This window comes from Chinchilla lanigera, unplaced genomic scaffold (genome assembly GCF_000276665.1).
Source record: "Chinchilla lanigera isolate Chin_1 unplaced genomic scaffold, ChiLan1.0 scaffold00195, whole genome shotgun sequence".
Classification (NCBI taxonomy): Eukaryota; Metazoa; Chordata; class Mammalia; order Rodentia; family Chinchillidae; genus Chinchilla; species Chinchilla lanigera.
The window spans coordinates 354,935-427,023 of NW_004955596.1; the positions used below are offsets into that span (position 1 = coordinate 354,935).

The window sequence follows — 72,089 nt, forward strand, 5'->3', positions numbered from 1 at the left end:
GTCTATCTCCCTGTGGTTCTGTCAGTCACACACTGGACTCTTCTCAGAGACTTTGTGCTTCAGCTCATAGCCTCCTGTGGCATGTGGCTGTAGGTCTCACCAAGTCTCCTAAGAAACCACTGGTGGGCGCTAGAAACCCCAAATCTGCCAAAGGCACCTCTGGCTTCCCTCGCAGTGGTCCCCTGCTGCACAAAGCCTGGGTTCTCCACATCCTGTTTTGCTTCTAGTCGGCAAAGGAGATGGAATAAAAGTGACAGCATAATTCAGTTCCCTCCTCTGCTATTCACTTTTTCTTCAAAAGTAGCATATTGTATATTTTCCAGTCCATGCTGCATTACCATATTTCTCTAGTCTGTTCACACTTCCATTCTCCTAGGCAAACATTTCACATCTGCTCTCACTTCCTCAAATCTTTCTTTTTTCTTAAACAATAGAAATTTGTTGTCTCATAGTCTTAAAGGCTGAAAGTCTGGAACTGAGGTCTTGGCCAGGTTGATTCCTTCTGAGAACTATGAGGAAGACCTCTGTGCTGGACCTCCCTCCTTGGCTTGTGGGGAGCTGTCTTTTCCTCACACCTCTTGACATCATCAGGAGCCTGGTGTATAGCTCAGCAGCACAAGCTCCTGCCTGGCAAGTGCAACGTCCTGAGTTTGAATCCCAATAATAATAAAAAAAAAAAGACATAAATAAATAGGGAAAGGAAAGAATAATTTCGGGGCTGGGAATTTAGCTCAGCGGCACAGCGCCTGCCTGGCAAGTGTGAGGTCATGAGTTGGATTCCCGGTACTGGAAAAAAACAAAAACAAAACGAAACAAGACATCATCTTCCTCAGGACTGTGTGTCTCTGCCCAGATTTCTTTTTTTAAATCAGAGTATGTTTATAATACATAACAGTTATGCTATGTATATGTACCATTTTCAGTTCCTTTATACCCTGATCCCCTTCCCATCTCCAAAATGCCTGACTTTTTGTTTCCTACAATCTCTCCTTTATTTTACTTTTATTTACTTATATTTTAGGTTTCTCCCATAAGTTAAATCATGTGATATTCTATGTATGATTTATTTTACTTAACATTATGGCCTCAAGTTCCATCCATTTTCCTGCAAATGACATAATTTCAGTCTTCCTTATGGCTGAATAATAGTTACAATAAGGCTGAAATATATATATATATATATAAATATATATATACACATTATTGTCTTTATCCATTCATCTGCTGATAGGCATCTAGGCTGTTTCCAGAGCTTACCTTTTGTGAATTGTGCTGCTATAAATATGGGGGCAAACATATGTATATGTTTATCAGGTTTATCAGATCTGCAGGTTTATCAGATCAAAGCTCCACTGTAGGCCGAGGCACATGTTCATGCACCACAGTCCTACTTTACAGACACATCTTTCTGAAATGCTTTTATTATCTATTGGGAGGTTATGCTCCTTTTCTTTATTTTCTATAATTTTGTAAGGGATTTGACCTGGATTCTTTTCTGAAGCTTGTTTCTGTGTTAAATTAGTTTATCTGAACATTTAGATAGTGTCTATTTAAAATAAGCTCACACTTAGGGAAGCTCTTGCACACATAGGGGTGCTCTCTCTAGCACCCCTTTTTTGGTTTTTACAGTATTGAAAAATACCGGAGCTTGCCTTTTGAGATGCTCTAGATCCATCCCCTACCCACTTCCCATCAGAACCTTGTTTCTCTTCTTCTATCTGGCTCAATTTTCAGCATCTGCAGGCTCTGTGGGATTGGTTCTATTTTGGGACCTGTCAGACACAGGTCTGTGTGAGGGACCCTAACCTGTGTGAGGGACAGACTTGGTGTCTCACTAACTTGTGGCTGTTGGTAGTTTTGACCATGGTATGGTTCTACTAGGGGTTCAAGGGAACACTTTGCGATTTAGTTTCATGGTAAATGTTTCATGAGTTTCTGACTTACTGTCCCTCTTCTCTGTTTTTATATGGAATTTTAGACAATCCACACATTATGCTTCCACCATTATTGTCATCACCCCAGAATGTCCCAAGAAATTTTAAGTTTAGGTTGAATCTAACTCAAACCTCAATCTTCTATATCAGGCTATAAGGTGGATGTCAAAACTAGCAATGGTTGCTGCTGTTGCTCCTCTAAGTTTGGTGTTTATAAAACTGTGGAGGTTAATGGTGTCATGGCAATATGGCACTTGAAGTTTGTGTCCCAGTGAGGTGGAGGGCATGGCTAGGCAGCTCAGGTGGGTGCAAATTTAAAGAGGACAGAGATTATTCAGGTCAAACTTTGGCCTTTGGATGGCTCTACCAGGTGCGCTGCCAAAGACCCCTTCTGGAATTCAGGCTTCGAGGTTAGTTCCTACTATGTGATGACTCTGGATCATGATTTGGATCCAGGAGGGCTCAGCACTCTCACTTTTCCTTGTGACCTTAACTGAACCCTCTACACTTTCAAGTGTAGCAGATTTATGTATCTTCAAGTTAGCAGATTTAACTCAATCTAGCCTCTGTATCTAGGTATATGTAAGTGAAGTGAAATCAATTTCTAATGGACTTTGTACAAACTCTGACTTATTTGGAAACAAACACAACTCATCTTGGCCCTGCCCTGTTCCCCCCAAATTATTCTTATCCAGTTTAGCAACAGGCTGCTCAGGGAACCCCAAAACTATCTCTGAGAAATTCAGGTACCATGTGACCACTCTGGGAATACATTTCTCCCAAAACTCCTTGGAAGGATATTGCTTAGGCAATACTTTGTCGTATCTGTTGTAGGAAATTAGTGCACTCAGAGGCCCTACAGATCAGGGTTTGCAAACCCACAAGCCACAGGGCCAGGAAGGTAACATACATGAGGGAAGTTATCTGGTGTCCACGAGCATACACACTTTCCAGGTGGCTCTGACCCTCTGTTGCAGGCTGAAAACCACTGATAATAAACATACATTTAGGTATGAATGTGGATATTTATTTAGAGTGAGAAAAGGAAAAGCACATAAATCACATACTTTTAAAAGTTGACACCTACAAGCAACACAAAATATGAACAACTAGCAGTACTGGCTGAGAATCAGAATGAGGAGGTCAGGAGCTGCTAACACCAGTGATGATTTGTAGGACTAGATAATCCCTCCCACACTGGGATTATGGAAGCCCCTCAGAATCAGATGAAACCTGGTGGGGGAAGAAGAATCTTAAACTGACTGTGATTTCAAACTTGATCTTTATTCCTTGATCCCTCTCCCACCTTATCCAGCCATGCAGGCCATCCCACTATTTTTCCTAAAGTAAGCTGAATAGGTTCCACCCTCAGGCCCTTTGCACTTTCGGTTTCCTTACCAGGTGGACCCTTGTTCCCTGGGATTCATTCTGTTACATCTTACAGGCATCTATATCAATGTCATCCCTCTGTCATTCCATTTCTCGACCATCATGTATAAAATGACACTGCTTCATCATACCTGTCCCTTTGCCTTGTTTGATTATTCTTCAGAGTGTTTATCACCACTTAAGACAGGCTACCATATGTTTATTGGGTTATTTTTCATCTAGCTCATTCACTGAATTTTGAATTAAATTCCATAGTGACAGAGATTTTTATCCATCATGTCTAATGTTACATTTCTATCCCACCCCACTCTCTCTAAAATTCCTTCTGCACAGAAGACCTTGATAAACATCTTTTGAATTAAGTAATTGTCTCTGCTAATTCTATGAATAGTAGCTTATACAATAAATTAAAAAGTAAGTAAAACTACATTTATCAGAATATATACCTGGCTTGTCAATGCTTGATGTTCAGAAAGATTGATTTTTTTTTTAAGTTTCACCACAAGGGTCTATAATTTGCTCTGTGTTTGTTTCTAAGTTTCTATAACACTGGGATGTATGTCAAGGATCACAGAAATGAGGATTTAGTGGCTTTAGCCACTCACCCTGAAATATAAAGCTGGCTCTTAATGACTCCAACATGCACAGGATAAGCCAAGGGCACCCAGCTTGATTTCACAGAGCAGTTCCAGCTTGGGGGGATAATTTGAAAATATTATCACCAGGAAATTGTTTACAGGACAGGCAAGCTCCAGACACAGCTATTGCCACCCCCAGCCCCCACCTGGTTTTTATTTCACATAAGCAATTTCCTAAGCAGACAAAGGAGTAGAATCCTGTGTGATTTGGAAGGTTTGTCACTCCAGGAATAAAAAGGGGAAGTACCTACAGAGGTTAGAGATGACCTAGTCATTAAGAAGAGGAAATAGTCCTGAGACCTCAGGTACCCCCTAAGGGGGTAGAATGGCTCTGGCCCAGGGCTGCTACCAAATACCCACAGGGACCAGGCAGGTGACTTAAACAAACAATAGCAGTTAGCTGCGGGTCAAGGCAGACAGACCATTCACATCCCTCCTCAGTGGGTAGCTTTGACCAAATTTTATGAAATAGTGATGCAGACCCAATGTACAGATTTTCTGATTTCTCATTTCCAATCGGCTGATTTTTTATTAAAAGTCAGAAATCCAAATGTGCTTATGAAATCTCACAAATTTAAATGTTGGTAACACAATCAAAAAATGTAGAAGCGCTATTTTCCAGTTAATATTTCCATGTAACAAACCACCCCAGCATTAGTGACGTAAAGAGACCATTTTATTATGTCCATAGCCTTTTCTGTGTCAGAAGTTTGGACGGGGCAAGTGGGGATGGCTTGACTCAGCTCCATGGTGTGTCTGGGGCTGCAGCTGGGAAGACTCAAAAGGCTGGCGCTAGAGTCATCTGGAGGATTCTCCACTCACATATCTGGAGCTTGAGCTGGGATAATCCAAAGGCCAGGCTCAGCTTTGAGCCCTTACCCATGCATGTGCATGTGGCCTGAGCTTTTGCACATGATGCTAGGCTCTGAAATAGCATGTCCTGAGCGTGGACACAACAGGAGAACAAGTGGACATCGGATGGTCTTTTATGACCTGGCCTTGAGTCTCACAGCGTCCCATGTTCTGTACTCTACTGATCAATGCAGTCACAAACCCACCTGGATTCAAAGGAAAATGGACATAGTCCATATCTCTTCATGGAAGAGCATCAACACATCTGCAGCAATCTATGAAGGCACCACACACTTTGTGGTCCATGCCAAAGGGATCTGCAGTCTAGATTTAGCTGGAATGTCGCCATCAGCATTTCCAAAGGGTGCAAGTGGCCGTCCTTTCCTCTGACCACAAACTCAAGCCCATCCTGAGCCCCTGCCTGACCACAGAGCACATCCTCACATAGGGCTAACACATTGTCTTCCTCATGGACCAAGAGTCCCATTTTCCCTTCCCTTTTTCCTCTAGAAAGATCTTTCTGCAAGTCCTTGGACCTAAAGCATTGATCTCATCCTTATTCCACAGACTGAATGTGGCTCCTCTCCAAATCCATATATTGGAACCTAATCCTCCTGTGTGGTTAGAGGTGGATGAGATCAGTGCTTCTATGAAAGAGGCCCCCAATATCACCCTTGCTCCTTCCACCATGAGAACACAGTGAGACACTATCCATGAACCAGGAAGCAGTTCCCCACCAGACACCAAATCTTGCAGTGCCTCAGTCTTCACTCTCAGCCTCCAGAATGGTGAGAATAAGTTTTTGCTATTTTTAAGCACCTTCTGCCAGCCTATGGTAGTGTGTTAGAGTGGTCCAAACGACCAAGACACTAGGCTGTCCAGTGTTAAGTGCTTCAGGTGGGCCCAACTATTCTGTGTAGGAACCCAGTACCTCTTCTATGATCACCCTAAGGAGCATGCAGAGGAAAACTTCTGGGAAACAAGCCTTGCCAGTATGCAGGGGAGCAGCTAGTATACACGTTGTGCCAGGCATGAGGCCAAGCTTCTTACATCTGTTCTTTTCACATCACACAATAAGCTTGTGGAGTAACTGTGCCCACTTAAGAGATGAATAAACTGAGTTTCACAGTACATGCAGATAAGTGGGTATGTTCATACTGAGTGGAATCATGTGACTGGCTTTGAGGCCCAAGTGGGCAGGACAAGAGAAGTTCAGCCTGTGTAGATGAAAGAGGTGGGTTCAGGAGAACTGTACTCAGCCGGTTGCAATCAGTGATAAAGAGACTTGCAGGCTCCACAAAGTCATAAACTTAATGAGTCCGGCAGTAGACAGCCACTCAAGGTTTTTGAGTTGAAGGATGACTCCAGTAATCAAAGCCAGTAATGACGCAAGAAATTCCTTACAGAGTTTTATTCTGTAGATTTTGTAAAGGCTTAGCCCCCAGCTTGCTACTATTGGAAAGTGGTAGAAACTGTAAGAATTGGGAACATACAGGACAACGCTGTGAATTGAGGGCATCATTTTGAAGGGGATAGTGGGTTCCCTGTTCCCCCTTACTGGAGTCCTGACCAGGAGGTAAATAGCTTTGCCACATACAGCCACCATGATGTTTTGCCTCACTACAAGCCCAAAAACAATGGATCAAACAAATTATGGACTAAAACCTCCAAAACTGTGAGTCAAAATAAACTTTTTCTTACTACAAACTGATTTTCTTAGATGTTTTCCATAGTAATGGAAAGCTATCACAGCGATCTTTTCAATGCATTTCACCATTTGATTTCCACCTGGGCAGTCAAGTTCTCCATTTACCATATAAGCAAAGTAAGGGTACCAGAAGTCACAATATCCAAAGTACTAATGACAAAGAAAACATGGGATTAGGCTCCTGACTCCGCTGCCCGGTCAGTGAAGGACAGTGGAGGCTGCATGATACAGGGGACATCTGCCATTCATTCTGGCTATCCCACATCACTCTTGTTCATATCCTCTTCTTCTCTTGGGTACTCTGTCATATTTTTCATTCTCAGCAGTGCTAGTGGATGGTCACTCATGGAGCTCTATGTGGGAGAGCACAAGGCCATACTAACTAATAAGAGTGTGATTGGGTGTTGGAGGAAAGAGGGTCTCAGGCTCTCTCTAGGGCTGCCAATGGTAAGGAGCCTCTGGTGACCATCTTTACTGTCATACAAGGAATGTATGCCTGAGGAGAAAACCAATGAACAAGATAGCTGAGCAAGAGAATTGGAGTCAGAACTCCCCAATAACACCAAAAAGATCTCCTTAGTCAGCCATACCCAGGTGTCTCAGTTTTGAGTGCCACTTTGGTTTGGTTTCCATCACCTGTTCCTGAAGAAGCCCGTGCACTTAACCCTTCCTTAGAAAAAAGGATAAACTGGGTTCTCTCCAAACCTCAGTGTCTTCATTTATAAAACGCTAAACTTGCTACAATATCAAACCTACAGAAATTCTGGAGAGTTAAATACATTTTATAAATTGTGAAGTAGCAAGAAAAGAAAAGGAGAAAAGCTATAAGGGGAAGAAATAATGGAAAGAGATAAAAATTACTAGTATTTGCAAAAGATAATTATGGTCACAGAAATTTCAAACTACAGATGACTATCATGACTCATAAAGGAATTCAGCAAAATTGATGGGTAGATAATTGCTATTCAAAGGTCAATACTGTTTCTATGTATCAACATAACAAATTAGAAAATATAATTTTGAAAGAGATACTTTTCCCTCTAGCTTCAAAATTCATGAGTCCCAGCAGTAAATCTAATAGAAGATGTGTAAATCCTCTGTAGAGAAACATAAATCTGTATTAAGAGACATAAAAGAAGGCCTAAGCAAATGGTAAAACAGCAAATTCATGGATGAAAAGGCTCAATATAATAAGTGTAGCAATTTCCCTCCCAATTTAATTTATAATATAATGCAATTTTCAACAAAATTCCAACAGAGGTTTTCACTGAACTTTACAATTTGACCCTAAAATTCATGTTGGAGAATAAAGGCATAGAAATACCAAGCCTATGAAAGGACTCAATCCTGCAAGGCGATATCAAGGCCCACTCACTCTGAGGCTGTAATTACGAAATTATTAAATACCAAATGCCAAGTCATTGTTATGTCCCACTGTAAAGAAGCACCTTTCTGAGTTGGTAAATAAACCATAATAGGCAGTATTTTAAGACAAGTTGGCTACTTTCAAAATGATGGTGCTAAAGTTTTTTTTAATTGGGCTGAAATAACTCCAGGGTTTTAGTTTCCTCTGTAGGTACACCAACACCCAAAAAACAGTAAATCAAAATTAGAGACTTAACAGACCAGAAACTCCCAAGTAACCTCTAAGTAGGAACTTACCACCCACCCAAACCTAAAGAAAGCCAATGCCTAGCTGTAGCCAATCACGTGACTTTGTTTCTGCATTCAGCAGATCAAAGCCTGCTGCTCTCACCTCTGATGTCCGGCACTCTCACTTTCTTTCCATTCCCAGGGCTGTCTGATTCATGAATCATTCTTTGCTTAATTAAAGTCTGCTAATTTTGATTTGTTTAAAGCTTTTTGTTTTAATACAAAATGAACTTTAATTTTTGTTCCCAGTGCTTTCTTCCCCCATAGAAGGATTTTACTTCCTGTGCTAATGGACTGCAGGTCTGACTGTGTGACCTGCTTTGGCCAAAGATGTATGAGCAGGATAAAAGGCTGCTTCTTCGCAGAAGCTGTAAGAGCCATCCTGTTCCACCATGGCTTTTCCTCCTCTTCCACCAGAGTACTATGTTCCAAACAAGGATACTCCTTTGGCTGGGTCCCAGAAGGGGGAGGATTTGGCCATAGGTATAGTGAACCCAGGATATAAGATAAGCAACAAATAAATATTTAAGGTGGTAAGCCAATGAGATTTGATGAAATTATTATAGCAACGTAACTTAGGAAATCTGCCTTATACAGAAATATTACCTAATAAATCGATTAAATGTTGCCATTTATGTGCTTCATTAGAGGAAAAATGACAAATTTTTGTACAATGTGCAACTACATTGATGCTTTACTTTTTTTTTTTTTTGTCTTTTTGAGACAGGGTCTCACTATGCAGTTCAGGCTGGCTTTGAGCTCACTTTGTAGCCCAGGCTGGCCTCAAACTTGCAATGATCCTCCTGCCTCAGCCTCCCAAGTGCTGAGATTATAGGTGTGTGCCACCACGCCCAGTTTTACATTTATTTTTCATTGATCTGGTAAACATGAGCTTTCCTCAAAATATTTCAAGGAAAAAAATATATATACAGATATATTTACAAGGATTTATATTTTTACAAGAAGTATTTTGTGAGCAATCAAGCTTAAGGGAACACCGCAGGCACTTTCTCATGAGCTCCATTCCCCCACATGAGCATTTTAAAGACACTGCCAAGCCCTGCAGTAAAGAAAACTTTATTAATATATTAGTTCTTAAAATCACTTGATGATAGGGCCCTTAACCTGCCTGTTAACATGTTAATGAGAGTTTGAGACACAGGTCTCTCTCAAAGGATTTGTTTGAGACGTCGAGAAGTGGAAAAATAGTGGGCAGGCTTGAATGGCAAAACTAAATTTTCCCATTACAAAAAATTTTTTTTAAAAATAAAATAAATTTTCCCTTTAGCATCTCAGCCATTTCCACATACATCAGTGTCATCACAAGCCTGAAAGTGGTACCCTTGAGATGGAGGCAAGGAGATGCCCTGCTTCTAAGTTCCTTTATCAGAAGATGAAGCCCATTCAGGGAGAAGAGGTCAGTGACCAACACCACCACCCCCAACTCCAGGACTGAGGTAGCCAGCATTTCTAGCTGCCCTCTGCACTTCCTGACATTTGTGGTTTAATCAAGCCCCATTAATCCCTTCCAGTTTCAAAGCCCAGCACAGGAACCACAAACTCCCACAGCCTCTGAAGGAATCATGTGGCTAAAGCCAAGGGGAACTCTTTGAAAGGTAATTAGCATCCTTTGAATCCAGGGCCCTTTGATATTGCTTCCTGACTTTAAACAGTCATAAGAGATTTGGTAGAAAAGGGAAAAAATTAAAAGCCAGCAGTCAAAGCCCCTTACCCTGGGCCACCTTCTGCTTTTAAAATTGAGCTGTTGGTTGAGAGAGGATGCTTGCGAATGTGTTCAAGGGTGGGTGAGCTATGGAGTTGTAACAGAAGCCATTTAGTTACTCATTCATTCATTCAAGCTCATGCATTGTGTTTCAGGCATCATGCTAAGCACTGACTGTACTGTTTTTGGTGGTGTTTCATTCATCCGATCGTGGATTTACCGATATCTCTGTATGGCTTCTCCTTTCTCTTTCTGCTTTCTGAACACCATAGGGTGAATACCTTTCCTCTGCTATCCTTATTCAGCCATGCTATTTTTGCCTCGGAGCCAGCTGACCATACGCTGGATCCACTGAATCTGTGAGCCAAAATAAACTTAAGTTGCAGGACTCTGGTATTTTTTCCCCAGCAATGGGAAAGTGATCAATACAATACATAACTCTGATTGGTTTTCAGGTCACATACTCACAGACCTGAATCAATCATGGTGTCCAGGAAATATCTAACCGACTGGCTTAGGTCCAGTTCTCTATACTTGCTTTATTAGACAGAAGGAAGCAAAGAGGTAGATCTTCACAAAAAATTCAGGGCTTTTGCCAGAAGAAAGAAAATGGATTTTGGGCAAGATGGAGTCACAATCCAAAACTGAACCTTGTAGAGTTCATCCCCTATTTCTCCCTAAAGCTTCTGGGAAAATAATTTGTCAAGTATCTTCATTCTAACTCAACCCTTTGAGTCTGTAAGTGACTATTAGATACACTCTGTGAGAGCTGCAATGGTTGGTGGAAAATTACCTTTCAGATTCCTTCCTCTGGTCAGACCCAGAAATGAAGGATGTGCCTAGGCACAATTATACACCTTGAGTTATCAAGCCTAAATCCTTCTGGAAATTGTGTCTCAGGGACCAGGCTGCATAAGTCAAGTTCCAAGAGTCAGTGGGAGTGCTTAGGCTACCAGAGTGGATTTCTGGAGTGTGTTGGGAGGTATGAAGGTATTTGAGCAAGGTCCTGAAGCCAAGTTCATCTGTGTGGAGAGAGGGAGAAGGACAGGACTCTCCTCAACCAGAGTTCTCCCTCTCTGGCTTGCTTTCCTTAGGACCTGACAGTCTGTGGGACAATGAGAGAGATGGCTGAGAGGGAAGAACTATATAGGGCAGTGGGATCTAAGCATAGGCCCTTGCTTAGCTTGAGGAAGTAAAGGGGCCTGCCCAGTGAGGATGATGTTTGAGCTGCATTTGGAAAGATGGGCATAGCAGAGAAAGAGAAATGCCCTTCCTAGTGATGGGAACAATATAACAGTCTTTGCTGTGCTGTTAGAACAGTAACTGGCTCCATATAACTGGGTATGCCAGTGAGAACAGGCCATTGTTATGGTTTGAATGTCCCATCAAAGCTCATATTGAAATTTAGCCCTCATTAGAAAGTACTGACAGGTGGGACTAGGTGGGACTTTTCCTTTTTTCCCAATTCTTACTTTTTATTAGTACATGCTTACTGTATGTGATGATTATATTGCTCCTGGGAAGATAGAACATGTACCTAACACATCTTACTTTTTTTCTCGCCCCCTTTCCTCACTCTTCCCTCCTCTCCATTTCTTGGTCCCCTTCCCATATGCAAAAGGTTTATCTCCCTAAATTCCTATTATCCACTTTTTATTTTGCTTCTTATTTATATTTTGGGTTTCTTATATAAAAGAAGCATGTGACATTTAAGCTTGTGTGTCTGATTTATTTCACTGAACATTATGGTCTCAAGGTGTATTCATTTTCCTACAGATGACTTGAGTTTATTCTTTTTATGGCAGAGTCCTACTCCATTGTGTATAAACTGTCATTTTACCTTTTCTTTATCCATTCATCTGTTGATAGACATTACAGGCCAATTCTAGGATTTAGCTATTATGAACTGCGCTGCTATAAACATGGATATGCACGTAGCACTGTGTGTGATGTCTTTGACTCTTTTGGGAAGATACCTACAAAGGAAATAGTTGAGTCAAATGGAATTTCTATTTTTAGCTGTTTGAGGAATCTCCATACAAATTTTCATAGTAGTTGTACTAGTTTACATTCCCACCAACAATAAAGAAATGTTCCTTTTCCCCACAACCTTACCAGCATTCGTAATTGTTTGATTTCTTGATGACAGCAACTCTTTTTGGAATAAGATGGAATCTCAGTGCAACCTTTTTTTTTTTTTTTTTTTGGTTTTTCGGTACCGGGAACCGAACTCACGACCTTGCACTTGCCAGGCAGGCGCTTTTGCCGCTGAGCTAAATCCCCAGCCCCTCAGTGCTATCTTTATTTGCATTTCTCCAATGGACAGTGATGTGAACTTTTTTTTTTTTTTTTTTAATCTTTTTGAGACAGGACTTCACTATGCAGTTCAGGCTGGCCTTGAACTCACTTTGTAGCCCAGGTTGCTCTTGAACAAACAGTGATCCTCCTGTCTCAGCCTCCCAAGTGCTGGGATTATGGGCATACATCACCACGCCCAGCTAGAACATTTTCTTCACGTATTTATTGACCTTTGTATTTCTTCTGAGAAGTGTCTACCATTAGTAGCTCTCTCCGTGGCTGCTTCCCATGACTTTAGTCCTTTTGTTGTCAGTGTAATTTGAGGGGAGCCAGGCACCCTGTCCTGGGCAATTAATCATCATCAGGAACCCCAATGCAATCTAATTCCTTTTGTCAGAGTCTTGATTTCCTAGACTCCCGTGGAAAGTTGCTCAGCTTTTGACTGGGTGTTTCATTTTGGAAGGCCAACTTTTTTCTGACATTTTTATATATTCTAGATATTAGTCCTCTGTTTAAGGAATACTTGGCAAAAATTTGTTCCATTTGTAGGCTGCCTCTCCACTCTGTTGGTTGTTTCCTTTGCTGTACAGAAAATTTTTAATTTGATATAATCCCATTTGTTGATTATTGATGTTATTTCTTATGTAATTGGGGTTCTGTTCAGAAATTCCTTATTTATGTCTATAGTTGGGATCTTTCAGAGGTGGATAGGTTATAAGGACTCTACCCCCAATTATATTAATTTACTCATTCATTAATGGGTTATCTTAAGAGTGGGTCCATTAGGAAAATCAATTCGGCTCTATCTTTTCTGTGCACATTCTTGCCATATGCTGATCCATGCCACCTTGGGAGTTTCAGAGAGTCTCCATCAGAAGGAAGGCCTTCCATCAGACATGGCCCTCTAGCGTCGCACTTTCCAGTTTACAGAACCATAAGCTGAATCAGCTTCTATCATCTGAGAACTACCCAGTCTGTGGCACTCAACTACAGCAATAGACAAGAGATGAAGATAGCAATGAAGCTGAGGTTGTCAGCAGTCCCTGGTGACATAGCCCTGCTGCTGAAGTTAAATAGAATCTCAACTGTTAGCGTGGGAGAAGAGGGGAGGGAAGGAATGATTTTAAGATCAGGAGTGACCACTTATAAATATGTCAGTGGCTTTGATACTGGAGAGCTGGAGGGTGGTATCCACATGCGAACAAGTTTTCTGATTGTAGCAGATAGAAACCAGCCAGCTCAAACTGCCTGGGCCCAAAGTGAAGTCTAGATAGGATCTTAGGCAACTCATCTTACCAACCTAAGTAGCATCACACATCTGAGCAGAGACAGAGGATAATAGTGTTAGTTGATATTTTCTTTCTGGAAGGCAGATAGGCAAGATGGGAAAAAAAAAGCCTAAAATATAAATTTTCAACATAGAAATCCCACTTCTAGAAATTTGGTCAAAGAAAGATGAAGCAATAAAAAATGAGGCAAAAGTTTAGTTTTGCTGATGTACCTTGCAGCTCTGTTGATAAAGGAAATCACTGGAACAACCTGAATGTGGGCTCTGTGCTATGCAGTGACTACCAGTCTAACAATGGCACTTTTTAATCGTTCTATTTATTGTTATATTAAAGACTGATAAATTCCAGGCACTTTTGTCCTGAGCTAAGGCTGCTTTCTGAAAACATTTTTGCTAGTCTATGGCAAAATGAGAAAAAGACAAGAGTAAGATGTTGATAAAACTTTTTTTCTATAACATTATCTCCTCTCTGCTCCTTAATGATGACAATGAATGTTAATTTTTTTCTTCTTTCCAAGAGACAAATTTAAAAATCTAATTAACAGTGGCATAAACAAATAGAAGCACTTTTTTGCCCAAAAGAAGTCTGGAGGCAGAGACTTGTGAGGAGGTGTAACTACTCATCAATGCTGGGGTCTCTGTGATTCTTTTGTGACTTCTCTTTCATGATTCCAAGATGCACGGCACAGCTCTTGGCATAGTACTTACATTCAAGATAGAAGGAAGGAGGATGAAATCTTTCCAATTTCATTTCCTCTTTTACAAGGAAATGAAAAGTTTGCCAGAAGATTTCAGCAGATTTCTTCCTATGACCCATTGGCTACATGAGGTCTCAAGGCCACCATTAGCTGAAAGGGAGTCTAGGAAATCAAGACTCTGATAAAAGCATTGGGATTGCATTGGGCTTCCTGATGATATTGCCCAGGACAGGGTGCCTGGCTCCCCTCAAATTACACTGAAAACGAAAGGACTAAAGTCATGGGAAGCAGCCACAGAGAGAGCTACTAGTCATATCTGCTACACTTGAAAGAAAGTTAGCACCCAGTTCTGACTTTTGAAAAGTGGAACTTACTGACACATAAAACACTAAAGACTAGAAATTACTAGAATCAATAACTAATTCTCAAACAAGATTCCTGTGCTGAGCAGAGTTATTAAGGGAATATTTTTCTGGTGGAACCATGGGCAAAAGGTTTAGAAATACTGATTTGCAATTGTTCTTCAACACAAACACCTCCATTTTTCTTATTATTTTATATTATATTGTGTGTATACATAAATTCCACTCATGTATTTATAAACGTGTGTTTGTTATATGTGTGTATGTATATACATATGTAAATACAAGCATACCTATGTGCACATACACACGACTTAATAGGGATTTCAAAGTGGTAGACCTTGGAGTCTAAATCAGTATTTAAAATCTCTTTGACTTTTGAAGGTTATTATGCTGACTATGTAATCTCTATTACTTACAGATTCCAATGACAGTCCTGACATTTTTTAATATCAGAGTTCACATACTTATAATAATCTTATATAAATTAAATCATCCTATGCAGATAGAAAGATAGATAGATAGATAGATAGATAGATAGATAGATAGATAGATTTTAATAAGACCCAGTTCACATTTGCAGTAACTGCCTGGCCCCAAAGACATTTTAGTTCATGACCCCTAAATATATTTGGGCATTAGCAATGGTTCTCTCTGGGTCATGAGTCACTTTAATTTTTCTTGTTCCTGGTTTGTCCTTTCTAATTTCGCTAAAATAAACAGACATGGCTTTTGTAATAAAGAATAAGGGGGAAAGGTGCCTTTTTAATTAAAAAGTAATAACCACGTGGCCTGTGGACCTGTGGGCTGTTTGGGCCACACTCCGTTGGCCCCCACCGAGCCTCGCTCATCGGGGCTGCTTCTCTTCCTGCCTGCTTAGTCTGCCTCAAATATGTCACCAAGTGACTGGCTGGAGTCCCTGCTGTGCCCTATGAGTGAGGTGTGAGTGGAAGCTGGGGGTTGGATTCTCTCAGAAAAACAGGCTTTTCCTGGAAGAGTTAGAAACTCAGGCCCTCGGGTCCTTTCAAATGTTGGAACCCAACGGGGGGCACAGTTCCTGAAAATGCCAGCTGCTCTGCTCTGACCAGGGCTGTGGCTCGATACATTGCTTCATGTTAGTACAGTATTATCACAGTGCAGTTCCACTCTTGGCTACTGCAGGTCACTAGGACAACATCTGGTTTGAATCTTTTCTCATTATGATCCAAAAAATAAAATCTGAAAATTGAACTCTCCCTTTTTTTTTTTTTTGGTTTTTCTCCAGTACCAGGAACCGAACTCACAACCTTGCGCTTGCCAGGCAGGCGCTTTTTGCCGCTGAGCTAAATCCCCAGCCCTGAACTCTCCCTTTAACACTTATCTCTCTTCCTCCTTTCTTTCTCTACCCCTTTTTTTTCCTCTTGCACCCTAGAAACTTCAAACTCATTTTAAGGAAGAGTTCAGAAATTACCCAGCCTAAGTACACTTGTCTCCATTTTACAGATGGGGACACTGAGAAACAGTAACTTGATATATCACAAATCTTACTAACCTGCTAAGTAACTTGTAGCAAACAGCTCAAATCACTCAGATTCTTTATGTACAAGGCAGAATGGTATTTCTATGGTTCACCCTTCAAGTGTCCTGTGGTGAAGGCTCAGTCCCCAGGGCGATGCTCTTGGCAGGGAGTAGAATCTTCAGAAGGCAGAGCCCCGTGTGAGAGTCTTAGGTCATTGCGGTGCACTCCTGAAGGGGCTGATGGGAACTCAGTCCCTTCCTATTCTCTCTCTCTTCTTCCTGGTTCATGGCGTACATGGTTTGCTCTGCTGAACTCTGTCACGATGGGCTGACCTGACCAGATGCTTAAAGCAATGGAAATACTAGTTTTAGACTGGTATCTCCAGAGCCATGAGCTAACATAAAGTTTTTTTCTTTGTAAGTTAATTGTCTCAGGTATTTCACTATAAGAACAGAAAAGCAAGGTCCTGACCTCTCTGTCACCTGCAAGGGCTCCCTTTAAGAAGAAGACAGGACAATGGGTAAGAGAGAACCTGGTGGCCAGTATGGAAACCATGCAAGCATTAGCTTTTGTCACTGACACCCAAGGGCTTCTGGTTTACTGGTGGGTGAATTAGGTCCTTCAGAGCTTGAGTCTTCTGATTTCTAATTGTAGTGTCCTTGATAGTTTGTGTGGGAGGAAGGACTAAAGCGACAATAACCATGATATTTCCTAACATAGGAGGAGCTACATTAGGTCATTTACGATTAGTGCAGCATCACAAACAAGAGTAGTGTGCTAGGGTCAGACAACGACCCCCAGCAAATATGCCATTCTCCAACCCTGTGTCCACATGTGACAGATGGAGTGACAGTAGGTAATAAGCTTGTGGAGAGAATGAGATGAGAGGGTTTGCATGGGGTTGGGATTCATACAAGCAATACCATCTTTACTTTCTCTAACTGTTCTCTATGCCTCTCTCTTTGATCACTGTGCCTGCCTTACTGTGTATGAGTGGTGAGGGCGGGTGTATGTGGTGTGTGTGTGGTGTAGGTGAGGGGTGTGTGTGTGTGTGTGTGTGTGTGTGTGTGTGTGTGTACCTCCTGAGGATCTTGCTTCCTCTACTTCTGCTTTGGTTTCTTTCCCTCCTCCTTGGTCTTCCTTCCTGAGCAGATCGGACATCCTCCATAACTTATCCCAGATTGTTTCTATTTTTGTAGTTGTCTATCTTCCTGCTCACTTGCCCAGTCCCTGTATATATTAATGGGACCCTAAAAAGCTGAGAAAATTGGTTTCTCTCAAAGCAATAGTGGTTTTCAAAACTGTCTCCTTTTGAGGGACTTAGATTTCTATTTTGAGAATCCAAGGTTAAACACAAGGTTCTTTCTTTTGAGCTCCTGCTCCTCATCCTCACTGAAAGCAAGTGGAGGCTTCTGGCTGCCTGGAGGAAAGCCCTGAAAGCCTTGGGACAAGGATGGGGAGAAAAGAAAATCCCATGGAGATGTTTCAAGATGTTAACCTTTGTTACACTTCTATGGAGCATTTATTCTGTGTTTGGCACTTAAGCAGACCCCAGTGATCTTAGCTTTACTATTTTCATTTAATCCCCCTCATGGTGGGTATTATCATCATACCCCCAGTTTTAAAAAGAAATCATTTCATTCAAGCACAGTGTATATCCAGAAAGGTGTACACAGCTTGTGTGTACAACTGCTGTCACAGAATGAACACACTATGTCACTGTCATTCCTGTTTCCCTCCAAGCCACTACACCTTCCTGCTTCAAGTAGCAGCCCATGCCATGACTTCTAACACCATGGATTAGCTTTGCTGTGTTTGCACTTTAAGTACATGCAGCTCTGCAGGACATACCTATGTGTGTCCTCTTTCACGCAAACTTACAATTGTGAAATTCACCTATGTCATTGTAGAATGAAGCAAAATCTCACTTATTTGTGCCACTCTTTGGTTTTCTACCATATGAGTGTACTATAGTTTATTGATTCATTCCACTGGCAATGGACTTTGGCATTGTCTCCAGTTTGGGGCCACTAGATAACAACTCTGTGAACACTTTGCACTTCTAGGGGCTGGGGATTTAGCTCAGTGGCACAGCGCCTGCCTGGCAAGTGCAAGGTCATGAGTTTGATTCCCGGTACAGGAAAACAAAACAAAACAAAACAAACAAACAAACAAACAAAAAAACCACTTTGCACTTCTGGTCCACATAGGGACTCATTCATGGTGGGTATAAATCTGGGAGTAGAAGTGCTGTGCCATCAGTGTGCATGTGTTTGACTTTAGCTAAAACTATTGATTTTCTCAGGTATAGTATCAGTGTTGATCTGCCAATTTAAACCACATGAAAATTCAGTTGCTCTGTATTTTTGCCTGTACTTAGCATTGTCTGAGTTTTGTCCAGACTGATGAGTGTAAAGAGATGTCTCATTACTTCTTATTTCCCTCATAACTTGTAAGGTTGTGCACTTTCTTGTGCTTGTTGGATATTTTGATGTTCTGTCCTGCAAATTTATGAACTATCCCTTTCTAAGCTGAGGTGCCTGTTTCTTAATGAGTAGAAATGCTTTGTCTACTTTCTGGTTAACAGACCTTTTCTTGTCTGTTCATATAGCAAATGTGTTCTTTCACTTTGTAGCTTACCTTCTCATTTTCTAGGGATCTGCCAAAACTTGACATTTTGTATAAATGGAATTGCACAATATGTGACTTTTCAGTCTGGCTTACTTCATTAGCATGTTTTCAGGGCCCATCTATGCTGTAACACATAGCAGCACTTCATTCTTTTTGATACCTAAGTAATATTCTATTGTATGGATGTAGCCCATTTTCTTTATCCATTTATCACTGACATACATTTGTGTTGCTTCCACTTTTGGGTTATTATGAGTAATACTGGTAAGAGAACTTATATATATATATTTTTGTAGGATATGTGTCCAATTTTCTTGAGTATACATCTAGGATTAAAATCATTGGCTATATGGTAACTCTGTGTAATATTTTGAGGAACTGCTAAATCACTTTCCAAAAGGGCTGTATCATTTTACATGTCCACTATCAACATAGAAGAGTTCCCACTTCTCCATATTCTCAGCAACTTTTTTAATGTTTTCTCTTTTTTATTATATCCATCCTAGTGGATATGAAGAGGTATCTTATTGTGGTTTTGATTTGCATTTCCACAATAACTAATGACGTTTAGCATTTTTTCATGAACATATTGACCATTTGTACATCTTCTTGAAATGTCTATACTGAAATCTTTTGTCTACTTTTAAATTATGCTTCATTTTTATTGTTGAGTTGTAGGTATTCTGTATAGATTCTGGATTCTAGATGTTTACCCATTATGTGATTTGAAATATGCTCTCCATTTCTTTGTGTTGTATTTCTATTATCTGATAGTATACTTTGCCTTTTAAAAATTTTTTTCAATTTTTTCTTTGGTTGCTTGTGCTTTAAATGTCATATCTAAGAAACCATTGCCTATTTCAAGGTAATAAAAACTTACTCCTAAATTTTATTCTAAAAGTTTTATAGCATTAGCTCTTAGATTTAAGACTTTGATCTATTTTGGTTAATATATAGGAATAATATATGCATACATACATGATATATCAATTTAAGTAGGAGTCTACTTCAATTTTTTGCGTACCATTTTCTAGTAGTACTTTTGAACAGCCTATTTTTTTCTCTGCTGAATTGTCTTGTCAAAAATGTATGCCCACAAAAAAAGAAAAGCCGGGCATGGTGGCTCAAGCCTGTAATCCTGGCACTCAAAGGTGGCTGAGGCAGGAGGATCTTTGAGAGTTTGAGACCAGCCTGGGCTACAAAGTGAGTTCAAGGCCAGCCTGAAGTGCATAGCGAGACCCTGTCTCAAAAAGAAAAAAAATGGATGCCCATAAATATATGCATTTATTTCTGGATTCTAAATTCTATTTCAGTGATTTATATATCTATTCTTAGGTCAGTACCACACAGTCTTGATTACTGTAACTTTGTAGTAAATTCTGAAATAAGGACTTATGAGTCTTCTAATGTTGTCTTTCTTCTGAAGATTATTTTGACTATTCTTGCATTTCCATATGCATTTTAGGACCAGATTATTTGTATCTGCACAGCTTTCAGCTGGAATTTTGATAGAAATGACTTTTTAAATTCATACATCAATTTGGGAATATTCCCAACATTACATCTTCCAGTCCAAAAATATAGATATCTTCCCATTTATTTGGATCTTTAATTTCTTGCAGTGATGTCTTGTCATTCTCAGTATTCAAAGCTTGTACTTATTTTGTTGTTTATTCTTAAGCATTCTATTCTTTTTAGCTATCAACACAGATTTATAATTACTTTTTTTTAGCATTGGGAATTGAACCAAGAGAGGCTCTGCCAATGAACTACATCTCCATCTTGTTTTATTTTATTTTATTTGTTTTGCTTTGTTTTGTTTTTATGCTTTACACAGGGTATCACTAATTTTCTGCATTGGCCTTGAACCAACAATCCTCCTGCCTTAGTCTCCTAGTAGCTGGCATTTCAGCATGCACGACATAATTACTTCTTTACATGGTCCTGTCTCTGCCACAGTTTTTGCATATGTAAATTGAAGTGGTTGGCTGATTTTCCTAGTCTTGCTCAAGATTTTAGGTTTCCCCAGAGCTCACCTCATAGTCTCTCCCATGAAGCTGTGGCCTCACAGCTGCTACAGAGTGTGCCCTTTCCTCTCAGAGCCCTTCTTTGGTAGGCATAAGTAGCAATCATACTGCTCTGGTCCTGGCAGTTACCTGGGCTTTAGGTGGCCACAGAGGGGGCATTTGCTTGCCAGGGGCTGTCACTGGTAACGGTGTTTTGTATCAGCTGTGCCATGTAGCACAAACCACAAATTCCTCTCTAACTGCCTCCTGAGGCCACAGAGGGCCAGGCTGGGAAGGGTGGTCCTCATTCCACCCCTTTCTCTACAGCTTCTGCTCCATATGTCACTTTTTGTCCTCATCAAAGTCTGTAGGAAGTTGGCACTGCAGTCAGGCCAAGAAGCAAAGTGATGCCTTAAAAAATAATTCTTCATTTCTCTCTCTCTCTTTTTCTTTCTTTCTTTCTTTCTTTCTTTCTTTGTTTCTTTCCCTTTCTCTTTTTCAGTGCTAGGGACTGAACCCAGGGCCTTTACACTGAACTACACCTCCAGTCATTTTTATTTATTTCCTTTTTTTATTTTGAGACAAGCTCTTGTTAAGACTAAATTACTCAGGCTGGGGCTTGAGTTTATAATCCTCCTGGCTAAGCAGCCCAGAGTGCTGGGATTACTTTTCCCTTCCTTTCCCTCACCTGCAAGACTCTGCTAAACTTTGGCTTCTCTGTTACTCTTCTGGCCTCAACTCCCATCCTTTGCCTTCATCTCCAGGTTCTGGACACACATGCCAGGCACACTTCTACCTCGGGACCTTCACCTTGCTATTCCTTCTGTGTGGGGCATCACCGACTCCCTCCCTCACTGTCTTCATATCTTCGCTCAGACATCCCTTGTCAGTGAGGCCTTTCCTGGCTTCTCCCACTATCATGTACCTACCTCACTCCTACACTCCTCTTCCCTCCAGCTTTGCTTTTGGCTTTAGGATAATTTTGTTACATAAACCAATACATTGCTATTTTGCCCAAACTAGTTGTGTTGTCCCTCCTTTATCAAACAAACTTCTGTAAGGACAAGGGCTCCTCCTTCGGCCCACCAAAGGGCTTGGCATAAAGCTGAGCTCGCCGGAGGCCCTGAGCCAAAGCGAGAGGATGTGCCTTCATCTCCCAGGGATGCTCTGAGATGACTGCTGTGCGCAGGATGACAGCTGGGCCACAGACGCTGCAGGAGAAATATAGATGCAGACAGAGCCAGCCTCTGCCCCTTCCTGCCCGTCCTGGCCGCCAGCCTGGGGTCTGACCCAGTGATTGGGAAATGTCTTTTCCTTCTCTCTTGTTAAAGTCCAGCCAGGACTGGGCCTTTCCACCAGACCATATGAGCAAGGCGGAAACTATGGCAGTTCTGGGTGGGCTGAGGTTTGCGTGCTGGAGGCTGGCGTCATTCCTGCCACATCCCTGGAAGCCAATGGCTCCATCTGCCACACCCACAGCACCTGCCACCAGGCCACTCCCAGAGTCCATCTGTCCCAACCAGTTTGGCAGCTATGAAGTGCCCCATGCAGTGGTGGAAACAAGAAAAGATGGCATTCAAGGAGTCAGTTGACCCACTTCTGGAGCAAGGAGTGGAAGGAGGCTCAGCCAGGAAGAAGACCTGCCAAGCTCACGTGAGGGCATTCTGCAAAACCACATGGCTTTGAGACCGGACAGACCCGGGCTTTAGCTCTGTTTGTGTTTTACAGGTTGGCCTCTCTGAGTTTTTCAGGGTGGCTTTGACCAAGTGCCACCACAGTTGTGACTCAGGTCCTTACTCACAGTCCCTTTCATTCTGGGTTGTGGGAGGATGCAATGAGGAAACGCACAGCAGACCTGGTGACTGATGATGAGCAGGATGAGGAGCAGTCCTAACAGAGACGGGACAGCACTCCTCTTTACTGCGTGATTTCAACTTCCCAACAGCCCTAGGAGGCTGTGCAATTAGTAACCCTTTTCACACATAAGGAAACTGAGACCCAGAAACTGAGAAGGGCTGGACATCCTCGGGATAAGAAGATGGGGGCCGTCAGGGCCTTTTCCTCCTCTTTTAGCTATTTTACACTGGTTGTAAGTTGCACATAACTGACACACAATGTCTGTCTTGTCTGGTAGAATCACCTCCTCCCCTGTGTAGAAAAACAAGCTCAGCCTGTACTTACAATTCAATTCTTTTACTCCACATAAATTTGTGTTTTATTACTTTCCCTTTGAATTAGTCAAAACATCTGCGTGGCTCCTTCATTGTTTAACAACTAAAATAAAATCTTTAAAATGTGGTCATTTTTGTGACTGTATAAGAGTAATAATTTTAGCTTTTTTCTGAAAATTGTCTTTTAATAGGACCTTACAAACCAACTGCTTCTTGCTAAAGTACTCCTAAAAGCAGCCTCTTATTCCTCATCCACTTCCAGGGAGGGGCCCGGCAATGAGTCAGGCCCCCTGCACCCCTGGACTCGCTTCTTCAAGGACTGCCTCTCGCTGAGGTCAGTGATGTCCGGAGCTGAAGAAAGGTATTTCCAGGTGTGGAGACTACTGTGGACACAGCCTTTCATTCCGCTCAGCTCCGCTGTGGGCTTTTGGGTAGGTCCATGCGCCCTCTTGTGGCCGTACCTGTTTCTGCATGGACCCTCCCCGCGCCCTCACCCTATCTGTCCCCAGCCGGGACCTTTTCCTCTATTACAGGCCCGTCCTATCGCCAACGGAGGCCTTAACATTGGCATTCAGCCGTGGATTTCCCACTTCTTCCTGAGCAGACCTAGGACTCAGCCCCTACTAATGCTAATGGAGTTGGGCCACAGTGTGTGTGGTGGTGGTGGTTGGCAGGGTGGTGGAAGGAAAATCCTGCAAGCCCAAGACGGCTCAACCGGCACAGCTGTACAGCCTCAGTGCACCTTACTTTCCTCAACTTAAAAATGAGGATCATAATGGTTTCTACCGTAAAAAATTATTATGGGAGTTAAAGGAGATAACGCACAGGGGGCAAAGTAGACCCTTACGGCGGGGCTGGTGCCAATGCGAGGTGGAAGTGGAGGCACATCACTGCGTTCAGCAACAGCAGAATTGTGGTGGTACAGAATTTCGTTTGGCAGCAGCCTGTGAAGGATTTTCCTGCCTCCTGCCCCAGGGCAACTCTGACTCTTGCTGGTGGTTTCCTGTATTTCCTGCAACTTCCAGGTTCTGAATGCTGGTGGCAGCTTTCCCCAGTCTTTATGTTCTAACCATCCAGTGGTTTTGTAAGCATGTTTTTTATATTAAACCCTTTCCTGCTGGATGTGGATCAACTAGGGTTCTCATTCATTGGTGGGAAGGGAATGGTACAACCATCTGGGAAATCTGTTCAGCAATTTCTTGTAAACCTCTCAGCAATCCTGCTCCTAGGAATTTACACAAGACTAATGAAAACATATGCCCTGTAAGTGAATGTTCATAACAGTGTTACTCATAATCACTCAGAACCAGAAATAGCCCACGTGTCCATCAGGAAAGGAATGAATAAACTGCGATATGTACAGTGATACAGCACAGTATTACTTAGAGATCACAGGGAAGGGACTGCTGCACAATGCGGACAAGTCTCAGACACGCTGATGAGTGATAAATCCAGTCACAAAGGACTATATTTTTATGTGTTAGTCATGAGAACATGCTGGCCTCTCTTCAAGACAGTGATTAACCAGCAGGGCTGGGTAGTGTTTTATTGGTCACCTTTCCCATTGCTAGGAGAAAATATCTGGAGAGGTTTATTTTGACTGACAATTTCAAAGGTTTCAGTCATGGCCGGATGGATCCAAGGCAGAAACATCATGGTAGAAGGGCATTGCGGAACAAAACTGCAGTGTTCATGGCGGCCAGGAAGCGGAACACAGGGGAAGAACACCAGCGAGAGCTTCACCTCCAAAGGGTCATGCCCAGTGACCACCTGCTACAATTGGGTCCCTCCTCCTAACGGCACATTCACCTATGAACATCAGTGGGTTAATTCACTGATGAACATAGTACCCCATGATCCAATCACCTTTCTAGGAGTCCTTAATCCAGTCAAGTTCACAGTTAAGATTAACTGGCCCAAGTGCAGTTTGCTAACAGCTGTCAGCTATTGAACCACTGGGACAACACCGACACTGTGCTCTTCAGAGGCAGCCCACTGAGCATGGGCTTTCTGAAAATTAAAAGCTTCTGTGCATCAGAAGACATTATCTACAGAGGAAAAAGGCAATCCATAAGAACGGAGAAAATCTCTGCAAATAATGTATGTATGATAAAGGAATAATGCCCAGAATATAGAAAGAACTCCTAAGAAACAATTCAAAAATGAGGAAAGGACTTGAATAGACATTTCCTCAAAGAAGACATACAAAAGGCCAATAAATACATGAAAAGACACTCAACATCACTAACCATGAAAGAAGTGCAAATGAAAACCACAATGAAATACAACCTCACACCCATTAGGGTGTCTATCATTAAAAAAAGTGTTGGTCAGGTGGAGAAATGGAAACCTTTGTGCATTGCTGGCGAGAATGAAACATGGGTACAGCTTCTATGGAAAACAGTATCGTGGGTCTCCAACAAATTAAAACTAGAATTTCCATGTGATTCAGCAATTCCACTTCTATGTTCCAATTATCACCCCAAAATAGAAATGGGGTCTTGAAAAGAGAAATTTGTACAGGCTTGTTCCTAGCAGCATTATCCACAATAACCAAATGTTGCCACAGTTTCTTTGATGGATGAATGAACAAGTTGTGGTAGGTATATACAATGAAATGTTATTCAGCCTTTAAAAGAAAAGGAATTCTGATACATTCTGCAATATAGATGAACCTTGAAGAAGTTATGCTAAATGAAATACACCAGTCACAAAAAGACAAACACTGTATGATTCCACCTACATGAACTACACAGAGTAGTCAAATCATGGAGATGAAAAGTAGAATGGTAGTTTCCACGGGTTGAAGGGGGAGGGAAGTGGAGAGTTAGGGGTTAATGAGTGCTGTACAGTTTCATTTATGCAAGATGAGAAAAGTCCTGAAGACGGGTCGGGTGACTCTTGCACACTCTGAGTGTTCTTAGTGCCATTGAACTGCACACTTAAAAATGGTTACAATGATAACCTTTATGTTATGTACATTTTACCACAATAAAATAATCTTTTAAAAAATGAATCTGAGTACATTAAAATTTCATTTAAAAAATTATCTGCTCTAGGTCTCAAGTATGGTTGGTACCCCAGGGAGAGGGGAATAGAAGGTCTTGGCTGCCAGTTAGCACAAAAAATGATATTAATGATGGAAGCCTTCTTAGAGGAGGTGAGGAGGTTGCACTGATGCTAGGCCAAAAGACTGCAGTGGTAAATGATTCCACCTTAGTGTCCATCTCAGTCACTTCTTAACAGTTTCCAAGGAGACAAGGAGCTTGGAACCTCCACATTACTGTCACTTGGCAACCAAAAACTGGTGGCTGTGGCCACCTACAAAGTTATTTCCACCATCCTGGAACCTTATTTCTGACATGGAATCTGTTCTGCCTGGGTAGTGGGGGCCCAGTCAGGGAGACACCTGCCACCTGCATCCCTCAGCCACCCACAGACCTCACTGGGCAGACAGGCCTCTCGCTGATGTCGGTAAGTCCACAGAAAGTGCTGGATGGTCCAGGGCAAGACACAGCTATCTTCCAATCCCAGAATATCCTCTCATTTGTTTCCATTCATAGAAGACCCTGGGGTTCAGGATGCACAGAACACAGTCCTGGCTCTCAGGAGACTCAGAATGGTGTTGGAGTTGAAGTTGTTGAAGTTGGAGTTTCCCTCATTCTCTCAGTTTCTAGGTGTTAATGCCTCTGCCTTGTGGGCTACTAGGACACAGACTTCCTGAGGTCTGGCCACTCATGCACAGAAGTGAGCGGGCCACAGCAGATGCCGCTGCAATGCCCTACCTCCCCCTGCAGTCATGTGTAAACACCAAAGCTGAATTCTCTAAATTCTGCAACTCTATGTAGGACTTTTCATGAGCCAGAAGCAGCTCTTACCTGTAACAGGTGAGCGTGAGAGTGAAAATAAGTTACCCTAGCTCCTATGGTGTTATTATAGATAGATAAGTTAGGTAGAAATATCATAGGCAGTCAGCCAGGGCTAGGCCCTCAAGGGAGTCAGTGTAGATGAAAACACATTACAACTGTGGCTAGAAACACATCTGTTGAAGGGCAAGCCTTAAGATGAAAACAGAATGACCAGGCCCACACGCATCCACAAGGGATAAGCAATATACTATATTGTTACCACCTGATCCAATAAAGTCTAGATAGACATCAGTCACCCAGGTGGGTGGCCAGGACCTGCAGTCTCATATCTTCCCATAAAGGTCCTTGTTCTTTCCATGTACACTTGCTATGTGACTTGCTTCCCCATTGGATCAACATTGCCTAAGTGGCTATACTTGTAATCTTACTGGCTGATCATAGTTTTGTCCCAAATTGTAACCACTTCATGATTTTGTATCTATCTCATGATTTTGCTCTATAAAACTTGCTTTGAGAAGGGGGCTCATTGGCAACCTGCTGGGGCCCCCTCCTATCTCTTAGAAGCTCTCTCTCCCAATAAAGTTTTTCTACTCTTAACCTCCATTGTTCCTTAGAAGTCATTCTTCAATTTGGGGAACACAGACTGGGTGTATCTCACATCTGTCAAGTTGGGAGTTATAATATCATTATAACTATATCATTTGGAGGTCTTATAGGCCTCACCTGGGACAAGTCTGAGCATGTCCTACACGTGTCCCCTATGCAGGTGTCTGGCATGTTCATGTACCCTCCTTCTCTGCTCCTTGCCTTTCCTGCCATTTTGTGGAACCACCTCCCAGATAAACCACTGAAGTCCTTGTCTCAGCATTGGCTAAGGCAAGGATGATGTTGTATAACAAGAAACCAAAGTTCCATGAGATCTATGTCATGATTAATCTCATGCAAAGTGGTATAGAAGGAGGAGTAGGGCAAGGAACCGTCTTCTCAGGGCAGGCAGGAAGGAGGTATATTATCAGTAAAAAACTGAAAAGCAGTAATAGAACTGATAGAAAGCTAGTCTGCTTTTCATTATCATGAACCAGCAATTCTAATCAACTTCAATGGTAAAATTCTCCTCTCCATGTGGACTGATAGCTCTCATTGTTGCATGCCTGCCCCTGCCCCTTGGCACCCACTGCCCCTTGGCACCAACCGCCCCTTGGCACCCAGCATGCTGAAGACAGAGTAACTAACAGTGGGCAAGAGGGGAGAGAAGGCCCCCTAGGAGGCAGGGTCAACCAAACTGTCACACAGAATGAGCTGCATTTCATATCTCCATCCATGCCTTTACACTTGCTCTTCCCTTTTACTGCGACACTTTTTATTCCTTAACCTATTCCCAATCTACCATACAGTTCTGTGCCATCAACCTTTATAGAGGACCCCTGCAGTGAGCCTCCAGTCTCCTGCCAGGTATTAGAGTGCACAGCAAGAGAGAAAGAGCAAGAGATAAGATCGTGGTCCAGCAGGGTCTGGGATGACCAGTTGTCCACAGAGAGTAAAAGGCTATGAGGCAGGGGCTGGGGATTTAGCTCAGCGGCAAAGCGCCTGCCTGGCAAGCGCAAGGTCGTGAGTTCGGTTCCCGGTACCAGAGAAAAAACAAAAACAAACAAACAAAAAAAGGCTATGAGGCAGCCAGAAGCTCGTGATTGAGGAGGGGATTATCATATGACTCAGAGGGCGGTGGTGATTTTAAAATAATGAGGATCTTGTCCTAGAGTGTCTTTAGCCTTAGTAGTCTTAGTCTTAGTGATCTTAGTCTTAGTAGGTGGGAGAGTATGGCCCACCCCTAATTGGACAATGGGTAATCTCACAAGGGTGATACCAAAAGTCCCAAGCCTCCACTTGTCCCTCAGGGAAGCATGTAAAACTTGTAAATTTATGGTCCCCAACAAACCTCTTCTTGAAAAAAGCTCTCACTGGCCCCCAGAATGACTTGAATGCTTCTTGCTTGCATAGATCTCTGAGTGCTTCTTTAGCATGGCAGCTTCCACACTGCATTATTTTTGTCTGTAAGTTTTTAAAATCACAAGACATTGAGCTCCACTGGGACGAGAATTATGGCTTATTCATTTTTCATTGCAATAGACGTTAGGAATGGAGCTGCCACTGAGTGGACACTTCTGCACAGTGCATAGTTTACAACACCACCCATGGCAGCTTCACCTATGGAAAGTCATTGAAGGAAGGAAGTAATCTGGGAATTTTCCATAACTTGGGAATATCTGGGACCCCTGCAGTGAGCCTCCAATCTCCTGCCAGATGTTACAGTGCACAATGAGAGAGAAAGCACAAAAGACAAAATGGCAGTACATTGGGGATCTGGGATGACCAGTTGTTCACAAGGAACAAAAGGCCACGAGGGAGCCAGGACCTGGGCTTTATTGATTGAAGAGGGGATTTGAAGAGGACATTATCGGATGACTCAAGAGGGCATAAATAATCTTATACTAAGAAGGATCTTCCCCTGGAGTGACTTTTAATCTTAGTAGTTTTAGTTTTAGTATTAGTGGGTTGCAAAGGATGGCCCATCCCTAAAGAGATAATGGGAAATCTCAAAAGGGTGATACCAACAGTTCATCCCTTTGGAAAGTATGCAAAATTAGCCATTGTGAATTTGTGGTCCCACAGGGGAAAGATATTAGAATCATAAAGGGCTAAGCAAGCAATGTCAGGGAAGACTGAATGTGCAGGACTTCTTGGTGGAAGTGAAATAGCTTTACACTATAAAAGGAGCTCTGTGGCCTCCAGCTTTCACATCATCTGGATTGAAGTCAATATCCCAAAAGTCCTTCTCTGACATTCTCAACTAGTCTTTGCAAATGAGATTCAAAGATCTGGACAGCCCAGGAAAATCTTAGGAATATAAATTTTTGAGAGGCAAAAGGCCATCTGACAAAGTGGGTGGTAAAGAGTGAAACAGGACAAACGGCTTGGGTGTAGGCTCAAAATTCATTTGTTCATTCAATTTTCTGCCATTCTTTCTTTCACTAACTGCATAATGAGCCCAGATGGCATTCAAGTACAGTTATACACAAGACAGGCACAGACCCTACTCCCTTGTCACAGTCATTAAATAAATGAGCAAACAAATAAATAATGCAGTGTGAGGTTATACTTTATAATTATTTGTAGAAAAGAAAGCATGGTAAGAGGATTAAGAGTGGAGAAGTTTATTCTGAATGGGTTAGTTAAGGAAGCCCTCTTCTGAAACTGGTAGCTGATAGGTTTTTCCAGTGCAGGGAGAAGTAAAGCAGAATAAAATGCCTTTACTGTGGGTGCAGAGAAGACCACAGTAGGAAAGAAAGGGACATGGAACTTCTGAGGGCCTGTTGTGGGGTCAAAGGTTAAATAGGCCCAGGCTGGAGGTGGGGTTTAGGAGGCAGACCTCCTGACATGGCAGACCAGGACTGGGCAGGAGCGTGGGAAAAGGAAACAGGATATTACAAAAAGGGAAGTAGGAAGTCATAATTTGACTTGGAGGAGGAAGGGTGGGGCTTAGCACATGACCTCTAGTGGCCAGCGCCATATTGGCTTGGCACCATACTGGCTCAGCGCCATATTACATGACCTCTAGCACCATATTGGCTGGACACCATAGTGACTCGGCAGGAATTACAGTGAGGCGAGAAACCCATCAATAGCCAAGGTAAGGAACTACTTAAAATGAAGAAGCAAACCATGAAGATGAGAAAGCACTCTAGGCAAAGAGAGCGGTTCAGTTGGCCCTCTCATTCCCGGGCTCCACATATATGGATTCAAGCAATAGTGGACTGAAAATATTCATCAAAAAAATAGACTGTTTTCCTGTTGCTAGTCCCTAAAGGATATGTGACATCCAGTGGTGAGCAGTTCACCACACTACGCCATGCCATGCCACGCCCCTGCTCTGCTAAAAATGCAGCTCCCAGCAACCCTAAAGCTGGTGCCAATAAAGAACTCAAAGAAGGCAACGTTTAATATAACAAAAGAGGGTTTATTTGGGAAAAGATGGAAAAGAAAGAGGACAGATAGCTACTGTGAGGTGGTGGGGAGCTTCAGTGCTGAAAGCCCAGGAGCTCCTATCCTTGGCTCCTTCTACTGGGGACTAGTGTCTTTCCTATTCCCCAGGTGGGCACTTGTCAAGAGCACTGATCTTGTTCTCTTAACTGTCTTTGATACTAACCTTGGCATGTCTGCTTATATTCCTTCTGGCATTTGGTTTCTTCCTGTCCATTTCTAGTGAATAAGTAAAGGAGGAGGGCTTATAGGGAGGCAGCTTAAAGATAAAGGGGACATGTGTACCTGTGTGTACTTGGTGCAATGCTCTACTGATGTTGAAGTGAGAACATACATACATGTGTATATGTGTAGGGGTGTGTGTGTGTGCACATGTGTGCATGTGTGTCTTACATATTAAGTAAGAATCCTTAGGGGGCTGTTTCTTATCTCCTTTGCATTCTGTCAATGAGTGAGGGGAGCTGGCCCTCCAAGTCCCTCTTGTGCCTGGCTTCCCCAGTGTCTCTAACTACTAAATTCTTACATTAATTGTATTACCTCACACCCCTCTGCAGTCTACCTTCTCTCTCCCTTCTTTGTCTTTTTAATTGCCCTAACTGTAGAGTCTACCTTTGAACACAGAAACTGCTTTTAGTGGTAGAGGCAGAACTTTCTCTATTGATCTTAATAAAACTCAGTGAGGCCTTCTTCTTATCTTTTCCCTGCCTATGACCCCCCCGCGTCCCTACAGATACAATATTACAACTATTTACATAGCATTTACACTGTATTAACTAGCATAAGTAATCTACAGATGATTTAAAGTACAGTCTAGAGGAGGATGTACAGGTTATATGCAAACACTACACCATTTTGTACAAGGAACTTGAACATCTGCAGATTTGGGAATCTGAGGGGATCCTGGAACCAATCTCCCATAAAATACTGAGAGACAATTGCACATACAAAGGTCTGGAGAGCAGAACATGTGAAAGAAAGAGACTGGTAATAAGCTACTGCAGCAGTCCAAGTATGAGGTACTGGTGGATCAGACAAGGGGAAGGCAGTGGAGGTGGTGTGAAGTGGTCAAATTCAGAATACATTTTGAGGGTAGAGCCATCTAGCTTTGCTGTCAGATCAAATGTGGGTAAGAGAGGCAGTGGGGAGCTGTCATTGCAGTCAGGAGTGCAGGGGATGAGAGGATAGAACTGATAATTACCAGAGGGAGGGGCAGACCATGGAGAGAACTTTTCTGTTGAGTGTGCTAGGAACACGGCAATTTTGAGCACAGGGACAAGAGCTCACTTCTGTTCTAACACGATCTCTCTGGTTGCAGAGTGCAGAACAGACATAAATAGTTAGGATGGAGTTCACAGGCTGCTGCCTGGCATCCAAGTGGGAAAGGACAGTGGCATGGGCCACGGTGCTGTGCGGGCTAAGAAAACTAAATTTATTTAAGTAAAAACAATAATTGAACTTTAAGAAATTTGGTAAAGAAATAATAAGTTAAAAGTTATGAAGGAGATAGGCAAACAAATGCCCGAAATTTGGTCAGGAACTTTGTCTTCTTGGGTGACTTCAACTCTCTGCTTTCGTTTGGTCACTTGCAAAATGGGGATGACAGGCGATCTACCGTTGAAGATTTGAGAGGATGGTGTAAACGTTTGGGCACAAGTTTGTGTTACCACACAATAAACTGTAATAAATGTTATCTTAGGAGCTACACGGCTAGTTTCTGGTATCATCTCTGCCACTCACTGGTTAGGTGGATCATCTTGGTCAAATTATTCCTTTGTGCCTCCGTTTGCTCATCTGTAAAATGCTACTACCATTAATACCAACTGTATGAGTTTGGATCAAAAGATGAACGGTCTTGCGGGCTGTGGGCTAGATGTGGATGCCAGCCCTCGCGGAACCTTTCAGGGTCACGCTCGCGTTTCCAGCCCGGTGTGCAAAGCAAAGACGCGTCAGGGCTTGCAGCTACTTCCGGCGGCCACGCCACACCCCCGGGGTTGCTCCATTTTGGCCGGAGGTGGAGACCCGGCTTTAAACCGGGGAGTGGAGCTCGGGAAGTAAGAACTCCTTCGCGGGCGGAGCCGGCTCACTTCTTCATCGTTCTTTCTTCCGCCCACAGAAGCCGCCGGCGCTCATGGCGGGCTTGGAGGTGCTCTTCGCCTCGGCGGCGCCGGCTATGAGCTGCGCGCAGGACGCGCTCGTCTGCTTCCTGCACTGGGAGGTGGTGACGCACGGCTACTACGGCCTGGGCGCCGGCGACCAGGTGTGTCACGGAGCCCGCCGGAGGCGGGGAGGGGGGTGCGGACGGTCTTCTGCGGATAGCCAGAGGGCCGAAGACCTAGTCTCCCCACCCCCTCGCTCAAGTCTGTGCCCTAGGGCTCCTGATCCTAAACCGCGGGGACTGGATGGGTCGGGCCAAACCTTCCCGGAGGCCTTCCTGACGCGGCTGGCTCGGCACGATTTGTAAACAAAAAGCTGTGTCAGCACAGCCAGTCTTCGGGGCTGATCCCCTCGAAACTCCTGACCACATAGTCCCAGAGTGGGTTTGCGGAGACTGCTCAGTACTGCCCTGTACCCCCAACGACCCGAGCCTGCACCAGTCAGATCCAAGCATGGGTATAGGAGTGAACTTTGATCAACTCAGCCCCAGTCCAGGGGCCGGTCTTCCCCCCTCAGCATAGCCCTCGAGACACCCACCTTCTTCACCCTTCATTGAAGGGCCCAGAGCGGTCCACTTACTACTGTCAACCCCAGCACAGGCTCTGGGGAACTACCACCCCCCACATACCCACATAAGGACCCTTGGTGTGAGGGTCTTTCCCATAGCTGTCGCCACCTGGCCATCCTGTCCGACTGTGCCATCCCCAGTTTTTACCTCTTAACTGTGGCCTTGTTACAGCTCCACAAATCCCCAGGACTACGGGGTCCAGTCCACCTCACTAATTCTTTGCTGTAGCATTCCCCCGTCTTCCTGTCCCTTCCGTGTGACCCTTAACCTCCACATCAGCTTCCTGGGAGAACTGGGCCTGGCCCCCTGACTGCTCCTTTGGTTTGGTTTTCACCTGCTGCATCGGAGTAGCCTCCCGGCCACACTCCCCACATACACACACGTGGGCCCTCAGCGCTCCAGACCTGCCCCTCATGATCACTGTCCTCAGACTTGCAGGTCAGGACCAATACCAGCTCCAGGAAGCAGCCATCCCACCCCTTACATCTTGCAGTGAGATTTTTAAACTTACTCTTTTTTTTTTTTTTTTTTTGTCCCTTTTTGAGACAGGGTCTCTCTCTGCAGTTCAGGCTGGCTTTGAGCTCACTTTGTAGCCCAGGCTGATCTTGAACTGGAAACGATCCTCCAGCCTCAGCCTCCCGAGTGCTGGGATTACAGGCTTATAAACTTCCTCTCGTTTCTAACGGCTTACTTCTCCAACCCGTGAGTCCTGTTCTAGCTTCTCAGATGTGCATCATCTTCTTATTAATTTCCCTTTCCTTCCTCAAACACTGAGCATTTAGGCAGGTATCTCCCATGCCTCTGAGCACTTAGCCATGCCCTCACCACTTTTTTGTTCCTTCTGTCCTGTAAAACTAAGGATTAAGACCACTATACCCCATTCACACTTTACTCCCATCAGCAGGAATCAGAGCAGCTATTATCGCTTTCTCTGGCTCTATTTTTTCCCTAAAAAACTCAAGTATCTTCCTGGGACCAGATACACATTCAACACCTCATTACCCTCTCCACGCTCATCTTTCATCCCTCATATGGGCTCTAGGACTGGGGTTGGGGACAAGGTGGGAGAGAAATAGGTAGCTTTACACACAAGTATGTGAATGCATTCATGCACACACATGTTTACACACATGCCCTTGGAAGTGGGAACCATTTCCCCCACCCAGATTTATCTCCCTGGACTTTCTTTCACAGTGTACTTCATTCCTTGCTTTTCAGCATTTCAGACCTTGGCACCAACTAAAGAAATCCCTCTCTCGCCGGGCGTGGTGGCACACGCCTGTAATTCCAGCACTCGGGAGGCTGAGGCAGGAGGATCATTGTGAGTTCGAGAACAGCCTGAACTACATAGCGAGACCTTGTCTCAAAAAGACAAAAAAAGAGAAATCCTCCTCTCTAGTCCCAGGTTTTAGGTTCCCCTTTCTTGCATAGTCCCTGCTTTCCTCTAGCCTTGTTTACCCCACTTGTCCAGTTTCCTAATCGTTTAACAGCTTTTTGTTGCCTCAACTATTTCAACTTTTCCTGGAAAGTTCTACCACCAGGAAGCTGATGTGTAGGATGATGTAAGTGATAATAGGTTGGAAAGAGAAATACAACTTGGTTTTAACCTTGGAATTTCCCCATTGGCCACATTCCAAAGATGGAACAGGTCTGCCATGCCCTGTACCTCACCACATGCTCCCCCCCCACCCCCCGTCCATTACTCCCAACCAGCTATATCTGCTCTGCCTCACTGTCAGAACTCCTTCCTCCTCTCTGCAGGACCAGGAGCTTGTAACAGGGACATACATTATTAACACTGCTGGCTTGCTCTCACCCCTCATTTCCTTAACAAATCCTGTGAGCACCTCTGAGGCACTTTGACAGATTAGGATATCAGTTCCAGTTGGTGTCATCCTCTTGCCAGTACTTTAGACCAGTGATAGTAAAACCTTCAGAGACTGAGTGCTGGAACTGCAACCCAAAACTTACTTATTTATTGCAAGGTGCCAGCACTGCCATTAGACCTGAATGCTCAGCTGCTGGGGCAATGCTGGGGCAACTTGGCTTGCAGACTCTCAGATTTTCAAGTGAAATATACAGAAAGAATATACTGTATTCTCCTTTTAATGCTGATTTGTAAAAATAAATAAAAAGTCCCTGACACATTCCCAAAGGTTTTTCTGCTTATAGTGCCCCTTGTCAAGCTCCAATGGGTCAGAAAATGATGCTGGTTCCAGACATCTTTAGGGAGGCCGAGGAGCCCAGGGAATAGGAGTTTGGGAAGACATTGCCCACTGTCTGTCTGTCCACCTCAGTGCTAAATCTGGCACATGTCAGAGAGTACAGGTGTTAGCACAATGTAGAGTGTGCTGATTTGGGCTTCTCTCAGCCTTTTTTCCTGAAGAGGCTTTGGGCTCAGGTTGCTCTCACTTCTGCTGAGTGTGCTCTCCTTCACAGCAGAAGTCCTTTGGAGTGGTATCTTTCCTGTATTTAAGGGAAAGTTTAGTTTTTCAGCAGGGGACCAGCAGATTCGTCTGAGAACAAGTGTTTTCTAAGCTTAGAGGATATTTTTATTCCTCTCCAGCTACCTCCTGCTACCTACCCTTCTGGGTGATAATAGGGAAACAAGGGTCCCTGGAGTGTGTACTTGACTGTATAATACATGAACAGTTGTAATAGGAAGCTAGTTTGTTTACTTTCTCTTTTGATTTGTCTGCATTGTCACAGAATAATGTGTGCGAAAGTTGGCTAGAAGAGCAACATCTGTTGACTTTAGCAAAAATTAACATTTGAATTTCCTTCTTGAAGATAGTCCCAGTGCTCTAAGAGCTAAGTAGCTATATCAAGCAGTTTAGGTGGCAGAGAGACTTAAGCTGTGGCCATAAACAGGTTAGAGAAATTGGTTTTCTGTTGTAGGAATGTAAGGATTATGTAGAAAGAGAAAATGCCCAAAATGACCTGTTGGAGTTCTTTGGGTGCATTTTAGCACAGAGGCATGGAGTTCAATTCATGCCCATTAAAGAATTCTTCCAGCCTCAGGATTTTGCCTAAAAAAATTACTTTCTTGGGGCCAGTCTGGTGGACGTGGGTGGGAACAGTCTTCTCCAGCTATAACCTGGGCAACCAGGAGCTCTGAATTTCAAACCTAGCTGTATACCTAACTTGCTATGACCTTGGGCTGCTATGACCTTGGGTGAGTCTCAGCCCATGCAAGGCCTCAGAGTTTTTGTCTGCAGAAGTTACACTAGAGGACTGTGTACTTTGGCTACTTTCCAACCATGGTTTCTGCAGTAGTTGATATTTGATCTCAGGGCCCAGAAGGCAATTGAAGGCCATGTTTGGCCCGATAATACTAGGGCTGTCCTGTCAGTGCTATCTCAGTGTCTGGGGAGCGTCAGTCCTACCACAGTGAGAGGTATCAGCCTTATCTGACCTCAGAAATCCCGCCTTACTCTGAAAGCCAAAGTTGATGGGGTGATGAGCAGACCAAATTATCTATATTCCAAGAGAGAATTCTGGTAGATTGAGTGCTGTGCATAAAGCATATATTAGAAATTTAAAAGCCCTTGACAGAACAAAGATAATACATATCCTCACACCCCTAGCTTCCAAAGTAAATCCACAACACTAAGCACTTCATAGGAAATTTACCATTTTGGGTAAGAGAATAGTTGCTCTTTTCAACAGAATAGTTTGATAGTTTCACTTTCGTTTTTTGTCACTCTCATTTCTCTGCTTCAGGCCTGTGAATTCCATTATTATCCAGCCCGCTTTAAACCATGCCAGTTGCAACAGCCTTAGTTGTCTTTGGAACAACTTCCCCCAGTGGATTCTTGAGGACTAGAGGTTACCAAATAGGAGAGCCAGCAATTTTAAATTCCTGGCTTCCCTTTGCCCTTGATATATGGAAAGTCCTGCATTGCTAGACCTTTGTCTTTTGCTGGTGTTCTTCATATCTGGTCCCACTCCTTCCCACTGTATTCACATGAATACAGCCACTCTGCTCTCCCTGTGTGGTCCATGTTGAATAATATAAATAAGCACCCATGAAACAGGATGTGGCAATTTCAGTGTGCTTTTAAATTTTTTTTGTGAATAGCACTCAGCCATATACTTCATTCTTTCTGAACTTTTTTATTTATTTACTTATATATTTTTATTGAAAAAAGCTAAAATAGAATTTCAGAATAATAGGAGAATAACAATAGTTAATACATTGCATATTACTATCTTCAAAGTAGTTATTCAGAGTACAAAATATGGGCATAAAAAATTTTCCGATTGATATTAGCATAGATCTTCCTTTTCAGTGAACCAAGAGATACTAATAGTACAGCTATCTTGTATTTTTTCCCTTTTCACTTCCTTCCTTTCCCCTCCCCCCATTTCCTTTTTCCTGTTAAGCAATTACTTCCCATTTCATACTATCTATTGTACATTCTAGACCTTATTTACTCTTTTAGTTTCTCACATCAGGGAGACAATACAATGTTTACACATATAAGTCTGATTTATTTCACTTACAAGTGTGGTCTCAAGTTGCATCCATTTACCTATAAAAGTCTCAATTTTATCCTTCATTATGACTGAGTAGTATTCTATTATATAAAAATATGACATCTTTTTATCCATCCTCGGTTGAGGAGCATTTGGGTGGTTTCCAAGATTTAGCTATTACAAATCATGCTGTTATAAACATAGGTGCACATATATTGCTGTTGTATGATTTTTTAATTTTTCTAGGGAGAACTGAACTTTTCTTTAAACCATTTTTTTTTTTTTTACTATTGTCTATAATGCTACAATTAGATCTAGTTTGTTTATTCTGGCTGCAATATAGCAATCCACTGTAAGTATGTTTGTGAAGATTCCTTGTTACATCTCGTGCATGTGTCTGTGCGTGGGGTTTCTTCCAAAGTAGACAGTCATGGTGTTTGTACTTAAATACTGCCAGACTGCTCCTGAAAGTGACCAGATGAGTTTGAATGCCCACCAGCAATGCCTGGAGGTCTACCCATACCCACACAAACATCTGGCAAAAAGTAGAAAAGTGGTAATATCAGTCTGATAGATGTAAACCAATGTCCTTATTTCAGCAGGTACTTTTCTGATTGCTAGTAAAGTTGAACAAGCTTTTATATATTGTTAGGTGCTCTTTTCCTCAGTCCTTTTTGCCAGTGTTTTGGGTTCCCAATTTTTATTGCTCATTTTTTAGGCATTGGCTTTATGTGGCAGTTACTAATTTTTTCTTGATGGGTGTGGCAAATACTCTCCTAGCCTGTGCCTTTTAACTTTGTCTGTAGTGTCTCTTCTTGAACACATGCTTTAAATTATGAACAGTCTCAAAGGTGGTATTTTTTTTTTTCTTTTATGGATCTTGTTTAAGAAATCTTTCCCCACCCGGAAGTCACTGGATTTGTTTTTAAATATAGAAATAATTTGAAAACTCTGTCTTAAGCTTTTTAAGGATTATTAGAAAGGAATAGAAAAGAAAACATCACAACTCACAGAGGATGCATGTTACACCTATCAGGTTGGCAAGAATTAAGAAGTTGGGTAATAGCAGTGTTGCTAACTGTGGGAGCTATAGGAGCTCTCATGCATTGTTAGTGGGAGTATATGTCTGTAGTTCTTTGTAAACAGTTTCCCTTTGTCTTACAATGTACAAGTTTTAAGTTTTTCCTGCAGACATACTGTATAGAAATGCTTCCCCACACATACAAGAATATTCATAGCAGCGTTGTTTTTAATAGCAAAACAAACGAAATACTTCTAGTCTTCCTCAACAAGCGGACACGTAAATTGCAACACATTCATACCATGGAATACTGTATAGTTGTGAATGTGAGTCAGCTATAGCTCAATGCATCGACACTGATGAATTTCCAAAAACTATTGAATGTAAAAGGCAACTAGCAGAACTGATATCATTTATACAAAATTCAAGACCATTTGAAGCAGTGTATTTTTATGGTTGCTGGCACAGTAAAACAACTTGAAGGAAAAGTAAAAAAAAAGTTTAAAAAATATAGAGTAATGGTTACTGGTGAGGCGGGTAGAGGGAGATTAGTTGGGGTATGCTACTCAAGGCTTTAATGATAACACTCAGCGACTAGTGATGCTGTTTTCTAGGCTGGTGGTAGCTATATAGAGCTCCATTAGGCTGCATTTTGAGTATATATGAAAATTGTTCATAATTTTTGTTAAACCATTGAAGTTGGTTGGTGGGGGCTAAATTTGGGTCTGTGTGTTTAGCCAACATTTTGGTGATCTTATTGCAAATGGATCAAGGTCCAAACATTGAAAATTACTGCTGTAAAAGTTCATGCTGTCCCTTGAGATAGTTGGCCTTATTCTTGGCAGGGAAATGGAGAGATGATTATTAAACTAAAACTGCAGATTCTTGACAGAGTCTAGTTGTGCCATAAATGCAGCCAGATAGGGGAGAATGTTTCAGAGGCCCAGGTCCTAGAACTGTAACTTGCTGTATCACCTTGGACAAGTCACTTCTCTTTACCTTCATAACCTCATCTGTAAATTGAGAAGTAGGATTAGATTGTCTGTAAGATCCTTTGTAGCTCCACTTCTGAGGTCATGATCTTTCTCTTCTCAATCCTGTGTCTTCTCAGCCAGGTCCCAGTGATAAGAAGTCAGAACTGCTACCAGCTGGGTGGAGCAATAATAAAGACCTGTATGTCCTCCGTTATGAGTCCAAGGATGGGTCCAGAAAGCTCCTGGTGAAAGCTGTCCCTGTGGAGAACAGCATGATCATCAATGTGCTGGTGAGTTTCTGAGACCCAACAGGGTCTAGTGAGGGTAGCTGCTTTAAAATGCATTTAACAGTATGGATCCAGAGCTGTACCCAGTGATTTCATTTCTGGAACTTTATCCTGAGTTGAGAACCTTAAATATAGAAAAACTTTGTCTGTGAAGATGTTCAGTGCCTGTATGATGAAGGAGGGACTTCCATCCACAGGGGAATGGCTAAATAATTAAGAGAAATCCATTCAGTAACAACACAGGAAAAAAAGGCTTATTATAGCCCCAGGCAGCTATTTGTAGTTTCTTTAACAAGCTGAGATTTTGCTGCCTTGGAGCCTTTGTATGTTGTGTTTCTTATGCTAGAACTCCCCACCCCAGTCTGCCATCACACATACATATGCACACACATACAACCCATTCTTTCAAGCCTGCCTGACACACTTTTTTCACTTACCCAGAAGTTCAGGCCTACCTACTCATTCCCACTTGCCAGAAAAATTTAAACTGTAACTCTCCGTTTGTTTTCCTTCCTGGTATTTTCACGTCTTGTAATTATGTACACAGTGTGACTAAAAAATACAGTGAATGTTTAAGTTTTTTTAAAAAAATTATTTCATTAAAAAAAATTGCCATTAATCCACCTCAAAATATTCCCCCTCACATCATTCTTGCCACTTTCTGAAGCAGTTCTGGAAGTCCTCTTTTATGAATGCCTTTAGTTGCACGGTCATGGCTGCTTGTGTCCTGAATCAGTTCAAAACTTTACCTTTCATGATAATTTTGACTTTGGGGAAGAGCCAGAAGTCACACAGTGCCATATCTGGTGAAGAAGGTGGCTGAGGACACACCATAATGCTCTTACTAGCTTGCCTTTTCTTTGGATGGCATTCAGCAGCAGCATTTACTACATTTTTTTATCACAACTCATGTTATCATTAAAGCCTGGCAGAAAAACATAGAAGAGAACTTCTAGAACTGCTTCAGAAAGTGGAAAGAACATGGGATAAGTATGTTTGAAGTGAAAGGGAATGTTTTGAGGAAGTTAATGGCAAATGGTATTACCACAGTAAATTTTTTAAACTGAAGTATTCACTGTATATTGTGATCACACCTTGTATTTATTTGTGGTCCACTTTACTGTTTGTAATCTGCCACTCAACCAAAAGCACCTTAAAGACAGTGAGTTTCTTTTTGTTATGCTTTGGATTTCTGTGTGTGTTATAAAATATCCGACTGTATGTATTGAACAACACTTTGCTTTTTTCACTTAGTATGGAAGTCTTTACATGGGAACACATATAGATTACATCTCATTTGTTTTGATTATTATATTCCATTATCCCTTCTTTTATGGATGAACATTTAGATCTGAATGTCACAGGATTCTTAGTTGCAAACAATGAAAGCCCTCCAGATTAGTTTAAACAGAAGTGTTTATTATTAAAAGAACTGGGATAGCTCACTGAAACAGTTTCAAGCCTAGGTTACAAGGAGCAGTGCCCCAAACCTTGAAAAACGCTGCTGCTTCTCACCCACTCAGCCTTAAGTACTGGCCAGTATTGCCAGCCTGGTATCTTTTCTTATCAGCCACTGATACTGTGATACCTACAGCTTCTGCTGCTACCCTCATTAGCAAGATTGCTCTTCCTTGCTGGGCTTACTTCTCCATGTTGCTGCAGCTCACAGTTGTACTTCCATTTGAAACTTGGTTGCATGCCTGGCCCCAAGCCAGAGCCCGGGAAGTAGGTTTCCTGGTGTTGGAAAGGAAGTATTACTAAATCAGAAACGTCCTTATGCATCAGAAAAGTATTTCACACATTGCAAAGAGCCCTAACATATTTTTCTGTGTGAACATGTGTATTTCTTTAAGTTGTGTACTGTTGTTCTCCCTACCCATGTGCTCAGCCCAGAACTATCCCCCATCTCTCATTTCCTATTTTCATTTTTCTAGGAATATGGCTCACAGCAAGTGACAGACTTGACTCTGAACTTAGATGATTTTATCAGTGCAGAAGACCTGGGTGACTTCCACAGGTACTTCTAAATGATGTCTTTTTCCTGGGAAAAGGAAAAGAGAACCAATGGCAAGAAATAAGGCATGAGGTTTTGATGCCCAGAGAATCAAGGATGGTTAACAGAATTTTTCACCCCTGGGCATGGACACTTCTCAGTTTTCTTTTTTTATTTATTTGAAGGGAAGACTCATAGGAACTACCTCCCATGAAATAAAATGATGCTTTAGAGGCTGCAGAGTAGAGCTGGGGCAAGGTGAGTTTGTTCAATCAAGAGGAGGCATGCCTAGTCAAGTCAGGCCCCCACTCAACCTCAGTGTTTCTTTTTAAATAGACTTTATTTTTCAAACAGCTTTAGGCTTACAGCAAAACAAAATAGACTGTCCTGTTGTCATCCAGTGTATCCTATGTACCTCTGTTAAAATTGGTGAACCTACATTGACATTATCACCCAAAGACTATAGTACATCTTAAAGTTCATGCTTAATGCTATGTGTTGTGTGGGTTTGGGCAAATGTATGACAACATATGTCCACCATCATAGTACCATGTTGATTTGTTTCACTCCTGTAAAAATCCTCTGTGCCCTTCATTCCCATGCCCCTTGTATCAGTCAGTGTCTTTTTGTATCTTTCAAATCATCTTGCTAGCTCTTCACTCTTAATTTCAATAAGCCGCCCATTTTACTAGACAAAGATATAACACAAGATATACAGATGTATAAGAAATTACAAGACTGGCTTATGGTGGTCAGCTACAGAGTTGGATGAGGAAGTGTGCAGAGGATGTCTGTATACTGGAGGCTGAAAGTTTCAGTCCAAGGTCTAGAGTTCATGTAGGGTCTTCTGCAAGTGCATATCAAGAGGCAAGTGGGTCTGTGATGGAAGGCTGATGAGTACACACACCACAAGGCCAAAGAATCCAAGGTGGAAGCTGAAGAGTTTGCACTAGAAGCCAAGAGATGATGTCCAAGCTGAAGGCAAAGACTGGAGCTCCTCCGAAGAACAGAAGCAAGTCCTTCCTTCCTCATTTCTCCTTTATACTGTCTGGGTGACAAGCTACCCTAGGGTGGGTCCTCTACACCCTAAGGTGCAGACAGCCGTAGGGCAGGTCTTCTACACCCTAGGTTATAGAATTGCTGAGCCAATTAAGTTAAGCTTGTAAATTTCTTAAATTGATGCAATCAGTCAACCACTATAGTCCACCCCTTGTCAACTTAATCACCAGACACATTTCCTTAACCTGTAGTCTCCAGTGGCAGATTTGCAAAAAGTTAACATATCCTGGCCTATTCAGATTTACATTAACTTGACAATTACATATATACTATTCTTATTGCACTCATTTCCACACCAAAAGCAAAATATTCAAAGGACCATCAAAATTCCAGGTTAAAACCACAATACTTTTACTAATTAACCTGATTGCAAACATATCTAAAAACAGTAAAATCATATTAAAATCAATCATAATCCTTGCTTCCCATTAACTTTTAATAACCGCATGGCAACATTAAGAGACACCCCAAGGGATTGCCTGCATTTCAAATACACTCTTCCCTTCTGGTGAAGGACAACCATGTTCTCTGTTTCATCCTTGCAATGTAGCTCCACTAGAGCCTTCCACTTGGCCAAATGCTTCAAATCATCTTGCTGGCTCTTTGCCCTTAGTTTCAAACAGATCTGGCCCAAAGCTCTCAGCAGTAACCATGCCACCTTCCCAATAGTAGTCTGCATTGAAATTTTTCTGCTACACAGACACTATCTCTAAACACAAGCAAAATGCAGACCAACTTCATGCCAAAGGATCCAGCAGCCAATTCAGTCCTCAATAGAAACCTCCTGAACCTCATCTTAACTGCCATTATTTCTATCAGTACTCTGATTTTCCAGGCTCTGACCAAAGTCAGAGCTCAATCAGAGGGGCTGCCTCTTCAATCAGTCTCTCAAAAACTTTCAAAATTAATTCCCAAAGGTCTTAAGCCACATGACCAGGCAACATCACAGCAATGACCCCTCCCACCTGTTATCTATTTTGTTGTGGTCAAGGTTTTTAAGGGAAAAGATTTAATACAGGACACATAATTTGTAACATTATTTTATAATATTCACCCAAAGAGTCAAATGTAAAAGAATGCTGGAGAACTGTCCATACACTAGAGACCCAAAGAATCCAGCTGAGGTTCTGGATCCCACTAAAGTGTCCTGTACAAGTCCACCTGAAGACCTAGAGCCTATGGCAGTGTCCTCCATGAGTCCAGCTGGAGGCCTAGAGTCCACAATAGTGTCTCATGCAAGTCTCTGTCTGAGTAAATTCTCCACTGAGAAGACCCAAAGGTCAGTGGTAGAAGCTAGAAAGTCTGTTCTAATGGGATGAAGTATCTGTTTCAGCAGGCTGAGAGATCTGTACTGATCTGTACTGGAGCCAGGAAGTGACACTCAAAAGTAAGGACCAGAGCTCCCCCCAAAAAAAACAATAGCCATCGTCAGCAACGGTGAAGTCCCAAGCTCCAAGTTCATATCAGGAACAACCAAGTTCATATCAGGAAAGCCAGTGTGACAAGCTTCTCCAGGGAAATCAACAGCACACCATCTTCCCCTCCAGTTGCTGTTGGCAACAATCTTCAGGTGGACCATCCACACCCAGCACCCTGCTGATTCAGCTGACCATTAGTTAATCCACCACACCCCTCTTCTGTGATTTTTTTTTTTTTTTACGGATCTTTTTACTGTCCTCATAGTTTTACGTTTTCAGATTGTCAGGTAGTTAGAAAACTTTTATCTTTCAGAGTGGCTGTATCTTGTATTCCCACCAATAATGAATGAAATTTACTGTTCTGTTATCGGTGTTTTGGATTTAGGCCATTCTAATAGTGGTATTTTATTATTTTAATTTGTGATTCCCTAGAGACATGATATGGCCCATCTTATGCTTATTTGCCATTTGTATTTCTTTGGTGAAGTGTCTGTTCAGATCTTTTTGCTCAAGTTAAAATTGGTGATTCATCTTAGTAAGTTTTAAGAGTTCATTGTACATTTTGGATAACAATCCTTTATTTTGTTTTGTAAATATTTTCTCCCAGTGTGGAGTGTCTTTTCATTCTGTTGCCATCCTAAATTTTTTATTTTGAACTTTGCAAACCAGCACCCCCCAGAGATGACTTGCAAAAAGATACAGTAAACATCCAATTAAGTACCCATCATCTAGATTCACCAGTTTTTAACATTTTGCCACTTTTACTTTATTTTTCTATATTCTTTTTTGTTCTTGAATTACCTGAAAATTATTTGCAGGCTTTATGAACTTTTATCTCTAAATACTACTGCCTTGGTTACTTTCTTCGTTGCTGAGGTAAAATACCCAACACCCAAAGTTAAAGAGGGAAAGGTTTATTTAGCCCACAGAGGTTTTAGCCCATAATTGGCTGGCTCCGAGGCAAGGTAGGACACGGCAGAGGGGCAAAAGTTCATGGTGGCAGAAGACAGCAAAAGCAACAAAAGAGAGAGAACAAGCTTTGTTCTGTTCCTTTTATTTTATGTGGGCAGGTGTAACACTCACACCCTTAATCACAGATTTGGACCATGAATCAATCACAAACTCAAGATTCAGCCACCTCCAAAAAGCCCATCCCCCTTGACTGCATGAAGCTTTATGGGAACATCTAGACACAAACCATAACAACTACAGCATGGGTCTCACAAGGGTGTCCTCCTGCCTAATCTTAATACAGTTATCACACTTAGGAAATGTAGCATTGATACAATAATATCATCTGGAGTACAGCTTGTATTCTAATTTCTATAGTTATCCCAGTGATATCCCTTTTTTTGTTACCCATCCAAAAATTGCACATTGAATTAATACTGGATCTGTTCAATCCTCTTTAATCTGGCACAATTTCCTAGACTTTAATTTTATTGTTTTTCAGGGCATTGGGAGGGTTGTGTGTATCTCATTCCTGGTAGGTAAGCAATCTACCACTGAGACACCTTCACTGCAGCCCTAACATGGGTATTTCTGAAGACTCAAGGTCGGTTGTACAGAATGTTTAGATTGTTCCCCTGTGACTGTGTTCATCAGATTGTTACCTCATTTGAGTCAGGTTGCACATTTCAAACAAGAACACTACATAGATGAGCCATTGTCCTCCTCACTGCTTCATACCCAGGACATGATGTCTGTCAATTGACACTCATAGATTTGATCACTTAGTTAACACAGTATCTTCCAGATTTCTGTAGAGACATGCAAAAGCAGCTGCTTTCCTTTGTGTTTACAAAAATAATCTGTGGAGTTATACTAGACAACTATGAATGTTCTGTTTCCTAACAGTTTTTTGCCCAGTATTTTAATATCGATGATTATTGCCTGAATCAATTTTTTTTTTGAACTGGGAATCAAACTCAGGACCTTGCACTTGCCAGGCAAGCACCATGCCACTGAGCTATACCCCTGGCATGAATCAGTTTTTTAAAAAAGTAATTTTCTAGGTCTGTCATTCTTTATAAGTTAGTATTCTTCAATATAAAAGAATTTTCTCTTCCCTATCCCCTCTATTTTTAATGTATTATGTATTTTACATGTGTAGACTTGTGATTTGGGGTTCTTTTTAAATTTGGTAATATAGTCTATTTCTGCCAAAGTTGTCTTAAGTTGACCAGTGGGAGCCCAGGGAGCTGGTTCCTTTATCCTTTTGACAGCATCTTGATGGTTGCCGAGGACTGGGAGAGTAGAGAATGGGAAATTAATGTTTTAATGGGTGTAAAGTTTTAGATTAGGAAAATGAAAAAGTTTTGGAGGTGGATGGTGATGATAATAAAGCAATGTAAATGTACTTAATGCTTCTGAGCTATATGCTTAAAGATGGTGGAAGTGATACTTTCATGTTAATGTGTATTTTACTGCAATTAAAATTTTTATTTCTTTAAAAAAAATTTCCCACCATTGAGTATTCAGAGCTTTTGGGACAAAGAACTAAATCCCCAATGGGGCCTTAAAGTCTAGTGCTCACCATCCAACCTTACCTTGTACCGCTTCCCCTTTAGTTGTTCTGCCTCAGCCATGTGGCATTTCCTTCCCTCCCCTCAGACCTCATCCCTCTGCCTAGAACACCTTTCCCCACCTCACACAGCCTACTCTGTCCATCGTTAAGTTCCAGTTTGTGTCAGTTCTCAGAGAGGCCTCCACTGACCCTCACATTTGGCATTTCAGAAACCTCCTTTTACACATTTCAAAATAGGGTATTTTCTGAGTAGCTGCTTGGAGATCTTTTTGAGGATGGAGTGTGGGTCTGTTTTGCATGTGATAGACTCATGAGTATCCAACCTTTTGGCTTGCCTGGGCCATACTGATTAAAAGGAAATTGTTTTGGTCCACATATACAATATATGTGTGTATATATATAAAACAAAACTTCCTTTTAAAAAATATTGTTATAATATTAAGACAAAATTACAGAAGCTTGCAGGTGGTAGGTTGGATGCACTTGTGGATAGATGAAGGAAGGAGGAGGGGAAATGAGGCCAGACCTGGCTTTGCAGAGAGCGCTACTCTTCTGGGTATTATGCCCTGTGATTGGCATGGGGAAGGAGCTTGGCGTGTGGTCTCTGATACCATCCCGGGATTCCAGTGGGAGAGAAATTGACAAAACCTGTGGAAGAACCCAGACATTTACCAGGCAGTTCATGCTCATTAGAGCATTTAGTGCCCCCAGCAGTGCTGAAAGATGGTTGTGATAGAGTCTCCACTTGTTTTTTTAAAATCCATTTGTTATTGGGGTGTGCATATGTATGGAGGAAGGATATTTTGTTTTTCTTTTTGATTACCATGAAGTGAGGGACAAAAAAGTACCACCACAGAGTGTTGTTCTGGGAACTGAATGGGATGTCAGCACATAGACTGTTTAGTGCTGGGCCCAGCTCTTAGTGATACACAAAGGAAAAAAAAATCTGATTGGCAGGAATCATCTCCATCGAAACTGGGGCTCTAGGAGCTGGGTTATAAATTGCCTCCTGTGCTCCTAAGCAGCAGCACTGTGCTGCCTGCTTCTAGCCACCTTCATCTCCCAGGCCCTCCTTGTAGGGTCACTGTGGTGTGTCTTGCCTCTCTTAGGTAAGAATTTGTAACCCTGTTTAGGCACACTGGATTTGCTAAGGAGTTTAAACCTGCTTTGTTCCTTCCTACCATGCTTTTCTGTGTCAGACAGAATGAGAGGCTTTTGCCACCCCAAAATGATAGTTGTTCTACCAAGGCTTAGAAATTATAAGAACTGTTGCAGGACTTGGCAGTTCTTGAATCAGGACTGAGTTCTACAAGTAAACATCTACGTGGGTGGTCTTAGAGGCCTCCCACCTGTACCACTCCCAGCTCATGTGATTGAAAGGGAATAGGAGTTACATTTCTTCCCACCTAGCTTGGGAAGCAACAGAGTCCTCCAGGTTCTGTGTTTCAGATAGGAACATGATCTGTGCAGGGTTTATATGCGCCACCGGTCATAGGGCTTCCAAGCCATTTAAGTGGTTATGTTTCTCAACTATGGGACTCTTTCTTCATGCATAGCATTCTTCAGGATTGACATATGCTGGTAGGAATGGAGTTGCTCTGGTGGGAAGGGTCAGGGCAGGAATAGAGGTCCCTGCCTCATCCACCTTGTTTCTCCACTTGTCCTCCTTGAGTCCCCATGTATTTTATGGTGATACATAAAAGTATTTTTAAATTAAACTTTTTATTTTGAGATCCTGTAATTATAGACTTAATATGCAGTTGTAAGAAGTAATAGACTCTTAGTTGCTTTTCTTTCATTGCTAGGACTAAATACCCAACACCCAAAGTTAAAGGAAGGAAAGATTTATTTAGCTCACAGTTTGTAGAGGTTTCAGTCCACAATCGGCTGGCTGTAAGGCAGGGTGGCATTGCAAAGGGGCAACAGTTCATGGCATGGTAGCTGAGGTGGCTGAAGACAGCAAAGCAGCAAGAGCAAAAGGGAAGGAGCAAGCCTCTTTATCACCCTTATATTGTATGCAGGCTACCCGCCCTATGGCAGGTGTAGCACTCACATCCATAATCCCAGCACTAGACAATGAACCAATCACAAGCTCTAGATTCAACTACCCTGTAAAAGCCTGCTCCCCCATGACCACATGAGGCTTTGGGGGAACATCCAGACACAAACCATAAGAGGCCCTTTTTAGCCTTTATACATTTAACCCCAAAGGTAACATCATACAAAACCCTATACAACATTACAACCAGTTACTTAGGTATAATTATACACCTGAGTTTTGTATATTAATAATTTGTATCTCGGGCTGGGGATTTAGCTCAGCGACAAAGTGCCTGCCTGGCAAGCACAACGTCATGAGTTCAGTTCCCAGTACCAGAGAAAAACAAAAACAAACAAACAAATAAAAAAAGATAATAATTTGTATCTCTTGTTGACTAGTACTTTCATGGTATGTATATCCCACTGTTTAACCATTCACTAGTTAAATGACATTTGGGTTATTTCCAGTTTTTGACTACTACGAATAAAGGTGTTGTGAACATTCATGTACAAGCTTTATTGTCATTCTATTAGATGTGATATCTTATTATGGTTTTAATGTTCATTTCCATATAATACCTAGTAGGGCTGGAGATATAGCTCAGTGGCCCAGAACTTGCCTGGCAAGCACAAGGTCTTGAGTTCGATTCCAAGTACCAAAAAAACAAGGATATTTCCATATAATACCTAGTGAGTTTTGGTAGATTTCCTTGCAGATGTCAAGGTAGATTATTAAGTCATCGGCAAACAGAGACAGTTTTACTCCTTACTTCTGATATCAATGCCTCTTGTGTTTCTTGCCTTATTGTGCCGCCTCTAAGTTGCAATATTATGTTAAATCAGTGTAGTGAGACACTTGCCTTGTTCCCAGTTATTAAAGACAAAGTATTCAGTCTTTCACCATTAAATATATTTATAGAGGTAGGTTTTTTTTTAATAGATATTCTTTATTATTAAGCCAAGGAAATTCTCAGTTACTTCCCTCTATTGTTAGTTGTTGTGAATTTTTAAAATCATAGTTATCATGTTGGATTTTGTTAAATTTTTTTTCCTCTACCAATTGATATGGTCATCTAGTTTTTTCCTTAGAGTATTGATATAGATTACATTGACTTGTAAATATTAGAACAGTCTTGCATAGCTAGGGTAAATCCTGCTTGGTTGTGGCGGTTTTTTATTTGTTGTTTTTTTGGCTTTTTGAGACAAGGTCTCATTGTGTAGTTCAGGCTGGCTTGAACTTACAGTGTAGCCCAGGGTGGCCTCAAATTCAAGGGGATCCTTCTGCCTCAGCCTCCTTAATGCTGGGAATATAGGCATACACCACCATGCCCAACTTTGTTTGTTGTTTATACCTTTTTTATTGTTTATATATTTGTATGTATATATTTTGTATATTCATAAAACTTGTTCATACATTTTTTATTCAATTTATTAATTTTTACTGAAGGTTTTAGAATTATTCAGATTGTATATTTAATTTTGACTGAGTTGTAGTTCATGGTTTTTAAAGAATTAATTGTTGAGTGAAGTCATTCTTAACATTTTCTTACTGTAATAGAATTTCTAAGAAATGGGAGAGACCGGGAGGGATTTTTGAAGAGGATTTTAATGGTGCACCATCCCAGCTTCTAGATACTCAAAACTAGGCTGGGTCCTGAACGAAGGAGAGGTCCCCTTTTATACAATTTGTGATGTCAAGCAAGTAAAGATACAGAAGTGAAACAAAGACAGCTAACCCTATCTTAGTCTTGAAAGAAAACACATCCTGTGCATCTTGGAATGTTAGGATGCTGTGAAGCTTGTTTATAACCCCATTTGTTAGTTTTATCAGTATTGGTACCCAGTGTTACCCCTGTAAGAGAGGAGATTCCCATGAGAGAACTACCTGAAGTCTCCCTTATCCATGAGAAAAGCACCGGACCTAGTTAGAAAGCACAGGTCCATACTCCTGAGCAGGGAGCTGCCTCAAGAGTTGCTTGCCTGTACTGGGAAGATTTTACAGAGCTCTGAGTTCTGCTTTACTGTCTCTTCAGTGGTACAAACCTTACCTTTTTTCTTTTCACATTTGTTAATCTTACTAGAAGTTTGTCAATTTTATCCAGTTTTTAAGGGCTAGCTTTTTGATTCCTTAGTTTCCTCTGTTTTCCTTTTATCAATATTGTTGATTTCTGCTCTTATTTCCCTATTTCTACTTGCTCTGGGTTTGATTGGCTGTTCTTTTTCTAAGTTCTTGAGGTCAGAATTTTGATGATTAATTTAAGATCTTTTCTAATATAAGCATTCCGTGCTATAAAGTTTCTTCTGGACAATGGTTTAGCTGTATTCCACATATTCTAATAAGTGAATTTTTATTTCAATTTAGTACTGTGCATTTTTTTCAAGACTTCCTCTTGACCTTTGGATTATCTAGAAGTGTGTTAATTTGCATAGAAGACTTTTCAAAGACTTCCTTTCTGTTTTGATTCCTAGTGTGACTCCACGTGGTCAAGGAACATTCTGAATGATTTTACTTGAATAGTTTGCTTTATGGCCCAGGATATGACTCATTTACCAGGTTTTTAGGAGCCCTAGACTCCTGCCCACTTGCTGTGCTTCAGCTGTACCTTATATTGTCTCACACAGCAGAGGAAAGAGGTCCTGGCAGGATGGGACAGATAGTAGGGGCCGTCTTCTAAGGATCCTTGGATTACTGATAGAACTGAATTTGAGCCCCAGAGCCCTGCCCACCGTGACCAGGAACCTGCCATCGGAGCTTGAGCAGGAACCTCCCAATGGAGCCTTTGTTTTCAGTGACCCTTCCCATGACACATGATGACCACACAATGGAGCTGCAGGAGGGTTGGGGACAGAGGAGCAGCCAGTCCAGCCCTGTGCCCCTATATCCTTACCTCTTTCTAATGGGGTGGTAAATGAGGAGGGGCAGCTCAGATGCCTAGGAAGGTCAGACCCAAATTGAGGAGACGACGCCGGGCAGTTGTCTCCCCTCACCTCAGTCCACCACTGGATGGCCTGTTCCCACCCTTACAGACAGGCCAAGCACAAGCTGAGAGCCGTCAGGGCCGCCGCCCAGGTCGTCGCCGCCAGAATACTGTATCCAAGGTTGACAAGCAACAGCAAACTGTTGATTCCCCATCTGCTTTCTGTAGGACCTATAAGAACAGTGAAGAGCTTCGGTCTCGCATCATATCTGGAATCATCACACCTCTCCATGAGCAGTGGGACAAGGCTAGTGAAAGCAGTACCCATAGGGAGTTCCCTCCTGCCACCGCCAGAGAGGTAGACCCTCTCCGGATTCCTCCACACCACCCACACACCAGCCGGCAACCTCCCTGGTGAGTACAGAGGGCCCCAGTGGTCAGTCTATGCTTCTGCAGCCCCACATCCCTCCCTGATCCTGCCACTTGGTTCCTCCCTGGCCCCCATGTGTCTTCAATAGAATCACCAAACTTTTGGTGTGCAGCAAGAGAAAATGGACACATAGGTGGATCAGTGAGTTTTTTTCTGCTGCTAGTCACCCTTTCTACCCAAGGCTGCCTGTCTCCTTTCCCAGGGCCAGTTCTCTGTGTAATAGTACAGAGTTGCTGTCTGGGTGATGCACAGTACTTTGGAGCTCTCTGGCTGTCCAGGGCTTTTGCAGATTAGGATGGCAACATTAGGACTAGAAGATTCTGCTCTGAAGGAGGGAGGAGCAAAGACCTTAGTCTGTAGTTGAGATGACACGTCCCAGTGTGAGGCCCACAATGTGGTGGTAAATGTAGGGTTGGCAGGGTTGGAGGGAAGTTCACTGTGGGGCATAGAATAAGCACTCAGTGAATGTTAACTACAGTTTTTTAAAATCCTGGTTTGCAATTATATGCTTTTAGGTAGTAAAAATAGAGAAAAAATATTCTAAGTAATAATTGTCAATTCTATTTAGCAAAATCTTTGAAAGTACTGGGTCCTGTGGAGAATGTTGAGACCAGTGAAAGTGGTTAGAAAGATTGAGAAGGGGCTGGGGATTTGGCTCAGCAGCACAGGGCCTCCCTGGCAAGCGCGAGGTCATGAGTTCAATTCCTGGTACCGGAAAAAAAACCAAAACCAAAAATAAAAAAGAAAGGTTGAGAACCTGTTTAAGGTCACCAATCACTAATAAGGAGGCAGAACCAGGGCTGGCATCTAGGCATCCTCACTAACTTTGTAATGCTCTGCCTGTAGTCTAATCAGAGTATGGCTAAACCCTAGACAGTCGTCAAGTTGAGGAAGACTTTTAGACCTGAAATAAATTACCCCGTGCCCAAACAGTCAGGTTTGATGATCCAAGCAGCAGAAGTGACCTCTCCCCCTTCCCACAGGACACAGACCTCTCCATATTCATATTTTACCTGCAAGCCTCCAAATGCAAACTGAATTTAGGGTGTCTGCCCTTGCACATAAAGAGATTTGTTTTCCTAAATGCAGTGCGATATGTCCAGAGCCTGTCAAGGGAGAGTGGGCTACTGGGTGTCTGGCCCAGGAGTACAACTGGAGAGGGCAGTGCTTTGGAAGGGGGGTTGGAGGTGGACAGTGAATCTGTCCTATTTCTGAGATCATAAGGAAACAGTCACTGAAAGGAACCTATCTGTAGGTGAAGGTTTATGTTCTTGTTTGTTTGTAGGGTTTTTTATTTGGTTTTCATCTGAGCCTAACTTTTTTTTGTTGTTGTCATTGTAAGTCTAACCAACTTCCCTTTGCTCCTCAGAGAGTCCTCAGATAGTCAGGGAACTGTCTGCCCCAAATACTGTACCTTGTTTTGCAAAATGAGTTTTTCCTATGCTTAATTAGCTTCAGTGAAAATAAATCTTTAAATATTGTTCTTATTTGGGATTTTAAATTTATTTTTAATCCTGATCATTGTGTCTGTATGCATAGATTCATAGAGACTCTTTGTCTCTATTTTTAAAATGCTCCAAAAATTTGTATTACGCATTCTTACTAACTTTCATAGCTGGGTGCGGAGGTACATGCCTATAATCTCAGCATGTGGGAAGCTGAGGCAGGAGGATCAATTCATCAGCCTGGGCTACATAGTGAGTTAAAGGGCATCCTGAACTACATAATGAGATACTATCTCAAAAATACATGCATGCATACATACATACATACATAAATAATCCATTTACATCTTCATAATACTTGTAAGCTAATTTAAACCAAATTATAAGGCAGGTACCCTGGGGAAGGTAAATAGAGCATATGTGTATTAATTTTCTACTACTACATAAAAAATTGGCACAACCTCGTATCTAATAATTCTTCAGGTCAGTAGTATAGATACATTCAGCTGAACTCTGCTCAGGATATCGTAAGACCAAAGCCAAAGTTTCATCAGGGCTACAATCTTTTCTGGAGACTCTAGAAAACAGTTTACTTCCAACTTCATTTGGATCACTGGCAGAATTCATTTCACTCAGTTCTAAGACAAAGGTCCCATTTGTCTCCCTCAGCTCCATAAGACCTCTCACATTTCTTCTCATGTACTGTCTTCCACCTTCAGAGCCAGCAATGGTGTTTCAAGACCTCCTCATATCGCAGCCCCCTCTCTTGCCTTCCTCTTCTGCCACTAGCCTGAGGAAGTTCTCTGTTACAGATTCTAGATAATCGCTTCTTTTTGAGGTCAGCAGTGCCTTGTAACAAAGCAGGCAAAAGAGTGCTTTCACATCACTTCCCCAAGTTCCAGGGATTAGTAGGTGTGGAATCTTGAGGAGGGCCAAATTCTGCCTACCACAGTCTACTGTCTGTCCTCCCAAATGCAAATACATCTCCAGATGATGGGGAGTGGGGCTGAAGTTGAGGGTTCCTGAATAGAAATGATTTTTTCAATCCCTAGAGCCCTTATTCAGTACATCTAAGACTGATATTTGGACAGCAGAGCTGTGGAGAGAAAGTCGGACCCTCTGGGCTCTTTATTATTATTTTACTCACTAAGCATGTACATAGTGAATTCTGAAAAGTGTGTGTATGTTGCAGTAAACCTGTGTTAAGAGCCTACAGAATATTCTCTGACAACTTCACATAAACAAATTGTTGGTATAGGCCTTTCTATTCTGTTCTATTTCCTCTCCCTTGCCTATACAGGCTGGCATCCAAAGAGAAAAATAGAAATGGCTGCACGTTTCAGGAGCAGTCAGGCTTTTTACTCGCAGGCATTTTAACAGCCAGTAGAAGCCCTTGCATCCGCTGCTCTGCCAGGGGCACTTCATGGAGTTCAGTAAAATGCTTACTGCCCTCAGGTACCACCTGGCCTGTCTCCAGAGGCCACATATTGGCGACCTCTAGAAACGGTGACTCCTGGCTCCATGAACCATGGCTAAGGGGTGGTAACGCAGATTAGAAAAAATTTCCTTCCCTTGACGTCCTGGCCTTGTCCACCTCAGTTGCAGTATCTTTTCCAGCCCATGTGGTGGAACTGTCTGGAGAAGTGCTTCCTTTTGAATTTCTTCCCATTTCTCTAATTAATGACTTCTTACCTGTAAGCTCAGATTAGTTGCTGCATATGAGGCTTTCCTAATCTGGCAGGAGCCTGTCCATGCCCCAGAACTGTCAAGTTTGTATTGCTTGCCAGGGCTTCAAGCAGATTCCAAAGCACACATTTTAAAATATAAAATCTTTCTTATCTTATTGCATCCATATCCTTGATGGAAAATATAAAAAGGAAACTCCCCAGGAGTGACTATCACTGTTTACACTTCTAGTATTTTTTCTGTCATTTTATTCATCCATACATGCCCCACCCTACACATATACCCACATTTTTACAGTTGATTTCTCTAAGCTACTAGTAATCCTCTTTTTCCCACACTTGCACTAGAGCATGAGCAGTTTCCACATCTATTTTTGAAGTATTCTAGGACTATTGTTTCTGTTGTTTTTATGGCTGTATATAGGGTTATACCACAGTGTACCTATCTGGCCCCCTTTGGGCAGATTCCAGTTTCCCTGATGGAAGTCTGTGGTATAAATTTGATTTCTGTATACTTTAAAGATAGCTAACTAGGCATAAAGTTATTGGTTAGAATGTGAAGGTGTATAAGATTTTTTAAAAATACATTATATCTTATACCTTACAATATAGAATTTTTTGTCAGAAAGCATACACTCATTTGTGCTCGTTTTGGCTCAAGCATTCTCAATGAAGGAAAAAATTGGTTGCTGTGAAGAGAATCTTAGAGATTTGTGGCCTGTAGCCATCCAGCAGGCCAGAGTGAATAAACAGATGCATAGTGTTCAGTGGTCCTAAAACTCACGTGAGCACTATAAGGAACCGAGAAGCTGAGAACACTGTTCTAGTGTATGTGACTTTATACCTCTATCTTACTCCACCTGGAGGCTTTGAAATCTTAGCCTTGTGATTTTTGTTTTCATTTTAGAGTAATATTTTTCTGATGTAAGAATTCTTGATTCTTTTTACAAAGTTTCAGAACTTGAGGAAGGTATGCATAGAATAAAATTTATCTGAAGATAACCACTCTTGATATTTTTTACTTTCTATAGAACTGGGATTCTCCATGTTTTTAGCTTTTGTTCTACATAATTGCCATTGTAATATGGTCAGTGTTGATCTGTACCAAGGACCACTGTGAAACATCTTTGTGTTGTGTTCTCATGCAGGTGTCTTCCCTGTCCCCGTACTTGGGAGTGCATTTGGGACTCCACAGGCGTCAGGCTTGGCCCTGTGGGAACCTGGGTGCCCAGCTGCTCTGGAGCCTGCAGTAATTGTCCTTTGTTTGTTTCAGGTCTGATCCCCTGGGCCCCTTTGCTGTCGGGGGAGAAGACCTAGACCCCTTTGGGTGAGTATTGCTGGAGAGGTGGCAGCAACACAATTTACTCTGTGGCTTTCAACCCTAGCTCATCTTCTAATTTTAGAGCTTTCATCAGTCTCTTCCTTGGAGGTGGAGGAGGCAGATATTGCTGAGCAGCTGGGAAGTCACTGCCACTTTCTGTGCTCTGCCATACCCAGAGCAGCGCAGAAGGGCACTCAGTGCTGAGGGGTTTGGGCACACCCAGCAGGCAGCTCTAGTGTCATTTCTCAGTCCCCCACACCTGGTCAAGGATGGTAGTCTCCCTGGATGGAAGGATATGCACAAGGATTTACTGAAGTGCAGGTTAAAGAGCACATGGGGTTGGGCAACAGACTTAAGGCAGCTCAGGGGTTACCTCACTTGACTAAGACTCTCAGAGCCCCATTAGTCTCTGTGACGCCTGTCATGCACCCAGCAAAGTTATTACACAGCCTTAGCCATGCTCTCAGATCTCTGAATGATTTAAACTTGTTTTAACCTCTGCTACAAAGTGACCCCAATGTGTAGCACCTCATTTTCAGCCAGTGGAGAAATCACTTGTTTACAGTGTAGTTCAAATAATGACCTCACAATTTTAGGAAAATATCAGCTTATTCTTCCTAGTTTGAGCACATGAGGTCATAGAACTGTTTGAGGCACAGATGCCATCAGGAGCCTGACTTCAGGGACAGTCTGAAACTGCCCTGCGGCCCGGCGGACAGTACAAGAACTAGCCTACTGAGTTACTGCCATGCTGTTGTTAGTCTTTAGGCCTTTAGGTCCCACAGAGCCAGATCCTGTGACAGTTCACATTGACTCTGGCCATTTCTAGCTCGTATTCTTCATCAGAACTGGGATTCTCCAAGTTTTTAGCTTTTGTTCCACATGCCATTGTAATGTGGTCAGTGTTAATCTGTACCAAGGACCACTGTGAAACATCCTTGTTTTACATCCCTGGTGTGTAGCATGTGATACAGAGCTCAATTTTGCAGGTTTGGGGAGCCTTATAGAATCCAACGCCCAGGCCCGTTCACCAGTGAAGGTGTTCTTTGCATGTTCTTGTTCTTGCCCACTTCCTGCTGGCTGTCTGCTGGACCATCCAAAGTAGACCTGGTCATTGTTAGTCCTTTTCCAACTGGCTCAACAATTCTTCAAGGGCAATCCCTACCATAGCTGCCTATCCATCTTCTTTCTTGCATCAGGTTCCAGAGAGGTGGCATGATCGTGGACCCCCTGAGGTCTGGCTTCCCAAGAGCACTTATTGATCCATCCTCGGGTCTTCCAAACCGGCTTCCTCCAGGTGCAGTTCCCCCAGGAGCTCGCTTTGACCCCTTTGGACCCATTGGAACCAGCCCCTCTGGGTAAGTATCCACTCAGGTGGCTGAGAAGTAACAGCTCAGTTCACCTTGGCAGTGTAGCAGCAAATGTGTCTGATACCCAGTGCAGAGCCATCACTGCCACCACCCGTGGCTGCTCAGAGAGAGGAACCTCCTCTAGCCCTGCCAGCTGTCTCCCTGGAGCCTTCCAGAAGCTCCCTATCCCTCCATTTCTCCCTCCCCTAATTCTTATCAGGGAAGACTCAGAGGAGGAGGCAGAACTAGCACAGAGTTAAGGAAATGTCAGAAACCCACTGCATCTATGTCAGCAGTCTTGGATAGATGGTACTGTCCACATCTTATAGATATGAAAATTGAGGTCCCAAGCATTAGGTAACTGAGCCAAAGTATGAAAGTCAGGATTCGAACCCAGGCATTCTGGGCCTTAAGCCCCACAAGCCACTGTGCCATTCCAGAGGCTAGGCTTCCTCATGCAGAGCTGTGTCTGCCTGTGTGCCTTGCTTTTCATCCCTGCAGCTCACCCATTTTCCATTCCAGACCCAACCCAGACCATCTCCCTCCGCCGGGCTTCGATGACATGTACCTGTGAAGGCCTCAAGAATGTAACCTCCCAGCCTCCCCTCTACTTTCCTGTAACTGCCACCACTGGCCCCACCAGCAGCTGTGTTCTTGTAGGCTGGGAGCAAGGGACTCTGCCCATGTATTTGCAGGTCAGCTGGGATTGCCTCCTCCCTGCTTCTTCAAGGCAAGGCACCTGCTACAGTTCTCCACCTGGCTGTACATAGGTCACAAAGAGAAGTCAGTGTGTGTCTCACCACCAGCTCCTCCCTGGTTCTCATGGGAGACTCCGGCAACTCACACCTTCTACCCCGTACAGCCTGAGTTGCAGTGCTTTAAGAACAGAATGCATTTTGGATGTTATTATTAAGAACCAAATGTCAATACAAAATTCATGTTGCCGGTTTCCCATTTTCCTTCTTTATTAACAGCTCCTTCCAGTTCAGAAACTTCAAACTTTGAGTCTTTGTTGGACTAATTAGTCTTTTTATATTCAGGGCTCATTCTTGTTTCTCAGACCTTCCTTTTATAAGTTTTGGTATTGCTCCCAACATCACTAAAATGGGCCCTGGTCATGCTGTGTAGATAGAAATGTGTGACTGGAAATGCCATAGGCTGCAGTGACTTTCACCAGGACAGGCACACTGTGAAAGACTACAGCATTCTGGTGAGGGCAAAATACATGCATCACTCCTGTTCTGGACCATCTGTGCCTGGGCAGCAGTGGCCTATGAACAAAGGAATAAACAGAGCAGACCTGGAGGCTGGTCTTAGTTTTGCCCCATAACTTGCTGAGCAACCCTAAGAAAATCAGAAATGAGAAGTGCCTTTCCTGCTCTAAAGTACTTGGACCTCTTCTCATGGAAGGCAACACCACTTAGGGCCTAGAGCAAGAGGAAAAGAGTGAAAGTTCAGGACTTATGTAGTACTTACCTACAGAGTCTGTAACTGTGTTTCTTGTCCCTGTTGGGGCCTAGCCAAGAGCACAGGCTCCAAGGGGCAGGGAGCCCAGTGTTTTGCAGATGTGTACTGTGTCCAGGACCCTCTGGTCCTTGGCATTCTCCAGGTTCTTTGCAGCCTGAATCTATCAAGTATGAGCATGCTGAGCCCCAAGGCTTCAGTGAGAGAGATCACCAGGCCAGGAGGCACAAGACTGAAGCACTTGACAACCCATATTTTAGCAGTAGCTCAGCTCCCTGGATTCTTTTCCCCAAATTAGGACATACCATTTACCTGTAGGCAGCAGGCAACCATAGCCATTCTGAGATCGTCTGCTAGGTCAGTTTCTGTAACTGAGGACTGCCTGTCTGCCCAGCAGGGCCAGGCTCAGGTGGGGCTGGGGCTGGGTGATCAGGCTAGCTGAGCGTGTTCCCTGGCATTCCCCTTGTCAGGCAGTAATGCAATAACCGACTCCAGAAACGTGGCCAGCCACCTTGAAATGTTTCTGGAAAAAGACCCAGAAAATGGGCAGAGATGTGAAGGCCATCATTACTCATAACCTTCTCCCTGAAGGGATAGCTGGGGTGGGGGGGTTGCAGTAGAATGTTGGTTTTTGTTTAAAATTGGACCAAACTGTAACCAAAAGGGTCTGGAGCAATTTGCTCATGAAAACTTCTCCTGTAAGCATTTAATGGAATGGTAGACTAAACATCATCGGGTAGATACAGGAAAGGTATATAACTTTTGAGAATCTGACTTAAGAAAAAGAAAATTCAAACAATAAATTTGCCATTTAGACCTTCTAGTAACAAAGGTTAAAAAGGTAGTCATATGCATGTTATGATAAAAAAATAAAAGGAATGGTTTTAGAAAAAAATTTTACAGTGAAAGACATTACCATTAAACCCCCTCAAAATATCCCCCTTTGAAGAATTATGGGGATTTGTGTGTCTCAAGGAGAAAGGAGATAGATTAGGACATGGAAAAACTGGCTGGGGAAGCAGGCATGAACTGCACATGGACTTCTCGTGAGAACTCAAGCAGGCTTTCAATATGTTGCCTAGACCAAAGCTCATCCTGAGGCATGGGATCCCAGCACCACCTCTCAGAACCTGTATCTAGAAGTGCTCACAGGTTTCAAGATTTGGACAGTATAAAAGAGCACAGATGCCAAGAACTTGCTATCATGGCTTTCTTCACAATAGCTTTCTCCAGGGTGTTCTTTTTTTTTTTTTGGTTTTTCTCCGGTACCGGGAACCGAACTCATGACCTTGCACTTGCCAGGCAGGTGCTTTTGCCGCTGAGCTAAATCCCCAGCCCCTCCAGGGTGTTCTTTTATCTTGCTTTTAGCTCTTTTACTTGGCCCAAGCTCACTCTGCAGAGCCAGTTTCTCTCTCTTTGCTTTTACTTTTTCAAGTAAACTTTAAAATACTTCTCTTTGCTTCAAACACATTTATCCCATCATTCTTAACACTTTCCACAGCAGTTCTGAAGTTCTCTTGCATGACTGTCTTTATGTCATAAATCAGTTCAAAACATTTACCTTCTATGGTCATTTTAACTTTAGGAAAGAGCTAGAAGTCACACAGTGCCAGAAGTGAATGAAGTGGATGAGGAAGACACACCACACTATTCTTGCCTTTCCACTAGATGGCACTTAGCAGCACCACCCCATATTTTTGATCACACCTCACAAAGCCACACACAAAACAGGACTTCCAGAACTGCTTCAGAGAGTGGCAAGAACCATGGGATGTGTGTTCAAAGTAGGGAATATTTTGAGGGACATTAGTGACAGTGTGTTTCACTGAATTTTTTAAAAATTTAAATATTCACTGTATATTTTAATCATCTGATATACCTAATTCTGTTTTCTGAAAACTGAAAATTCAGTGATTCATCTGCAGCATCAGCCATTATCGGTGTGTCTTTGCATCAGGGACACCGAGAAAGAGTGCCAAGGTGTTATGGGTGTGTGGAGAGGGGTGGGAAGTGTTGAACAGGACCTTGAGGAACCTAGTCAAGCTGTTGGTGCTTGTTTTAGTTTGGGCTATTTCTCTTCAGCAGTGAGTAATCAGCAACAACATGCAGGAATGTTCCAAATGTGTGTCCTATAAAATTCCCAAATTAGAGCCTTAATAACCCTGTTCCTCTTTTTTAAAAAAAGTTTTGAGAGAATTTACACACCCAGTTCACCCTTTCAAAGTATACAACTCAGTGCGTTCAGTGTTGTGCACCCATCACCATATCTAATTCCTAAACATTTTTACTACCCTCCCGCAAAAGAAACCCTGTACCCATTAGCAGTACCTCCCTTCCCCCTCTCCCAGACCCAGGCAAACCCTTGTCTGTCTTCTATCTCTAAAGATTTGCCTATGCTGAATAATTCTGATAAATGGAATCACTCAATATGTGGCATTTTGTGTCTGATTTCTTTCACTTAGCATAATGCTTTCAAGATTCATTGATATCACAGCATGTATCTGTACCTCATTCCCTTTATGACCAAACAATCCATTGACTGGGTATATCATATTTGTTTAATCATTTGTTAATGGATAGCAGGGTTATTTTTACTTTTTGGCTATTATGAATAGTGTTGCTTGTGAACATTCATGTACAAGTTTTTGTGTGGGCTGATGTTTTCATTTGTGTATGTGCCAAGGAGTGGACTAGCGGGACCACATGGGAGTGCCGTTTATCTGAGGAACTGCTGGAGTGTTTTCCATAGCAGCCACACTCTTTCACATCCCCATCAGTAATGCATGTCTCAGTTTCTCCACATCCTTGCCAACTCTTGTTACTCTTCATCTTGCTTATATCTATCCTCATGGGTATCAAGTCATATTTCATTGTAATTTTGTCCATTTTTAAAAATCTTTTGACCTAAGCCAAACAAGGTAGTAACTAGAGCCACTCACCCTGGGGGAGCAGGCCATGGCTTTGATGGTAGCAGTGGCAGCAAATTGCAGAAGAATTGGGTTTGACTTTTAGGAATGATTTTGGGCTCAATATGATATAGGACAGATCCTTTCTCTAGGGAAGTTCCTGTTACCTTTTCAGATCTAGTGAGATTCGCTTACTTGGATCTCTTTGAAATGCAGTAACTTACAAGTACAGTAATGGTCTAGGTATAAATCATTGTCTTTTGGTGCTGAAGTACCATAGACCCTCATACTACTCCTGGGATGCACTGGCCTACAGCCCGCCTTCTCTTCCCTGGCTTCTCCTGTGTTCCTTATTGTGTAGCTACTCAGTCATGAGCTTCTGTTGCCTCCATTGTAAGTCAAGAGTCTCTTAAGATAAAAACAATGTATTTTGCTCAAAATGGAGGCTGTGCTCCTGTGCTGGATGGACAGCCCCTGTGGACACATGGTTGGGGAATGGGTAGCAAATCCCATACAGCCTCACAGCTTCTCTTGTGATCTGTCATTAATGATATTTTGTTACTGATCCAAGCCTTTCTTCACAATAGGAGGACTACAATATGTGGCACAGTTCATATTCTCTGCAACCTAATCTTGTCTACTTCAGTGCAGTTCCAATAGTTCTACCACCAAGGAGAGAAAGAATTTCTCACAGGCATCTCCCCAGTTTTCTGTGCCCTAAAACTCGTATTCTTTGGGAGTCACTGTTGACTTTTTGCTTCAAAGCAGATTTGCAGGCAGGGATCTCAGCCGCAGGCTTGTTTGCCCTTGGGACGTACCTCATTCAAACTGTGCTTGGCCCTGAATCTGCCCTGAAGGTGGATCAAAAGGCAAAGGTGGTTGGTAGTGAGGGCAGCACCCAGGATGCAAAAGCAGCAGTTCCAGGAAGTCTTGAACACTCCAGTGGAGGCAGTGCTGGTGTGTGTGCAGAGAAGAGTCGGGCCTGGCGTATAAAGTCATGAAGCTGGCAGCTTAATCTAACAGGACCCTGGCTGGCCAGGTGGAGGCTGCATTCCAGATGAGACACAGTATATGCTTCAGAATCACAGTATGACAGGTTCAGAGGGATGAGGCAGTGGGAGGGTGCTGCTGAAGTGTTAATTCTGGGGTTCAGCTGCAGTAAACAAACATTTTAGCCAAATATGTTAGTTAAGGTCCAGAGAATAGTGCAGTTGTGTCATCACTGCCATGATGTGGGGAGTAGGAACTCCAGTATTGCAAAGTAACTACCTGCATGTGTACCAGAAAGTGGATGCCCTTTGTACTGCCACCTCCACCTCCCTCAGCTCAGGTCTAGTCGTGGGGTTGGTTGAATGCATTCGATTGTCTGCATCACCTCTCAAACTCTAGCAGCAAGAGATCCTGGGAAAATGTCCTTGCTCTCTTTTCCCACCCCTCAAGAAGATATATTGGGACAGTGGTCTGGTGAGCCAGTCTCTCACCATGGGTCATGATATAAGTGGGTACCACAGCCCTGCTTGCCCAAGCGTAAGTCTCCTCAGATGCTTGATCTAAGTACACATTAGCATACCTTGGCCCTAATCCATATCCACAGAGAAGAGCCTTCAAATCCATTTGAGTTCCTCTTGTGATCCTCATAGGATCACACAACTTTGAGTTGAGAAAGAAAGACTACGTGCTTTGGATTGAGATCATGAGCAGTAGCAGCGCACCTGGGACCTTGTAGAAATGCAGAAACTCACGCCCTACCCCCAGTTTATTGAATGAGAATCTGCACTCCAACAAGTTCTCTGTGAGATTCATGTTCATGTTAAAATTTGAGAACCTTTGTCCTTTTCCTTCATCTGGATATCAGAGGCAAATAATTGAGCCTATCAGTCTTCTTGGCTGATAGCACATGATTAGTGCATGTAAGGACTCCCTTTAAGATTTCCCTGATTGAACTGCCGGTATCCACTCCATTCCCTTACCCCTGGGGATCACTTATATGTGTCTCGTGTGTCTTTAAACAATCATACATCTGTATCTTCAAATCGTAACAATAATGAGATGTTACCTCATTTTCTAGAACAGAAATAGTTTGGAAAGATTTGATAATTTGCTCAAAGCCAGGCAGGCATGGGTGTGACTACAAGCACTCCCTTGTCAGTATGTGGCCTTCACCTGCAAAATGACCATCACTTCTGTTCGCAGGATTGGAGCAGGGTCCCACCAAACAGTGTGGCTTACTAGCAGATAATAAAAGGCTCAGTGGGCATCAGCTGCTACTACTACTGAGGTCATTATTGAGGTAAGGATGGGGGCTCAAGGACAAGAGGAGAGGAGACCTGGTCCATCCCCAGTGCAGGAAATAAGCACTTACCTGGTGCCCACAATGTGCTGGCTTCTTCTCTCATGTAGTCCCCCTCACAAGCTCAATATAAACACTGCTGGCAGCCTTACTTTTGAGGTGCTGGACATATCCCTGAAGGGTGTTAGATCTGGGTCAGCATCTCCATTCTGCAGCCAGTGTTCTCAGTAGAGCTGCTGTGCTCAGGTCCCACACCCTGGTCTAATGAGTATGGGTCCCTGGGCAAAATCCATGCCAGAAGCTGGAAAACGAGTCAGGACTTGCATGAGAAAGGAAGGTGCTGAGTAATCCCCAAGATGGTCTTAGACTATGAAATTGGTCCTACTTACAAAGTGTGCCTCCCCTTCTAGAGCACTTCTACCTGCAGCCACTGCAGCTGAAACCCCAGGTAAGGAGCATCTGAAGCCACTCAGCAGATCTTCATTGGACGGGCAGGCCCAAAAGCCCTCTGTGAGGGTGAACTCCTGAGAGGCTAATTTGGGCGCCAGGGTTGGGGCACAGGGTCCTGTCACCTGGTTCAAGTGTTGCTCAGCTTAGTTTTCTGACTAAGAAGGATGGAAGATACTCTTTCCCACTGAAGAGGTAAAAAAGAAAGCCCAAGCAGATGAGTGAGAGTGACTTTCCCAGGGCAACACAGACGACATAAATCCTGGCTGTAAGTCCCAAGGCTTTCCCACTGAACAGTGGCCAAAACGGTTGTGGAGGCTCTGAGTGACAAAAATACGAGGGTCCCCTTCCCTTCCAGCTCCCTGTTCCCTCAGCAAGGCTATTAGGAGAGCATACCGGTTCAGCACCCTGGTCAGCGCCCCCTCTATGACACCTCAGGAGTTCTTTGGGGCCTGTTAAACCAGACTCCTTGTTCCTAATCCAGGATAGCCCACTCCTTGCAGCAAGAACCCCAGAATAGAGAGGACATAGGTGTCCTGCCTCCAATACAAAGCCCTGCTCTCTCCCCTTCAGAGAGAGGGAGAGAGCTTGGTTCCCAGGATGTAAATTCAAGTGAAAGCCATTGAGCATGATGGGCAGGAAGCCTGAGCCACATTAACCATGGCAAATCTTTAGCTTTCTTCCTCTCTGAAAAGTGGAGGTAGGGGAGGACCTGACGGTGAGATCCGGCCCATCTTGTGAGTTTCCATGAATAAGCAGACTATGGGCCTGACTTCAGTTCTCAAGTTCCCAAGTCACAGGCAAGCCATGGGCCTCAAAGTGGCAGCCTACAACCCAGATCTGCCACAGTTATGCTCCAACTGGCCTACATGTTAGTTAACTAAACTTGCTAACACACGATGGCATATTGTGAAATTTGAGTCTTGACTCTGCTGTTCACCAGGTGTGTGACCTTGACAAGTCATTTAACCTGCTCATGTCAGAACTTCCTCATCGGAAAAACAATGATAGGCACTCCTTCGTGGAGTTGTGTTGAGTTTTAAATGAGCTAGTAGATGTAAAGACATAGAAGAGTCTGATACCCAGAGCACACTACATACTGTTTTACCTAGTTCACTGCAATGTAGAAACATGAAATGTTTCATGTTTCTGACCGCTGTTAAGTCCTCCTTTCTCATCTCAACAACTAGGGCCCAGCCAATAACAAGCTGGTCAGCTTGATTTCAAACTCAATTTCAGTCAGTTTAAACTTTCCAACTCACACCCAGTTCCAAGGCATCTACCCTGTCCTCTTTTGGGCCTATACTCCTCCAGGGTGTAGATGGGAGGAGGGAGAAAAGCCAGGTGTCTTTGCTGGCCTCTTATGATGGGGTGAGGACAGGTGAGCTTGCTCTCACACTCAGTCCACTGTCCAGTCCACTAGAGGCTCAGTGTGTCTCTGCTGGGCTGCTTCTTAATCACCTGTGCTACCCCACAGCCTCCTCTCTCCTTCCTATATCAACAGTTGGAGCCCCTAAAACACCAGGGTCCTTCACCTCCCTTCTCAGGCCTGACACTGGGAGGGAACACAGGACTTCCTCATCCCTCCCTCCCAATATCACCATCCCTTCAAGCCGGCATGGGTGGTCCCCATGCCTCACCCCAGGAATTCTCCAGGTCAGAAAGGGACCTTGACTGCTACAAACACCTCTGAGCTTCAGAAAACACAGTCAATCCTCTCAGGAATACTGTTGCATTTCTTTTTGTTTGTTTTTTGGTACCGAAAATCAAACTCATGACCTTGTGCTTGCCAGGCAGGCGCTTATGCTGCTGAGTGATATCCCTGGCCCATACTATTGCAATACAGTGATCAGCAAGGCTTCAGTGAGAAGGTGATGTTCAAATAAGGCCCCAAGGAGGTGATGGAGTGGGCCTTGCAGGTAGCAAGGGACAAGCCTTTTAGGTGGTGGAAACAGCTTGTACAAAGGCCCTGAGATTGGGGTGTGCCTGGAAAGGTGAGATTCCTGGGATTTAATCTCCTAACCAATCTATCTCCTAAATACAATTCAGTGCATTTAAACTGATAAGAACTGATGGTCCCAGATGCACTTTCTCAACAGGTTTAGTATCCAAGTAAGTCCCCCCTGTCACCATAATCCAAATGACTCAGGTTGATACTTTTATTATTATCATTATGGACTGGAAAAGCCTTAGCCCATCATTTGGGATGCCCAGTTCCCTTGCACTTCACCTAGCAGGGCTCATGCCACCTCTGCTGCTGTCCTTGCTTGGAGCCTGCAATGGCAGGCATGAGTCTGAGTGTGGCTGGAGCGGAGTGAGTGAGGGACCAGAGATGGAAAGTGAGCTCAGAGAGGCTCAGGGATCAGACAGTGCAAAGCACTGTAGGTCACTGTGAGAAGTGGACCCAGATTTGGGGAAAACTTAAAGCTTAAGAAATTTTGGGGGAAATCCTTAAAAATAAGGTAGGATTACAAATAGCAGACTATTCAGTGCCTCAGAAAGAACCTAAGGGGTCCAGACACATGTGTCACTTGCTTTGCTATAAATCCACCTCTGGCTGCAGTGAGAATGTAGCTTTTCTTGGCATAAGGACCCTCCGAGGAGTTTTGCACAGATGAGTGACATGACCTGTCCTCTCAACACACTTGGAGATCAGAGAATAAACTGGGACAGAAGCTGGGCAGGAAGAAAGTCTGGACACCAGTGAGAGACTTGGCAGGGAAGGGATGAGCAGTGGTCAGGTGCTGAAAACACAGCTGACAAGATCTGCAGGTGAGTCAGATGTGAGGTGCGAGAGGAGGCAGAAGGGCTGGCCCTGACAGTCAGCCTGAGTCAGCCCAACAGAGGTGAGGAGAAGGCCGCCTCCCTGGGTCCATTTCCATCAATCTACAAAGAAACCTGAACTCAAAGAGGCAGAGTAACTTGCCCCAGATCACAGAGCCAGTAAATGGCAGAGGCTGTATTCCCAACTCTGAAATCAGTATCTGTTCAAATATACCAGGAAAACCCTGAGTGTGGGGCCCTAGTAGAAGGTCCAGGTGTAAGGCATGTTTGGTAACCACAGGAGCCCTCAGCACAACTCCACACCTAACCCCGAAGAATCGTACGTTCAAAGAAAGCTCTCAACGTTCCTTGCTTCCCCTGGGCACTTTCATAAACCGGTTTCTGATCCACCAGCTGGGAGATCTCAGCTGCACTCTTGGGGAAATGTTTTTGGCATCTCTCAAGTTTCGTTAATTCACTGACAAGGTAATGACTGCCTCAATCCATTACACACATTTTCTAAAGAAGTTTCTACATTAGAATGCAAAGCAGGCCTCTCTGGCTTGTAGAAAACCTGAGATTCCTGGGATTTAATCTCCTAACCAATCTATCTCCTAAATACAATTCAGTGCATTTAAACTGATAAGAATTGATGGTCCCAGATGCACTTTCTCAACAGGTTTAGTATCCAAGTAAGTCCCCCACTGTCACCATAATCCAAATGACTCAGGTTGATACTTTTATTATTATCATTATGGATTGGAAAAGCCTTAGCCCATCATTTGGGATGCCCAGTTCCCTTGCAGTTCACCTAGCAGGGCTCATGCCACCTCTGCTGCTGTCCTTGCTTGGAGCCTGCAAGAACTGCACCCATCTACCATTGGGAACCCCAGGACTTGAGCATCATCCACCATCTTGGGCTTTGTTCTTTTCTAACCACAACCTTTTCACTCCAGGACAGAGCCCAGGAGGCCAAGCTGAACAATCTTCATCCCTTCAGCCCTCCCCCAGCTCTGCTCCGAACTAAAACTGCCAGCAAGAGCAGATATTTGATCTGTCTCAGGAGCTGTAAGCCCAGATGTTCAACTCAGTGGATCGAAAGCTCATGTTACTGGTAATGAGCACCTGCAGACCCCATGTCCACCCCAGCCTCCCATTCTGGAGACAGTTAGGATCCATGCCCATGCGGACAACCTCAAGGAGGTATGTGGGACCTGCCTGGAAGCAAAGTTCACTGAAATGGGCCCCTTGGCGTCTTCATACCAGTGGGATAGAAGGCATGTACTCAGGAAGTGCTTTAGGGCCACGTGGACTAGACAATGCCTCCCCCAATTCCCAAATGCCTGCATGTCCTTACCACCTAGAACCTACTTCCCTTCCTTGTCAGAAGCTGAGTTTGGAAGGAGCCTGGAAACATTACACAAGAGAAAAAACAAATGGCAGTGAGGACAGAGTGTCCCAGCCACCTCAATATGCCTGATTTCTCCCCAGATATATTGTGGCTGCACCTTACCACTAAGAAGGGAAGCAAGAGGTGACAAATTCAGCATTTAAAAAAGGTTCTTTTTTTTCCTGCTAACAAAATGAGGTCAGGCCCAAGAGACATACTACTGAGGAGGGACGATGATAAAGGCCCAAGTCACACCCACAACAATACAACAAAGTCCTCAAATACAACAAAGCCCTCATACTTTCTTGTATAAAATATCTTTCATGCCCAGAGGATGGGTCAGAACTGTGCACCTAACTCTGTAAAATATGCCACTGCAGAAAATTAGTCACTACTAGAAATTAGACCCCTAAACCAAAACCAGGCTGTGGCAAACTGAATATAACCCACCCAGCCAAGAGGCTCCTTAGCAGGATTGTGAGAGCAGCTGGCATCCTTACAGTGGTGGCCACCAAGGTGGGGCCAGAAAATGGTATGGAGAATCATCAGTGCCTGACAAATACCTCTTCTTTTGAAGGGGTGGCCACAGGTGGAGACTCGGTTCCCATTCCCAGGGCAGAACCGGCCCAAGAGGTCATCAGTCCAACCCCCTTGCTTCACAAAGAAGAACAGCTAAGGCCTGGAGAGGGAAGGTTTGTGGTTCAGTCAGTGGGGTGCTATAGGAGGTTGCCCCAATGCTGGCCTCTCCCCTACCATGAAGCTACTTCCCACCTTAGACTGCCACAACTGAAAGGTGCCCCTCCAGGGTCACCTAACATCCTTGTTTGGTTAATGATACAGAGGTCCTGAAATGCCCCATGGGAGGCGGAACACGATAGGCAATCTTTCAAATGGTTCCCAACCCTTAAAAATGCCAAGAGACCTCATCTTCTAAGAGCAGCAGTTTCCAAACTTTGTATTTTTAGCAGCAGAAGCCATCTTCCAAACAAAACCTTATGCAAAACCTCAGGCTGTAAAACAGATCAGCAGGCGCTTGCCTGAGTGGGGCCTGAGGCAGGTCCCAGGACCCCCTCCAGCACTTTAAGACTCCTTCTCCTGGGCCCTGTGTGGGACTGTTCGAAACCCCAGACCTCTGGGGGCCCTGGAGCCCTGGAGCTAGTGCAGCCAGATACAGTAGGCTTTTACTTAAGACTCCTGAAGGGTATGGCTGGCCTCTGAGACCTGGACCACTTCGTTCTCCACCAGCGCTTGGCCTCTATCCCCATTCAGCTGTCTCATGCGCAGGTTAATGGAGCCATAGGTCTTTCTGGAGCCTCTGCCAGGGACAAAGGTCCGCCTGCGGTATAGCTCGCCTTTGCACAGGGAGACCATGAGCAGCACTGACAAAAGCATGCCGCCCACTGTGAGCAGCCCCAGGCCTGCGATGATGCACTTGTCCAGGTAGGAGCCCAGGCGGGCGTAGTACATCTCTAGTCGCTCCATCTCCCTTGCAGTCACTGTGTCCGGGTTGACACGGGCCTCACGGGGGATGGCGTACGCTGTCACCACCAGAAGGATCCCACTCACCAGGAAAATCAGAGCAGAAACGAAGCCATAGTCCACAGGGCGGCTCACAGGCTCCAGACTGGGCCCCTCCTCTGAACACAGGGACAGATCATCCCGCTGGGACCGAGGCAGTGAGGGGACACCCCCTTGGGAACTAGACGAGCTACCCAGTCTGGCATCCCCAGGGTACTGGAAAGGGGTTTCATGTTCCTCTGAGGAGAAGCAGGCATTCTCCACACCAGACCTAGGTGGGGCCACTGGGCCCAGAGGAGCCGATCTCCTGGGGACCTGAGGGCCATTGCTCAGTGTCTTCAGTTCCAGACCAGGGGGAGATGCCATTGGGAAGGAGGACGCCAGCTCATCCCTGGCCCGCTGGCAGCTAGAAGAGAAAACAGAAAGCCAGGTGAATTGAACAAATGTCTCCCAGGATTGTTGGCGCTGGACATCGCATGTGTCCAGAGCACAACTGCACCCTGGAATGTGATGCATGCTAGTCTCTAGTCCCACCACTGATTAGCATGTGGTTTTAGACAATCCATTTATCCTCTCTGGGCCTCAGTTTCCCCATATATAAAATTACAATACTACCATTACTTCCTGCTGCACAAGGCTGACATAGGGATGGTGACAACCTATACAGAGCAGCAGCAGAGTAAGTGTCCAGTAAGTATCAGTGATGAGCTGCTATGACGGAAGAACCTGGACAGAGTGGCTGTCGAATTCAAATCCTAGTTTCCCCACTTGATTTTAGGCAAGTGATGGGAGTTCCTCTCCAGACTCAGTAGGCTCATCTGTAAAACAAGAAATAAACAAAACACCTTCCTCATGAGATTGTTGTAAGAACTTAATAAATTAATGTA

General features: G+C 43.2%; 2 protein-coding genes across 4 annotated transcripts in view; one reads left to right on the forward strand and one right to left on the reverse strand.

Annotated features, from left to right (window-relative positions):
• The first annotated feature begins 26,145 nt into the window (after positions 1 to 26,145).
• Psmf1 (proteasome inhibitor subunit 1) lies at positions 26,146 to 59,373 on the forward strand. Its single transcript, XM_005414689.1, has 8 exons — positions 26,146 to 26,323; positions 32,870 to 33,013; positions 40,090 to 40,242; positions 42,174 to 42,256; positions 52,423 to 52,608; positions 57,028 to 57,081; positions 58,275 to 58,433; positions 58,947 to 59,373. The coding sequence occupies exons 1-8, from the start codon at positions 26,318 to 26,320 to the stop codon at positions 58,996 to 58,998; spliced, it is 837 nt and encodes a 278-aa protein (XP_005414746.1). The 5' UTR covers positions 26,146 to 26,317; the 3' UTR covers positions 58,999 to 59,373.
• A 10,463-nt stretch (positions 59,374 to 69,836) lies between these two features.
• The window catches only part of Tmem74b (transmembrane protein 74B), a 2,924-nt gene continuing 671 nt past the window's right edge, over positions 69,837 to 72,089 (reverse strand). Inside the window, exons 1-2 of one of the 3 annotated variants that reach the window (XM_005414693.2) lie at positions 71,929 to 72,089; positions 69,837 to 71,608 (exon numbers count right to left, since the gene is read on the reverse strand). The exon at positions 71,929 to 72,089 is cut by the window's right edge and continues 671 nt beyond it. In XM_005414693.2, coding sequence (XP_005414750.1) covers positions 70,870 to 71,568 — 699 coding nt within the window. In that variant the 5' untranslated portion in view covers positions 71,569 to 71,608; positions 71,929 to 72,089 and the 3' untranslated portion in view covers positions 69,837 to 70,869. The other 2 variants (XM_005414691.2, XM_013510008.1) reach the window with 2 other exon arrangements.

What these genes read in the sequence shown, in the direction of transcription:
- Psmf1 (XM_005414689.1), top strand. An exon ending in GCATGATCATCAATGTGCTG is followed by an intron (nt 40,243 to 42,173) that starts GTGAGTTTCTGA and finishes TCATTTTTCTAG; the next exon opens with GAATATGGCTCACAGCAAGT. An exon ending in ACCAGCCGGCAACCTCCCTG is followed by an intron (nt 52,609 to 57,027) that starts GTGAGTACAGAG and finishes TGTTTGTTTCAG; the next exon opens with GTCTGATCCCCTGGGCCCCT.